The following is a 72,089-nucleotide window of genomic DNA, read 5'->3' as shown; positions in this document are numbered from 1 at the left end:
CTTACAGGTGTGTTACCTGTGTTAAAAAATATTTTAAGTGAAATAAATAAATAAATAAATAATTGGCACTATAAATATTATTTAAAGCTCCTGTAGTTTATTCTTGAGGTCCTCAAAAAGAAGTAAACTAAACCTTGTAAAAAATAAAAGTGGGCTACATGCAAAAGAAAAGAATGGCTAAAACGAAGGTTCCTCCTCTCACTGGAAAGATAACCACTCACACTTGAGGATATAGGGGTAATTCTGACATTCTGACCAACAAGTAAGAAATGAAGTCATTTATCAACTCATCTTTGAGCTCCACCCACAACATTTCCTCTCATTGGATAAATGAAGAGCTAGTGATGCACTGGTCCAACATCTTCTATGAAGGTCAGGTCTATAATGCATTGTAAGCACATTCATAAGATTAATATAATGCATTCATACAGCTTTATAAAACAGTTTTATAAAACCTAATGTATATAACCATGCATGACAACTTATAACAAAGTATTTTGAATGATGAGCGTATTTTAAGTTAATTCATTGGAAGACAAATCTTAGTCCTAGTTTGCTCAGCACATTAAAGTTACCATTACTTAAACATAGAATGACTGCAGTGTGTGAAGTTGAAATGCTTGCTTCACTTCACATGAATGTAGTGTTCCCCGTAACTGTTTTGTGTGTCTGTTTCTCATTAGAGTTAAAATTAACACCATACTTTTGCCAATTGAGTGTCTGAGTTGTAAGAAATCATAAATAATCTTGTAGAAGCTGTAGATGTTTAGAACTGTTAAATTGGGCAAAATGTTAATGGAGTTTGGCAGGCAGTGAGACAGGCAGCCACTTGGAGTGTGTTATTTCGGAGCAGTGGGCTTTTGTTTTTAGGATAATTGGCGTAACTTTACATTGACAGACAACTGACAGTTATAAACAGATGATCCACTTACAGTGGAGGACTTGCTGTCGCTTGTTTTTGTCACTTTACTACATTGCAGACATCCTGCATTCCTGCAGAGGTCTTGCAGCCTGACTGTTTCTGCCATGTCTGGGAGAGAAGGAGTCAGAAGAAACAACTTGCATCAACCATAGCATGTATATTAAACAGGATTATAACCTATTTAGTTCACAGTCTATCGCTCCAACTCACTATTTCTCAATTTTGGACATGCAGTGGCTACATATTGCTTCTTTAAGCCTAACATATACAATCAAACAGATTTTCTGAAATGGAATTTCTTATAAACATCAATAACATGCTATAGCATGACTTTGTGAGCTTTAAGTAAAATGACAGCATTGTATTAAGTTATTAGCAATCGTATAATGGGCTGCATAACCCAGGACTCTTCTTTCAAACACTGATGTCACTTTGGCATGCAACTATAAAGCATTATGAATGCTGAACTTATAAAACATTATGTCCACCACCTACAATACTTGTCATAAGTTGTCATGCATGATTGTAAACATTTATAAAGAGTTTTATAAAGCATTGTAAGTGCTTTATAATATCTTTTTTTATGTGCTTATAGAAGTTAGAAAGTGCATTTTAAATAAAAAAAAATCACATTTTTATGTAGAATAATGTGAAATCAAAACAGAACTTTTCAATATTTTTTATCCAGTTTTGTGAGGCATCTCTGTGTAATGAAAGTTGAAGAATCTTTGCTTGCTTTTAAGCAGTTTTATAACATATTACATTGCCTTTCATGACACGTTATCCAGTAATCCCTGTGGGAGGTCCAGTGAAATTAGCAGACTCCGGGCGGCGCGTATCTGTCCATTCTGCATCATTATGTGTCATTATGTGTAATATGAATTCCTCTGAAACGCTGCTTTTCTTTCACAGGAATGCTTTAATGCTTTCATTGCACACATTGTGCAGTCACATAACAAGGCATGAATGCAGAGCACATTGCTTGTGCACTTTGCCACGCAGATTTGAAGCACTGTCAAAACAAAACATATAAATGTATTATAAACATGTTTCTTACAGCTGTCAAGTACACTCAAATTGCACATATTCTGCTCCCGCTGACAGTAAACAAACTAATAACTCATACAGCATAGGGATGTGAGAATAGGCATGCAGTGCAACACAGGTTTAATCAGGCAGCACTGTAGTTTCATAAATGCTTACATTCTTCCACTACTCAGTGTGGTCTCACTGGTGTTAGTGCTTGTAAATAGTGCAACAGCTGAACAAGTGTAGATAAATTGGAACCATGCAGAGGAGAATCTGGAGATGATTAAGATCCATTAGAATCATTCCTCATGACATGCTCGTGTATATATATTGTTTATTTAGAATAAATGTACCTTGCAGCATGGTGTGTCACGATCTAGCCTGAAATTATAAAATTAAGTCTGCACACCAGAGGTTGCTTGCTACAGCATCTTTAATCATATCACCATGTGTGGAGTTTTGGGTCCTAGCCCTTCATCGGATATGAATAACATGAGGAGAAGCACCTTTATATATAGGTACACATCTATAAGCATACAACACAGTACGAAAATAATAATAAAGCATTTGCAATCATATCAAGCTCAACAGTAGACTAAAAGTAAAGCTGGTAAATGCCTGCAGTACCTAGAGCATCACCTTGAATATCACAAGACTAGAACGTCAGGTAAAGCCATCATAATGACATGCAAAAGGTGAGAATACTGTGAAAAACACTTTCACAGTTTTATAATTTTATAGAGGCACCTCTGTTACTATAAAAATGATAAAAATAATGTATCTAGAATAGAATAGCTTGTAAACATCCCTGCCACAGCCATGGAAAAATAAGACATACAATATAGAACCTTGAGCTGGGGGAACAGTGTCTACACCAGAGCAGTGATACGTCCATAAGTTTAAGGCAAAAAAAGTTGCATGTAAGCACAACAAATTATTTACAAAAACAGCCTCGAATCAAAGTCTTCATCTAACCCCTTTGGTGTCCTTCTTCTCTTCTAAGTAACTAAGAATTTGCATCTCTCACATGACAATGTTGTTTAATCAGTTCAGTGCCACATTATCTGAGATTAGAAACATTACTGGGCCTTTTCCACTGGTGCTTTTGGTCGCACCGAACCAAACCGTACCACACATTTCTATTATCACTTTCAGTGCGCTGAGCCGTGCCAGAGATGGACCTACTCTGGCGTAGGGCCAAAGTGAGGCTGACCCTCCTCCGAGCAGGCCGTGGTGACATCTCGCCGGCCACGGCCAACCCAGGACGAGCCTCATGTCTCCCCCTCAAACAAACAAGTGTTGTGATACTCAGCAAAGAGGCAGATGTTTCTTAAAGTCTCTTAATGTTCAGCTCTCAGTACTTTTGTAACTTCTAACAGAATCTTTATGTGTTGACGTTTAGTGTCTCTTCTGTGTCACTGTTTGAACTTTCAGGTATCTGCTTTATTTTAACGTTTCATATTCGCTTCCAGTGTGTCGGACTCGTGTGCATGTTGTGTTACTGCTGATGAAACCCCAACATCCACACATTCGTGTGGATAGCCCTGTTGTAGTGGAAATACAAACCTCTGTTGTGCTAACACGCCATGTCGCAAAGCTCAAACCATCTCAAACTGGTTTCTTGAACATGACAGTAAGTTTGCTGTACTCCAGTGGCCTCCAGTCACCAGATCTCAGTCTAACAGAGCACCTTTGGGATGTGCTGGAACGGGAGATTCACATCATGGATGATCAGCCGACAAATCCGCAGCAACTGTGTGATGCTGTCATGTCAATATGGACCAAAATGTCTGAGGAATGTTTCCAGCACCTTGTTGAATCTGTGCGACAAAGAATTAAGGCAGTTCTAAAGGCAACCTGACACTAGCAAGGTGAACCTAATGAAGTGGCTGATGAGTGTATATCTCACGGCTCAGCATAGCTAACAACAACATCATGATTCATGGTTGCCTGCATTACTAGCACCTCTGATAAAAATAGCAAAGAAGAAAAATAGGAAGTGACAGAACAGTGAAGAAACCTATATTCTATTACAGTATCAAGATAAAAGTTGCATTTTCTGACATGCCTGGTATAGTTTTTTTTATTTGATAATTAAACACATAGCCACAAAGAGCACCAAACTGAACAGGAGCGAATAGTCTACATGTGAAAATTGGTGGGCAGAGGTCCCTTTAAAGGGAAATTTTGATATTTGTCAACTTAGATGTTATTCTCATGTTTTTGTCCATTATGACTGTAACCCACCTGCTCCATTGTAGAAACCAGGGAAAGACTCAGAAGGTAAAACAGTGGAAGGAGGAGGGAATACAGGCTGTTTTTCTAAAAGGTTATAAGATGTGTGTTAGAGATGCTTTCAACCGAAGGAATATGACTATTTGGGAAATAAATTCTTTGCATACTTGCCTTGCGTTTGAGACCACTCCTGTCTGTGCGTTGGAGCTGCAGCCAGGAATGGATGAGCCTATTAGCATAAAGAATGGGGGACGCAGCCAGCCTGGTTCTGTTAAAAAGACAAAGTCCACTTACCAGAAGCTCTACAGCTCACTAATTAACACACTGAATGGTGGGTTGAAAACACACATAAACAGAAATGTAAAAATGACAAGTTATGGTTTTACGGGGAGTTTCTGGAGTGTGTGCTGGTAATTATCTTTCTTTTCACACTGCAGAGTTGACCCTGGAATAATTTAGCCCCTTGTCAAACACATTGATAACCCAGGTTTAACCTAAGTCCAGAGCTATAACCCCGCATTTACACCAGGCACGGCTGCGCTGCGGCATGCAAAGAGATAGAACCCATTCTAGTCAATGCTGTAATTTACACCAGAAGCGCCGCGGTGCGTATCAGCAGCGTCCCAGAAGCGATTTTCAAAATAAAAGACCCTGTGCAGACTCGCGATCATAAAGACAGACAGAAAATAAACAATTTAACTACGTAGCCTATTTATCCATGGTAGAAGCACAAAGAGCAAGGAAAGAGGACTTAATCAACAAAATCAGAGCAAGTAAACATAATCAGACGGGCAAAACGCTCCACTGCTGAAACGCTTCTGAAACGCTGCTGGTGTAAATTGAAGTCGTGTGCATGACGGAGCAAAACCGCGGCGCAGCCGTTCCACGGCGCAGGCGCGCCTGGTGTAAATCCCGGGTCAGATTCACCCAGCACTATATTAGTCCTGGGTTGAATGTCCGTTGGTGCACGACTAACGTTTATGTTTCTAATTATGTTTGTTAATTGTGACAACATTTAGCCCTTTCTAACATTGGCACATTTCAGCCCTGTGTTTAGTCGATTTTTAAACCCTGCAAACTCAGTGGTGTGCAATGCCAGCAAGCCCTAAACTAAAGTCAAGGTTAGCCCATTTTGGAATGTACCAGGATTGCATCAGTGTGAAAATGTCCTTAGCTTGAGGCTAACAACTCCTTTAGCCTGCCGTGTGAAAAGCCCAATTTGTTTCTCTATATTTTTTATCTTATATAGAGTGTTGCATAAACAAGTCTTAAATCTCAGGACTTGTTTTAGACATTTCACAGTGGAAACTTTGAGCCCTGTGTGTAGTTGATTTTCAAAGGATAACCCTGCAAACTCAGTGCTGAACAGAACCAGAAAGCCCCAGGCTGGAATCAGGGTTAGCCCAATTTGGAATTTGAGAGGATTGTGTTAGTGTGAGCCTGAACCTAACAGCTCCCTTGGCCTGGGGCTAAGAAGGTTTAAAGAATGCTTTTAGCCGTGGGCTAAGTGCAGCTCTACTTGTTATCTAACATAGAGTGCTGCAGGAAGAAGAAGAACCGAAAATGGGTTAGCATATTAGCACTTCCAGGTCCTTGTCTCAAAGTTAATGGGTTTTTGCATGGTTGATTGCCTTAAATAAGGTCTGTGGTTAAGACAAGCTTAATTAGTTTTCATTTTTTGTTCTGCAACATAAAATTGGTCAGTAAATACCCCACTAGTGAATTTGAAGGCTCTTACATATCTTGAAAAAGGCAAGTGCTAACAAGTGGCACAGAGGTTGTCAGGGACATTAAACATCATCATGGTGGTGGTGCAGTTTGTAGTTTGGTTTTTACTTCTGGTGATTACATTTACATTTTAAAAAATCATAAAAGTGGGGTCTATTTGTAAAGATTATCTGCTGGACAAAATGTACAAGTATCCTAAACTTTTGTTCACCCCAGAACGTTTTTTCTGCAATAATCCAACATCCACTGGAAAAATCTAATTGGCTTTTTGTGGAGGGAACCCAAGCGATGCTAACATTTGGGTTGGCCTCCAATTGAGTCATCCCTGTAGCGCATATTGTTTAAGGGTGACTTTGTAAAATCTGTCAGATGAAAAATAGCCTCTTGGCTAACTCTGGTACATTTACAGCAATATTTATTAATGGTCACTGTTCCTGCTATAATAAATAAACAAATAAATAAAATAAGTGGTGAGCAAAATCGTGACCAATAGTGATTACTGACCAAAATATGAGAATGCCACCAAGTTGACAATTAGATTTTCCCTTTTAAAAAAGAAGGAAAGAAACATATCATAGCAATAATGATCAATTCTAATCAGTGTCTACATTTGTATTGCTGCAGGTGGATACATCTGCATACATCTACAGTAGATTATTTTCATTCTGTGATCACAAGGTGAGCCTCCTGCTGTGTCTTTGTTTTCTGTTCTATAGTCTTGGAGCTCTTGTGGGTCTCTCAGTAGCAGCTGTGGTTCTCCTCGCCTTCATCATCACTCTGTGCGTCCTCTGCTATCTTTTCATCACCACCAAACCCAGAGGTCTGGACAACGGGCTGCCGCTGCGAGCGCCAGGTACTGACTGCAGATCCTTCTCTCTGCAGGGGGCCGCTCTGCCAACATGTCAATAAAATACACTGAATTATTTAGCAGCCTCTTGGCATTTATTAACTGCTGATCACAAAGTTTTGAAGGAAAGAAACTCCAAGATTTCACCAAACTTGGCGAGCTTGTTAGTTTCTAATTTAAAAGTGATGATAACAGCTATTAAATGAGCACAGAACAAATTCAGGCTGCAATCAATCAGCAAGGTAAGATAGTACACAAGGTTGTTTTCATTCACACAGGACAAGATTTGAGTGTGGTATCTCAGGTTTTCTACATTTAAATTCAATACAGTGGACCTGAGGTAACAGCTTAGGTATAATTGAAAAAGCTATGTCCATGTAGCCAGTCTGTTTCCCTGTTTCACAATTACATTGGTAGGGAAAGGACCAAGTTAATGGACCACAGTGAAAATTAGCCTGATGCTGAGTGTTCGGGACACTTCGCTTGCAGGTCAAAGCAGATGGAAGATGCTCTGCTCTCACTTTGAATTTGTATGCAAGGAATAAAACTGCCAAAACTTCAAACAACTTCAAAGAAACTTAGCAAAGAGGGTGCAGGGGCAAATATTGCAAGACATTTTTCAGGCCGCACAAGAAGTAATAGCGCTGTCAGACCCTGGGTCATCTGAACTGGTAATTATGGGAAGACATGAATTGGCACTGTTCCTACATCCTACACTACTCTGATCTGCAAACTGCTCCAGGCTTGTTGCAGAGTCATGCAAAAAGATAAAAAAGTAGAAGAGCGTTCTCAGTAGAGTTTAGATCAACACCAGACAACAGATGGTGAAGCACCTCCTGCAGTGCCACCACAACTGCCAAATGCAACCAGCTGAGATGTGTTAAAAGTTCTGCCAACATGAATATGACCCCCACATATGCTAGCCATACTCAAGATAATCCACAGACCTAGATACGATGCAATCATGCAGAAATTACTTTCTTTCTGCAGTAGACTCTACCGGAACTACTTTAGAATCTAAGACTCTAACCAAATAGAAAGAAAGTAGTTCCTCCAAGAAAGTGTTCCCAACAAAGTCTTAGGATTGCTTTGAGTAACTGGGTCATGATTTCTGGAAAGACGAATTGCTGTTGAGTTTTGCAAATGTATTTTTTGGTGCTTTGAGCACCACAAGCCGAGTGCCATTTAGTTCCATTATGCTGGACAGACGGCAGACATCTCTACGGCCGATATCTCCAAAAGTTAGCAACTCATGCCAAAACAGCTTAGATGGATAAACAACACCACAGGCCAGGAGACAATATGTATTTTTGATCTGGGGGTCTTTTTAACTGAAATTACAGAATGTGAATATAAAAATTTTGACTTTTTGTCAAAAATGCCTATGTATAGTGTAGCAGAAATAAGCTTCTTTTTCATTATGTTGTAATTTTGTACATACATACACAGGCCCAAAATACACACACATGCCCAAACAAGACCTATAGACGTGCATCTGAGAGAGGTGTCAGAGCAGGGGGCTGCACATACAGTCAGGTGTCCCGAGCAGTTAGGAGTTAGGTGTTCAAGGACACCTCAGCAGTACCCAAGAGGTCAACTGACACCTCTTCAGCTACCAGTACACGCTCCATACTTTTGTCCTTGTGGGACTTCAACTGGCAACCTTTTCGGTTCCCAAGCCAAATTCTTAGAGACTGAGCTACTGCTGCCCCAAAATATGAAATAATAAATATCTACCGAAATAAAAAATATCTACCAAAGTTAATGTGCTAACCAGCTATCCTCCCCACTCAAGCCTCTGGAGGTGGGTGCTGACTGATGCCTGACTTCGCCATCACTCCTCTCCCGCTTAATGTCTCTCCTGTCCCAGCCTGAACCTGCTGCATCTTTGTAGGCTTTTCTTGATGGAAAAGCTGTTTTTGCTCTTCTCCCGACCGGCTTCGGCCAAAGTTTGATCTGGTAGTGTTAGACTTTGTAAACAGATGGTTCATCCAGTCACCTGCATAGTGTGTTTTTTGAAAGTGCCTGCCCTTTTCCAAACAGTTTCAAAGGACAACTTTCCAGATGGTTCTGTGTAACAAACTATCTGGCACACCAGTTTAGAATTCTCTTGTATTTCTCCCAGTTTAGCACAAACTTTGACAACTTTTTTTCTCTTTTCATAATCACAACCTGTTTCTGGCACTGTACAGTGTGTATAACTCCATCTGGACAACAATGCAGATACACTAAAGCAGACTTTCTGAAACGTTTAGGGACAGGGCAAAAAAATAAATGAATGAAAGAAAACTGATGAATATTAGTTTTATGCAAGGTCATGCCAGAAAGACTTACTCTCCATTCTTTCCAGAAAATTAAAAGTAATGAACATAAAATGCTGTTGCAGTGTACATATTATTTTGTCATTTTCATTCATGAAAAGTCGCCAAAATGCAGAATACAAAGTCTCAAATTTTGGGGGTTGGCAAGTATGGCCTCGACTTATCAAAATAAAACAAGCTGTAATAAACTGGAGTTTCTAAGTGAGTTTTCTGTCTTCCAGGCTCCACATCGAGTCCACAAGGACCGGGGCCGAGTCACACCGCCGCCCCCGCTGGCCCCCAAGGCCTCAGGAAACACTTCCTGAGGGGCAAGCTGGACTGTGACAACCAGCCTCCCGACCCTGACCGCCTTTTCCAGCGTTGCTTCATGGCCACTGTGACATCCATCAACGTCGAGGGTCCAGCATAGGCTGGTGGACTGTTTTGACTTTTTGACTGACTGTCACCACTGCACTGTCATTTTTCTTTTTGGAAAAGAATTCGGGGCGTCCTGAATATAGACGTCCAGAAAAAATCAAAGAACAGCAGTGATGCACATGTGATCTCAGTTCCTTTACTTTTTGCATTTATTACCTTTAGTTTGGAGATTCATACAAATGTTTTGTTGTTGTTTTTGTGTCTATTGTACAGAATCAAAGCAACACAGAAGTGCTTTTTTGCTCCTGATAATCAGCAAATGAACAAAATTTAATTTATCATTGATAATCCCCATTATTTGACCTGTTGAATACGTGCAGCAAAACAAACAAGCTATTATAGAGAGCTTGAAAGAAAAGAAAGACGATAAACAAAACAATTATGGGCTGACAGGCTGTGATTGTGTAGAAAATCGTGTATTTTTATGGCAGTAAATCAGCAGAGGAGCGTCCTTGGGAAATGTTTGCTGACTGCATAGTCACAAGAACTGAATACAGATGGTTTGAAATACATGCTTTTAATTGGCTCCCAATAGATGAGCTGAGTTATTAGAAATGCGTTAGCACTCGATCCCTCAAGTCCCACCTGTCATGGATTTTGATGTTTTTTTGTCTTTTTTTTAAAGAAATGCATTATTCTTTAAAAGTAAAAAAAAAACCATCAAAATATTGTTTTCAAAGGGAGATCCGCTGAAAAATAACGTTCTCTGAATGATGATTGACCATCGACTGAGTAATGTTTTTGTTGAACCTGGCAGGAACTGAGTGAACTGTTTAGCCTCACCTGAATCTCTGAGGGTGCTGAGTGCACACGCATGCTGCAGGTTTCATTTACTTGTGCCTGTTCTTATCTGTCTATCTATTTATTTATTTATGTATTGAAGCCACTGCCTCTAAACCCTGCTTTTACAAAGTGATGAAAAAGTCAGCGATGAGAGGAGGACGCTTTATGATGAAAAAGTTGTTTAGGTGGTGATTAAAGAAAAGAAAAAAGCGTAACATAATGTTAATGCACGCAAGATAACAAGACAAATACTAAACTTCTCCCACACTGCAGGCCCCTGACTTACAGGATCATTCCACTGTATGGAGTTGGAGTTTTTTACCAGGCAGGGAGGGTCCAACAAATGGAATGCATTATGGGGAGGGCTGGGTATTGTTTTTACAATTACAATACCAGTAACCTTTAAATGATACCGACACCAGTGAAGTATTTCATTCAATACCTTTTTTCAAAGGTTCTTTCTCCACAAAGGACACTTGCCGCGATCAAGACCACATAAAAAGTCATTTTTCGAGAGCTTGGTACCAAAAGTATTAAATACAGGTATCGTTTGGAGAAGTTTCGATACTACTTGGTACTGGGTTATTTCAAACTATACATTTAAACCTCTGAAAATTCAGAAAAATGCATATATGATATCAAAGTTAAGTTTCTCAGTAAGTGCAAAGATCTGAGTGAAAATAAAAGTTAGTAATTATTAGAAAACCTGGTTCAAAAACAGCTCAGTCTGCTGTTTAGACCATTTTGCAAAAGTGTGTGACCGGGTAAGCTCACGTTTGATTGACAGCTGCCTCAGGAGTCCCAACACAGGAGCTAAATAATGTACGGCTGTGTGTGGACCGCTGTACATGCAGGAAATAGCAAAATGTATTTTAGCACCTAAAGAAAGGATCACCTAAAAAATCAGTGTGTTTTTAAGCGTACACAGCCATCAGACTCCATGGACAGAAACAGTGTCTTTATCATGCAGGACAGGGAGTTGTAGGAGTTTGTATTTGTCTTAGTTTGTGTACTTTGTGTAATTGTGTGACTTCGGTGTTTTAAGACGTTTGTTCTGATCTAACATTAACTGCTTTGGATCGAAGCAGCAGTGGACCAGCAACTTCCGAGTCCTGCGGGGGAAAGTGATTTCTTTTCGGTGGTGTTTTGTGGCTATAAAGTAAAGCGGGGAAAATGTTCTTAATATAACCAATATTGATTTGAGCGGCAGGTTAAATCAATGCTTGTGTTAAAGGAGTCATATTATATTGTTGAGTTGGCTCAGACTCATTGAGCAGCTGCAGCAGCAGGAGAAGAGAAGGTTTGTTGCACCCACACAGCAACTGATGTGGATTTTTTATGATTGGTTTGTGAAATTAATTGCGATATTCTTAATCGATACAGGAAAATGTACACAAATTTAAAAGACAATATATAAAATTTGGATTAAATCTATGTTTTTTTGACTTTTTATATACTTACTATTATGTACATAAGACCCTAAATTACATGGTTAGAAGAATAGTGGATTTGGGTTTATAGAGGCTTTAAAGGTATTGAGTACTGATACCCGGCCCACTGTTTTTGGAGCTTGACCCATACCAGAATCCCATCAGGATTTCTCCCCCTCTGCTCCAATTTAATCTGCGTCTCTCAACTATCTGGCGCAGCGCAGTGTTAACCCCTTAAGGTCCACTGGGAGTGTTTCAGACGTGGAGTGTCTTCACAAAACATGGTTTGCAATATTTCAAGGAGTGGCAAAGTCTGTTGATCGGTCTGTTCGCTTTGGTCCAGACTGAAATAACAATAATTGGATGGACTGCCATGGACTTTAATACAGACATTCATGACCCCCAGAAGATGAATCTTGATGACTGTGATGATTCTCTGGTTTTTCCTCTGGGGCCACCATGATATGTACATTTTTGTTTTTTAGTGAAATATCTCAACCACTATTGGATTGTTGTGATATTTGGTACAAAGACAGACAACATGACACCTCCCAAAAAGTGAAGCCAAAACATCATCATCTCCATTGCCCCCTGGTGGCTGGCTGCAGCACACGTCATAACTCCCACCCTCTCCATGTTAGCCGATGGGACGTGGGCCAAACTAAACTCAAAATACACGTCAAATCATGTTTTTTTCTAAAGATGGTTTCTGTCATTTTTGGTAGTTCTTATCACACTGATGTTTCTTAAAGTGTACATTTTTCTAATAAGTTTTAATTAGTTATGATAGTGATAATATGAAAAGTGTGGGGCCTCAATACTGTGGCTCCAACGTTAGAGAACAAGACAGCAGTGCTCGTATCTGGGATATTCTGGCTTCATTTTTGCACAGTGGAGGAAATGGAGACATTGCTATATACAATCACTGGTACATACATTCATGTTCCTCTCAGGATGAATTGTAATCACTTTGTTAATTGTTTAACTTTCCATTATCCATCAGGTCAAGTTTTCATTTTCTCTTACTGGTTTACAACCAAATACCTGCACTACTGACACCAGCCTCAGCTGTACTTTGTGTTCTTTGCTAATTAGCTGATATTAGCTTTCTAACGTGCTAAACTAAGATGGCGAATACGGTAAACATTATGCCATCCTGGCATCGGCATGTTAGCGCTGTCATTGTGAATTTGTTAGCATGCTATTAGCATTTAGCTCAAAGCACCGCTGTGCCTAAGTACAGCCTCACAGAGGCCAGCATGTCTGTAGGCTCTTGTTTGTGTTTTACAAGCACACTGAATACATGTTTGCAGCTCATTTATGATCAATGTGAGAACAGACCTTTTATTACTCTGTCTATGTTCTGGTTGACTTTGTTTTGTATCTGGATTTCCTGAAATGTGGAATACTGAGGTGTGGGACTCGAGTAACATGACTTGGACTTTAGACTCAATCTGACAAAATGAAAAAAAGGCTTGCAAACCAAATTGGACTGCAACTCCTATGATGCTTGACTTCACTTGGACCTGAGCCTTTTGGCTCAAAGATTGAAAAGTTTGTTATTTAAAAAGTATGGATCTACCAATCAATTAATTTCCCGCCATTTCCTGAATCAACTCATTCTCAGCAAGTCCACACTGAATTCCCCAGATTCACTTTGTTCAAGTTGCCGGAGAGAACCATTAAGAATCACTGTGTCTTAACTCTATTTGGAAAACAACTTATCTCAGATCATTTGTTTGTGACGGTCTGACTTGGGATGCCTGGGATGCCAGTTAGGTCAGCGCCTAACAATACTTCATCTGGGTGTGAGTCAGTATTTTTTTAGTTTCTCAACCTCATATAAAGGTTCAAAATCAGAGCATGAAAAACAGAATATTTCCTTTTTTAAAACTCATAAGAATACACAACCAAAAGTAAACAAATACACAAACAACACAATACCACTGCAGATGGCGTTTAGTTCAGATAAGTGTATTGAAGAAAGAAAAATCAGCAACCGAGTAATCAGAGCAATCAGTCTCATCCAGAAAACCTCAAATCCAGTCCGTATTTTCAAACAGAAATTCACTTCCTGTTTACAGTTCAGTTTGATGCAAAAAGAAAACAATTCAACTCGATTCAAAAAGAAAACAGATCTATTCAGTACTATTTACCGGAGTTGCCTCACAGTGTGTCCAGTCGAGTCCTGTTGAAGAGAGAAACGTCAACGGACGCCAAAAATGCTCTCTCTCCTGCAGGACGGCCTGATTGCTTCCTCATTGATTTGCATGCGCCATCCTCCAATCTCGTCGTCGCCGTATGAAAAGGAGGTGACCATCAGCTCAGGAGTGGAGGTGTGTCTGTGACAGCGAGGGTTGTTTTTGTAGGATGGGGAAGGAACTTCAATAACCGCCCGTGGTAGTGATAGCTGATCGCTACGTATTCAGATACAAAAACTACAACAAATACTGAATTGCAGAACGTGCTGAAAATTACAGACAAATGCAGCGACTTCCAGCTTTGTTCAATATCTGAAGTAGCACAAAGAACGGAAAGTCGAGGTGTCTTTAAAATGGCGATTAGCTTGATGAAAGAGAAAAGACTGGAAAGTGCAAGACTTGGAATTTGTCTGTCTTGACTTGGGACTTAAATGCAAAGACTTGAGACTTATTTGTGACTTGCAAAACAGTGACTTGGTCCCATCTCTGGTGGATATTATGAGAAGAAGAATGGCATAAAGTGAAATAAACAAGAAAAAAAAGTTTTCCTGTATTTACATTAAGACAGAGTCAGTACAAATGCATACAGGAACATTTGATTCATGTCAGCTGATAAGTTTGTATGTACATTTAGCAGTGAATTTCTCACTGCACAGGACTGTGAGCTGCTCCATGTAAAGATAATAAAGCAGCAAAAAGTGGTATGATAATAGATGGTTTAAAACTTTACTTTTGAAATTGTCCTTTAAAGTGTACATTTATCCTGATTTGCTTATGTAAATTAAATGTGAACAATTACATAAACCCCTCCCAAAGTTAAGATTTTTTTTTTGTTTTTCCAAGAATTGACATGCTCAAACGTGGTTAAATGATTTGAAAGTTTTGGTGATTTCCTAATGTTATAGACAGAATCGTTGTTCCAAAATGTCTCATGTATTTTTTTTCATCCCGTGCTGTGTTAAATGTTAAACTTGCAGAAGGGATTGGATCTGGGTGCACTCTCACACCCAGCTGTCCCTCTGACGGTGTTGAAGAAGACATCGTAGCTTCATGTCGTAGCTGTGAAGTCTCTTGTTGTGCCATGACTGCTTAAAATATTCATGGATGTCGATCTGTGTTCATTGATACATTTGTGAGATTATGAGGGGCCTCATTAGCAAGAGATATGTGGCAGCTCAAGTGCCTCAAACTGATAAATGTGTATTTTCCAAAGTAAAGTTATGGACTACACATGCTTGTGTGCTGTTTGCTGCTTTGATCTCGCTGCACTTCGAGCAATGTTTTTAACTTATATTTCCCTCTTATCTTAGGTAATGTGTGTTTTATGTTTCCAAGCATGAAACCTGTTGTGGGGCTGCTCAGATTATTTATTCTCGGCTGCATACTTTTAGCCGACCATAAAAGTAATCATCCATCATTGTGTGGACATCATGTATCACTTAATCATTTATCACAGACTACCCACTTAACTCAAGTGTGTCGTATTTCTTTAAGCTACACTGCTCTTATCATTAAATAAACTCCCATCGAATCCCCCAAATGTCTTGAGCGTATATACGTGAGCATATTTAAAGATGACATCCAGCGCTTCTTTTATGTTCTACGCAGCACACAGCCGCTCATGTTGGCCCCGTTTGATCTGGAGGCTGTCAGCCTGTATGTTTATACTTTTAATGAAAGTTCCACACTGTCAAAAGTGGGAGATGTAGTTTAATGACTGGCATAAAGTGAAATTTTTCTTCATCCCAACAGGCAGACAGTACAGCAACTTGGTAAAAGTAGAAGTACTGATTTAACTTCTTCACTCAATTAAAAGTGGAAAAGTACAGGTTCTGAAATGTACTCAAGATGTAAAAGCAAAAAAATTCACCCTCTGAGGGACATTTCTACCAGCTAACTGAAGCTCAGCTTTTCTCTGCGTTTCCCTCATCTGTTTTGTCTTTTAAGCAGTTTTTTACGTCTTTTTTGTCTTATTTTTTTTATCTTGTTCTGTCTAATATGTGTTTTTTGTCATGTCTTGTTGCCTTCTTTGTCATTTTTCCTCCTGTTGTCTTATGTCTTTTACTTTGTTTTTCATCGATTGTGTTTTATGTTGTTTTTCATGACATATATGACATTTTTCATCTTGTTACATCTTTTTTGTTTATCTTTTATGTTGTTTTTCGTCTTGTGTTTTTGTCGTCATGTGACGTTGTTTTTAGTCTGATGTCTTTTGATTTGTTGTCTTTCAGATTGGTTTTTTTGTCTTGTTACATCGTCTTGTTATGTCTTTTTGTCTTGCTGGATCTTGTTTGTCTTTTTACATCTTCTACCTTGTTTTTGTCTCGTTATGTCTTCTTTGTCTGATGATTTTTAGGTCGTTTTTCATATTGTGCTTTTTTTTGTAATGTTACATTTTTTTAGTCTTATGTCTTTTTTATTTTGGTATGTCTTTTACATTGTTTTTTTTTCTGTCTTGTTATGTCTTTTTTGTCTTGATGCGTCTGTCATGGTTGGTATGCACTGGTAAACACATTGAGACATCATCTTTTCTGTAGTTTCAGTTGTTTTTGTCTGTTTCACTTTTATCATTGTCATCGTCTTGTTATGTCGTGTACGTTTTTTTCACCATGTTTTCACCTTGTTAGGTCTTTTACATCATTTTCATTTTAAGTCTTTTACATCTGTTTCATCTTATTATCTCTGTCCTGTCTTTTCTGTTTTTGTCCCATCTATTTAGGTTTAAGTAAAATGCATTAAAACTAAAGTAACAAGCCTGTTTTAAAAATGTAAAGAATATAAAGTATAGACATTTGTGTTCAAATATAGGGAGTAAAAAATTGTCAGACAATTAAAAAATTACACAGATACAGTACAGAACAGAGTACAGATACTTGAAAAATCCACCCAACTTAACAGAGCATTTGTTGCTTCCTATCTGTGCACCCCAACATTACTTTCATTCTTAGTATCTGGCGCATGTGGCAGGCAACAGAGCCCAAATACAACAAAAAAATTATTTTCCTGATCAGATCATAATTTGGATTTCAATACATGTTATCACTGTGGAGGAGCGCCCAGGCTTCAGAGGCAGCTGTGACGCTGTCTAACAGCAGGAAGAGAGACTAGTACACAACAGTCACACCACTGCACCCCTTAAAAAGTTACTCCCCGCTGTTTGTCATCACGCCTCTTTGTCACCCATTGATGCCAGGACCATGGGATTTAACATAATGGGCCCAGAGCTCAGTGTGGAGCCGGGATGTGTTCACGCATGTGTTTTGTACTCCGACTTAGCATTGTAGGCAAAGGTATTAGAAAATTATCACAAGCGGCAGGATTTCCTGCAAGATTCCTCAAATTTGATTCAGCCTTTCACTGTCTAAAGGAACATGAGCACGGCTGCACACATCTGCATTTGTGAAATAGCTGATACGAATGCCCTTTTTCTGACCTGTGATTAGACAAAGTATCCCATCACAGGCTAGATTTTCTAAAGCCTGAAAACAAAGGCAAGAGGAGGAGCAGAAGTCTAGTTTTCTCTCAGTTCACTTGAATGACATTATGCTGAAAGGTCATGGCCTTCTTGCTGTTGGACTGGTAAGTAATATCTGGCTGTGTTAGCCAAGTTGCCGCTGCTATCCATATTTATGACAGTGCTGAATAAGTGAGTTGCAGTAGAAACTGTAGGGCTGCCATTTCACAAAAAAAATCCAAATCTTGTATAATGTTGCTTTAAGATGACCGTATGTTTTGTATGCAAAATATTTATCTGCAATGTAACTTTGATGTGTCAGATCAGTGGTGTGAAGAAAAAGGTTCAATACTTCCAATGGAGTAAAAATACAAAACAGCAGAAAATGGAAATACTAATTTTCATTTTTCAATCATGCTGGTTGCTCACAGGAAGCATCCAATTATACTTCTAAAATGATCATGAGGAACTGTGCCCTGCCACATTCTGTAAAATAGACAGGAAAATTATTGGTCACATGTAATAATGACAGTGATGAGGACACTTAAAGAGATGCAGCGGGCTGCTTTCACAATTTGTGAGGACACTGAGGTCAGGGTAACTTTTCAGAGACAAATATAGCTGCTGCACAGCTGCACAACAGAAAATACAGGAGGGTCCATCTGCACTGCGCCTGAGGAGATATGACTATGTTTATTTAGCATCATCCAGGGCTCAAACTCACAAGCTGAGGAAGGTAGAGGTAGAGGTGTAGAGGGCAGGTCGGCCAGATGTGTGGTTTCCAGTCACATAGTTGGACTGAAGTTAGAGTTCAGTCATAAATTTTATGATGTTAGACTTAATTTGACAAAATCAAAATGTCTCTTGACTTAACCTGGACTTGAGCCTTTTCACTTGAAAATACTCCATACCTTCCCCAAAGCCCAAAGATTAAAAAATTAATAGCCAACATGAGTGTGTACGCTTCAGATCTAACACAAATCTTCACATGGACTCAGCTGATTAGATTTTGTTGTCAAATGTCAAAGGGCAGCGTCACGGTGACCTCACTAAGTACATTTTTGGCCATAACTCAAGATTTCATATGCTAATTGTGACAAAATTACACACAAATGTCTAGTAGGATAAAATGATGAGGTGATGACATTTTGTATCAAAAATGTCAAAAGTCACCTTCTTAATGTCCAGCTCTCCATCAGTCCTCTGTCCTTCTCTGTGCAAATAGTCTCTAAGTGAAGACAGCATGTTTCTCAATGGAAATTATTCACTGGAATCACACAAAAAATACATTTCATACCTTTAATTAAATTCCTTCAAAATTACAGGCCAATATAGTGGTGAGTTCCATATTAACTTTAAGTATTTTATACATAATGTGTCTGGGCAGACAAACTGTAACTTGACTGGTTAGTGGAGAAATACAACTGTAAGGCAGTACTTATATTTTTTGACCGCTCTGTTTTATACAATCATTGACAGCTGACTTTGCACTCTTCTTAACCGGCCACTAGGGGCTGCAAGTGATTGGCAGCTTGTTCAGTTTTAAATCTTGTTTCAGCATCTGGCAGTTGTGGTGGCATTGCAGTAAGTGCTTCACCATATGTTGCCTGGCGGGGATCTGCACTTTACTGGGTGCACTCTTCTGGTTTGAGTTGGTTTACTGGTAACATTACAAATATCACAGCTGCTACAACAGGAAATAAAGGATGAGCTGATGGATGCCCTGACCCTCAGACAAAACCTGCTGGTGGTAAACAGAGAGAACATGTGATTACAAATCAGACAACAGTGCTGGAATCATTTGGTCAAACTGTCAATTACAATACCTCTGACTGGCAATGCGGGGATAATTACTGTGATTAGTTTTACATGCAATCAACTGACCTGTGAATGTAATCTTAATACCATGCAGTGAGCCGTAAACACAAGAACACTCCTGTGAAAATGGTAATACACATGCATTACATGCAGACTGTGCTTCAGTACTGAGCTCTGAGTTTACACACACTTACAATAACTAAATCAGTTTAACCCGGCATTATGTTCATGTTCTTATTTTGCATGGCTCAGGAATAGGGTTGCCACCTTCAATATGGAAAATTAAGCGACACCTTGCCAGCGACTGCAGGCGCGAGGACACAAATCAAATAAGGGGTCTCGGGGCGTCCTCCTTCATGAGTGCCAAACATTTTATTTCCTCGATTCTGCTGAATTTTTATGCATCAATTTCAAAGTCCTCTCTGCAACTTGAATGTAAATTAAATAAGGGAAAGTGCAGTTGCCTTGATTATATTAAGGATTCAAACATTAGATCATAGACTGTGGGCAAAATGTTTGATCTGTCAGAATTACTCCAGTCTGGGACTCGGCTCCTGCACTTTGGCAGTCAGACAGTCCACCATAGGCGGTAGAAAATACTCAGTTTGTCTTGTACTTGCTCCCACTGACAAGACTGATCTAATCTAGGTTTGTCTGCCATTTAGATCTGTACTCTCTCCTTTTACAGACGTACCTGTATTTGAAGGCATTAAAGCAAAAACAAAACAAAATAAAAATGCACGTCCATATCTCTTTCCAGTCATTCTGACTTATTACTTCTCCACTATAGCTTTATTATTTCTCATGTCATTCCAAGTAAATTAAGTGTTATGCTTTAGAGCAGACCTGGGCAAAATGTGTCCCGGGGGCCGGATGTGGCCCCCTGAGAGATTTCATGTAGCCCCTAAGACCAAAAGTTAAAAATCTAGCAACATCAATAACATGTTGCTTACCATTAAATGGTTATGAGACCTTTATTTTGAAAGGGGTCAGTGCTGTGTTCAATTATTGGTAATAATAAAGAACTTAATCTTTTATATTAAACTGTAAATTTAACACTCAATTCTGTACATCCATGCTGTTTATGTTGTTCTTCTACTTTGGCTGCCAGTTTCATTGCAGCATGTATGCAGCGTGCATGGCACACAGTGAAACATCAAGTTATGGACATCGCCAACAAAATATCATCCCACAGTTTATCACATGGCAGTTCAGAGAGGATGACCAACAGTAGAAGTGCTCTATAAAGAACACCACCACTGACCATTCCACTATTAGAGATTTGGCAATTATTGGGAGCTTGTATCATTTGTGTTTGGCCCCCGGCAGCCTGCTCAATTTCTCATGTGCCCCCCCCATGAAAAATAATTGCCCACCCCTGCATTAGAGTATGGTGGCCATGAAAATACGAGACAAATTGCATCCTGTATTGATTAAGCGCAAGTATATGTTATTTTTCAACACAGTGTTTTTCAGTCCACAAAACACTACTGGAGTTTCACAGGAAAACAGAGTTGCAGAATCTCCCAAACAATGGAAGTCGACAGTGACAAATTTTGAAATGTAAAAAAAAACCAACAGAAAAAAAACATAAAATGCCTTCATACTGCTCATCTGGTGTAATCCAAGTCTCCTAAAGCCATCATGTTTTTAGCCTGAATCTTCACTGTAGATCTTTAGGTTGAAGCCACATGAACTGTGTGTGTGTGTGTGTGTGTGTGTGTGTGTGTGTGTGTGTGTGTGTGTGTGTGTGTGTGTGTGTGTGTGTGTGTGTGTTGTGAGGTGTGCAAACAGCATGCAGGGACTATAGGAGACTGTGTGTATTGATTGTGTACTAAAACTAAACTCAACCCTAAATCAGCATAAGGGTAATTTTCATTTTTTGGTGAACTATCCCTTTAAGTGGTCCCTGAGTGGCCAGAACACTAGAAAAGTGCTTTATAAATCTTGTCCATTTACCATTTTACCTTAATCAGTCAGTGGCAGGTGGCACATCCCTCCCACTGAAGAGATTTTCAGTTGCCACAGAAGCCTCAGTTCACATTTTTTGTTATTTCTGTTAGTTGAAGTCAGTAATAGTTGATTCAGATATGTGAAACCAATGTAATCTTCTTTTCATTTTGTAAATTTTTCACACCTCTGAAAACTGGTTCAAATGAAACAGGCAAAAAAGGATTCTGGTTGACCAGAGACAGGGTTTGAATTACACAGTGGCTTTATTTTGCAGTGCGTTCTGCTACTGAGACCTGTCACGTCGACCTGTATACATGGAAATGTGCAGCAGCATGCAGTCACAGGGTTACTGCAAAAAACCCTCCACTGTTACTACTAGAGACAGTCAATATGGTAAATAATATTTAATAGATGCTACATAACACCAGCATAAGGCTACTGTTTCAAAATCAAAGAGTTATCAGAGCAAATAACAATGATAACGATAAAAATCCCAAAATCAGTAGGGGACACAGACAATGCTTTTCTGCCTCTCATTCACATCCCTTCAAGAATCACACACATCACAAGGTAAGACAATAGAACTGTAAATGGACAATGTTTAAGAGACATGAGAAACCAGAGGCAATGCACGCTAAGGTTGGTAATTGATGATTTCAGAAACCTGTAAAAAAAAAAAAAAAAAAAAAAAATCAATGATTCCTTGTAGAATCTTGGCCAAATCTTTGCCTGTGTCCAAGTAGCTCACCAGTGGTCAGCAAGGTCGAGGGTGTCTGTTGTAAAACCTGAAACGCCCAGTGACTCCAGGATACAACACTGATGATGTGTCCAAGTGTGAGCATGAGGAGATGTTTGCACAAACTCATGTGAGAATGCAAAAGCCCACTTCCTGACATGGATATTTACATCCAGCGATGTTGCAGGTTTCATCTGTTCCCTGATGAACATCATTAGTTACCAGTTACCATGACCTTTGAATTACACCTTTCACAATTAAGATGTCAAAAGCACAGTAACAAATTACTGAGCAATAAGAGAGCAATACAATTTGACATTTGGACTCTTTCACATTTAATTGGAGCTCATTTTAGAGCAAAGGTAAAAAGGGGACTAATTGTTGAGCTGACCATTTAACAAGACTGTCAGGGCGTGGCAACTCTATATTCTATTTTCATCAAAGAGGTCTTTTGTTGGGTCAGGTAAATGTAATCATCCCCCTTAAGCACTTTGCTTCTCTGCAAACAAATGTCAAAGGTACAGAGAGATTAGCACATAACTGGTGCTGCTGTAATTGCAACTAAAAATCTACAGGAGTGAAAGGTGTGACCTCAAAGACATACATATGAGCTTTACCACCATTCAAAAACAGAGACAGAGAAAGGACACATAGGCAGTATTTTTAGCATAAAAAATCACTTATTGCCTTTAAGTACTACCTCCTCCACTCTCCCAACAGAGGCAAAGACTTTCATTCTGGCAAAGTTATGTTGTTTGAACTCGCCAGTCTGCTTGTGCTAACACCTGCTTGCTGAAATTCTGCCAATGCACTGTGAAATTGTCAAATTTAAATATGGTTTGGAATCACCATATTTAAATTTGGAATTTACTGGAATAATCAATAATTTTGAGGCTGAGCAGCTAATTCCACGTTCCAGCGATGCTTTTCAGCTCCGTCAGGCGGATCCCGAAGTGTTCTCAGGCCTGACCCTGACCCTAACCCTAATCCTGAGGTATACACAGGCCAGATGGGATATGTAATCCCTCCAGCGAGTCCTGGGTGTACCCTGGGGTCTCCTCCCAATTAGACATGCCTGGAAAACCGCAAAAAGAAGTCACCTGGGAGGCATCCTAATCAGATGCCAGAACCACCTCAGCTGGTTCCTTTCGATGCAAAAGCGCAGCGGCTCTACACCAAGCCCCCTCCAAGTTCCTCACCCTATCTCTAAAGCTGAACCCAGCAATCCTACAAACAAAACTCATTTCAGCCACTTGTATCCATGGTCTCATTCTACCCAAAGCTCATGAGCATTGGTGAGGTTTGGAACGTAGATCAATCTGGAGAAATTGAAAGCTTTGCCTTCCGACTTAGCCCCCTCCTCACCACAATGGTCTGGTGCGTGACTGTGCTGCACCAGTCTGTCTGTTGATCCCACGCTCTATCTTCCCATCGTTCATGCTCAAGACCCCGAAACACTTGAACTCCTTTGCTTTGGAGAGAAATTCTCTCCCCAACTAGAAAGAGAAATCCGTTTTTTTCCGTTTTCCGGCATAAGACTTGGAGGTACTGATCGTCATCCCAGCTGCTTCACACTTGGCTGCAAATTGAGTGGAGTGACTCTAAGAATAGCAATCTCAGCCCGTCAATCAGTTGCTCCACCACTTCATAAATAACTCAACAACTATTGGATGTATTGCCTTGGAATTTGTTAGACAATTTCATGGTCTACTCCAGACAGTGAATCCGTAGATATATAGATATAGATACCGCATTTGTGATTTGACATGCGTTTGCCCGTCCACCACATTGGGGATATCAAAATGCGCTAATAAATGTGTATCAAGAGATACATATTTCATTACAAAATCAAATGTAACTTTAGTCTGACCTGATTTTCATGAATTCAGTTAAGTTACTGTGGGCAGTCTAATCAGCTATAGACCAAAATGTTCTGAATAAACACAACTTAACTGGGACATGCAGGCTGTGATCTATGAATAGGCAACATTGAACGTGATGATGGATGAATCCCTCTGACTTTGGTGATCCTCTGACTTTTCCTCTTGCACCACCATGAGGTTGATACTGATAACTTTGAGTGATAAGTCTTGACAACTATTGGATGGATTGCCATAAAACTGGGTGCACACATTTATGTTTCCTGAAGGCTTTGCTGATCCCTCAACTTTTCCTCCAGCACAATCATCAAAAGCTTTGAGTGATACTTTTGTTCATGTCCAAATCCCTGCAAAACTAATAACATTCTCATCAGCATTAGCTATAACTCGTATTTAGTTTTACTTAGTGTTTGATAGCACACTAACAACCTAAATGCATATGGTGAACATGGTAAACATAAACTGCTCAATGCACTGCTGTGTAGTCCTACAGAGCTGCAAGCATCAAATTGTAAAACACCCTCAGGTTGTTGAAACTCAAAGAAAAATTTATGAGGACCTGACTACAGTGTCCTCGCTGGTAAGACAATTTACAATTTACAGGGGCTCTGTTGTCATTGTTGAGGCAACAGCCAGATACAAGGAGAGGCGGTGATGCTGATGCTGAGTAAAGTGTCTAATGCACAAGCAGAGGTGTTGTAGTATAAGAAGACAACAAAACATACAGGAACAATGCCAAGGCCAAGATGATGAAAACATTTAGACGTAATTGCCTGATTCGCTCCAGGAGAAAACTGGAGAACAGTGGGGACGTTCTCCATTAGTTTGCTGATGGCAAAATAAAGCAATACAAGGTCATTACACAGAAGTGCAGACACGGAGCACTCAGACACTAACCTTCTGAACCACCTGGCTCTGCAGGATGCAGACAGCAGCGTCTCCCACCAGGGGACGATGGGAAAATTGAAAACAACCTGTGGTGCGTCACTGACCCAAGGACAAACCCATGACTATCAGATAGTTGAGTGATTTATTGTGAGATGTGCTAGACTCAGTGCAGTCAAGAGACTCAAGTCCCATGACTTAAGGTCTTTACACACCAACAGTGGTGCGAATGAATGGCGAGAAATTGCAAACAATTCTGAAGTGAACTTTTGACATACCACAACTGCTTCAGGACATATTTCAGTTTGAAGAGGCAGAGGAGTTATTTCAGAGAGCCGACTGACCCGCAGCAGTGGTTAGCCATTGGTAAGATGTATTATATGATTCATTTACAGTTCCACGCTGCAGTGTCGCTCAGCAAAATATTGTTGCTGATGTGACAGCTTGCATTGACTGGACACAGATTTGACAAACCACATCTGGTGTGTAAAAGCCTTTTAGACTAAACTTGACAAAATTGCTTGAAAAATATTTGATACTTTCTCCCAAGCCCCAAAACGAAGGACGTCTGTGATGACAGATTTTTAAAAAACCTTGGCAAATCCTTTTTCATGCCTCCACACCAGCGATAGCTGTGGCCAGAGGCATTGTGTTTTTGGGTCATCCCATTGTGAGTACGATATCTGAAGAACACTTTGAGGGAATTTCTTAAAACTTGACACAAACATCCACTTGGGCTTAATTTATCTTACCTTGTCCTTTGTCACTTACCTTGCAGCTGCCTCACAAGGCAAGATTTACTTGACACTCGGCAGCTCCTGGCCCACTTTTTCATAGCATTTTTTTCTGACTAGCACAAGCATGTAGTTAGTAGAAGAAGAGTGATATGAATCTGCTATAGAAAACAGCCCCCTCTGTTGGCCAAAACTAGCACAACATGATTGAGATGTTGACATCTGTCTGTTTACAGCACACAATAAAAAAAGAAGGGAAAGGCATTTCCGGGGACAGCTCCAGCTGGACACAAGTCACCAAAAATGGGGACTGTTCCTGAAAATCAGGGCTTTTGACCACCCCCGTGAACAATCAGCATTAGAGCAGTGCCTAATGTGCCAGTGCCTAATTACAGCCTTACAGAGCTGCTAGCACGGCTGTAGATTGTTTTTTTAAACTGTAGAACTTCTCCAAGTTTCTAAAACTCTATGCAATATATAGGCAAGGACAGGAGGTGATGTTGATACTGAGTAATGTGTACAGGGTACATGCAGAGGGACATATACTAAACAACACAGGAACAATGCCAAGGCCAGGATGGAACATTTGGAGGAAATGGCCTGATAATTCAAGCTCTGAGAGAGAACTGCAGACAACATGGACATTTGCTTTTTCTTGCTGATAGCAAAGTAAAACTAAACCAAGGTCACTGATTTTAAACAGAACAGCAGACACACAGCACTCAGATGCTGACCTTGTGGGTCACCTGGCTCTGCAGGAAGCAAACAGCAGCATCCTCCACCACATTGGAAAATTGAAAACAAAAAGAAACTTGTGGTGCCTTGTTGATTGATTCTATTGTATTTAACTGAATAACATAGTTACAATCGATGGAGTTTTTACAGATTTCTACTGACTGATTAAAGGATCCATAAACAGATGCAACCAGGCCAACAGATGCGATTCCCAGTTACCAGGTGAAAATGAACAAAAGATCATTGGAATGAAGGAGCTACTTCGCTTGGAGGGAGCTACCAACGAACACGTCAGCTGTAGCTGCAGGTATTCTGCAAAGCCAGTGTATAATGCAACCAAATGAATCAAGCACCTCCAGAAGCACCATGCTAAAGAACATAACGAATTCAAGCAGACAAAAAAAGAATCATTTGAAGAAGTGGTTGACTTTGTCAGATGCATTGCAAAAATAAGTAAAACTTCCCCATGATAGTGTGAAAGCACCATAAATGTTCTTGAATTCATTGTCCTGGTTTAGCGACCCCCGACTACCCGGTGATGAAACACCATGATGGAACCATGATACAGTTTTAACCTGACACGCCAGATGGTTTGTTACATAGAACCATCTGGGAAGCTGTCCACAAAAACTGTTTCAAAAAGGGCAGGCACTTTTGTCAAAACACTTGGCAGGTGATCAGATGAGCCATCTGTCACATTCAACACAGGCTAACTTCAACCAATCAGATCGACTCACCGAACTGAAGCCAAAACCAGTTGGAAGAAAAGCGAAAACATCTTTTCCATCGATGAAAACCTTTGTCCTTTGCTCTTCTTTCAGTGAAAAATACTCACCAGTATAACTGATGCTATCACAGTATCACTGCTAACCTCTTCAGGAGCCGGCGTTGTTTGTTTGAGACGAGTGGCTTCCATAGATGCTCCTTGCTTTTGTTTCACCTGAAACCACGCCTGTAGCTGCCAGTGATCCTACCAAGGATGCTAATTGGCTGCAGATAGATACAAAATCACAAGAATCTTTAATATATAGCTTGGAGACCAGCAAAACTGACTCTCACGTGATCTCATGAATCCGTCTGCTTCACAAGGTAAATACAGTTTGCCATCACAGAAATATTTTTCTGAGATCGCTCTACCTGAACTCTACAAATAGCTGGATCAGATATCACTGCTGCTAATGGTGCCAATGTGTTCAGTTCCACATTTACATCTATGTGCACATACTACGTCATGTGTAGGCAGCTAACAATGATTTTCAACCATGATCTGCTCATGACACTGACAGCCAACCAGTGGGCCTTACTTGAGAAAACTATGATTAAATGTTCTCACCCCATTTGAAGAGCTAACCAGGAAATTAAGCTCATCCACCTCCTCCAGCGCTGATAAAATTCTAGCAGTCACTGTTCTCAAACATCATGGAAAACAGATGTTTACATTGCCAACGCAAGGGCAAAATTACAAAAGAAACAAAAGAAAAATGTACATGAACAAAAAAACTGTGATTTTGCTAGCAATATGTAGGCCTGTATATACACTCTGTCATCCACCTACACAAACACAGCATACTGCAAATTTGAATGTGAAAAGATGCCATCATGCAAATTTAAAGGATCAATTACACAAAATAAAGATATTGCATGCACTGCTACATTAAGACTTAAAATAAGGATAAATATGTTTTATTTTGTTTTATATCTGTTTTGATAAGCCTATAATTGAACCTGTGTTTAATTTTTGTTTCAGATACTTTACAAGTGCAGGTGTGGTTAAATGGGCAAAAGATGCACTAACCCAGGGACTCATGAGGAGGACAGCTGGAGCATCAGAGGCCTCAGAGTTACCAGAAAAGGCCCTTTGCATGGAAGCAGCAGCACCAAGTAGAAGCTCAAAAAACAAGAGCAGCTTTATGAAAGCATTTGACCAAATTGTGGAGGAAAGGGCAGTGCACAGAGATCCCCGTATAGCAAGCAGCTCAAGCACTCTGGTCCAAGTGCCAGTATATATATTTTATAATATTTTTTATTGGAGGGAATATTCTTTGTACAGAAGTATACAAATACAACAATAAAAGACACTGTCCCTCCATAATTTGAAATTTTCTTCCCACCCCCTTGCCACTCAACCCTCATCCACTACTGATGCACAGACTCAAAGTTAACGATGAATAAGACAGACCTTTTTAAAAAAAATTGAGGACCAGAAGTTTAATAATTTTGGACATGACCAGAACATGGACCCCAACAGGGAGAAATTTTGAAATTTGAAATGTTGTTTAAGTTCCATCCAAATTTTAAGTGTAGCTGTGACAATGGGGCTGGAGGTGTACCAGGAAGGGGGCGATGGTAAGGGAGGACAAGCAGGAGTCAGCATCCATACAGCACCAATCCATACCTGGATGGTGTCGCCAAAATATAAGCTTTTGGATGTTTGCTGCCCAATAGTAAATCATGAAATTTGGAGGTGCTAAGCTCCCTTTTGATCTACCCCTCTTAAGCATACATTTATTAATGTGTGGGATGCTCCCCCTCCATATAAAGGCTGAGATTAAGAATGAGAAAATGATTTGGACAAAAAAAAAAAAAAAAGGGGGGGGGGGGGGGGGGGGAGCACATGAAGAGATAAAGAAGTCGGGGCGAGACATTCGTTTTCACACATTGAACTGCTAACAACAAAGGAATAACCTTCCATCTCTCAAGGTCTGATCTTACTTTTTCCACCAGGGTTGAAGAATTCTCTTTATTTTGATATTTATAGAAGTGAGTGATGTTTATACCCAGGTATTTAAAGAGTATTGAAAAAGAAGTTCTTCGTGGTTGATCATTCAGGCCTCAGACAACCCTAGTGCTCTAGTACTCAAGAATGAACAGACTAAGTGTCCTGGCTTTGCTGCCACTACCTAAAAATTCCACTGTTGCCCCTGAGAGATGGACTAACAGCAGAGACAGCAGAAATGCTTGTTGTGAAGAAAAAGAAACTACCATTGTTGCTTCAAGGCGTGTTCACAGTAGGGTTGGGCCGATGGATGCCATCTGGACTGGACCAAACAACCACCATCTATCCCGCGATCAAGTCAAGTCTGGAGCAGAGGGTGACATACAGTGTTGTGCAGATTCACACAGATTAAAATGAACTAGTTTATTTTTATTTCTTATGGTGTTTCTTTTTGGTCATTTTAATTTGAAATCCCAGGATTACACATATCTGTACTTCACAACAATTTGAGCATGTTTTACATTAAAGCAAACTGGAACACCAACATACTGCTGAAATTTCTAAGTGGGATTCCAAAAGTCTGACATTCCAGTGCAAATTGAACGCCCCATTACACATGAGAACTGCAAGGAGATGAAGAAGGAGAGGAGGAGAGCTGAATATAACACTCTCTCGCTGAAACACAATCTCCACTCTTCAGTGTCGTTCATACACTTAATGCTGCAGGATCAAGCAAAGTTTTTATACCACGAGGTTATTTCTGTCCATATTTGCACGCTCTCTCTCTCTGCTGCGATCACACTCTTCTTTTAATCAGCTGATGATGTCAGCGCCATTACCTCTTAGGAGTGAACGTTGCTCACATTCACATTCATATTCACTAATTACAATGAATGCCGCTCTTTGAGCGTATTCATGCGCAACACTCATGACATGGGAGTGGATTTATACTCCTGGACTCACAATAAAGTCAAAGATGCCTGCATTAATAGATTATTAATACCCGAGGCGTTTATATTCGTTGTCCTCTGTAGTGCTGCTGATAAGTGCTCCAGAGCAACACCATCATAAACGGGACCTGATAGTGCATCATGATGAACAATATCCATATAGGAAATAGGACATTTATTGTCTTCTCCTCTCTGTCTGTCTCACCCACCCCAGCTTAATGTAATTTAGTAACTGAGGAAGTCTGCCTCTTCTTGAGCTGCTGCTCATGATAGACACCAGGGCCCACTGGACAGAGGGGTGATTAACCATTTACCTGGGGTGGGCTCAGCAGCATTTCCTGGGGTGGTGCAGTGTACGGGGGACTTTAAATTGCATTAGACTTAGCAGTATTTCCTTCGTTTTTTTATTCTAGAGTTCAAAGGTAGCTCACCATCAAAGTGATCCATGGTCCAAGCACGTCTGTGTTTTGCTTTACAGCAAAGTCTCAACCAAGACTCATTCAAAAATATATGCATTTTAGCTTAAGGTAAATCCATACATTACTAAGACTAAACAACCTGTAAAATAAATATTTATGACTTCTTACACAAAATACACAACTGAAATGCATACAGGGCTGAAATAAAAAGCCCTCAATCGTTAAATTCAATAAACACAACTCCCCAGTTCAAAATAAGGCTTACTATGCAGCTACCTTAAATCGACAGTTTCCCTATGGGAGTTTTTTATTAGGAGGAGAGTTGGGGCAGCATCAGCAGTTTTAAACAACAAAAAAACAGCAGAAAAGCTAGTGGGAACCGTTTGATATTATAGTAGCAGAATAATAAATATCAGCACTAACAGCTGTATGTAGAAGGCTCGGTGTTCTCAACAATCCACTGAGAACGTCACATGCTCAGTCCTTTGTTTAGACGCCAACTAGCCTGGAGGGAGAGGAAGTGTAAGTGACCCCAGTGTGACCCAGACTCATACATATAAACATATGTATCTCTATCTATATCTACTGAAAGGCAACAACATCATTATTAAACCAGCTGTCAAGGACAGTGCGGGGATAATTATGAACAGTACCTGTGTGAGTGTTATCACTTATTAAATGATAACAATTATTATTCAAAATTAACTTAACCCATCTACCCACAAACTGTCACTTCAGTGGAAAAAATTGTCAAACAAAAAACATATCTATTAGGCGACTCTGAGCCTAGAGCAAGACTGTTTAATATGCTGCCCAAAATACATAAATTCACTCATAAGTGGCGCAAACCTTATTAACACCCCCCCACCCCATCAGCCACACACACACTCTCTCTCTCTCTATATATATATATATATAGAGAGAGAGATAGATTTTGTAAACAAAGTAAAACAAACTCAATATTCCTGATAGCTCTTGATTAATTTTTATACCAATATTGATGCCACTGAAGCCACACAAGCCAACAAAAGTATCTTTAATATATTTTCAGATTAAAAAAATACTGGACAAAGACTTCCTTCCTACAAGTTAAAGGCTTGAAATGTTTGCTCCTGTATATTCAAATATATAGTTATCTGAGTGGGATTTCTGCCTCAGCAGCATGTAACAAAAAGCCCTGGCACTGTTGCGTATGACATATGGGGTCCATTGAAGATTTTCAATTATCCCTTAACTACTCAAATTTAATGCTTCTGTTAAACTCAAGTCTACCACCAATCTGCTGATTTTTCACAACAACACAAATTTCCAGCAAACCCACAGAATGGAAGCTAGAGTAATTTTAAGGAGACAGATGGAAACTCATGCTACACAAAACAAGCTATCATCCCAAGCATACCTTTGCTGGTCTAGTTAAATCACAACTGTTAAAGCTGCACAAGACTTCATTGCAGCTACTAAAGAGCTGTTCTCAGTTTTGACCTCAAGAGGGCACTCTAAGTCTTTTCTAGGAAGATGCTATAGAGGTTTCAAAGAAAGAAGCCTATTACTAAGCTGTCATATTTTTCTTCCAACAGTCAGACTAATCAGAGGGTTGAAGAGTAATTCCCTCAGTTTTACAAAGAATACTACACTCCTACAGGACCACTGGATCATTGCAGCCTTCAGAAAAAATCAAGACTCCACAAGATCACTTGATAAAAGCTAAGGTCGAGGCTCAAACCCAAAGGTTATGGGCAATTTTTGCTCACACCTCTAAGTGTGAGCCCAGGTGTGTGTGGTCATGTTTCGCATTCTTTTTTCTCAGTTCATGCCTTCGACAATCAAGACATATCTTGAGGTCCTGCATTCATGGTCTCTATTCAGACCGAAAATGAAGATCAAGCAAGCGTTTGCTCTTCTGCTCCTCTGGAGGTTCCTGTCCTGCCTGAGCTTCCCTTAGAAGACCTGCATTACCATTTGAAAGGTGCACCACTGCAGTCAGACTCCCCCACCTGCCACTTAATTCAACACCTCTCTTTAAAGTACCAGACCAGACTCAAACTCACCAAGTTCTCTTCTTTTTCTCTAAATTTGCTGTACTGTAAATGTTGTTTCTTTCTTTTGACTAAGTAAAATGTACTCCAGGTTATAATTTATCTGCAAAATCATGTTGCGCTTGATGTGAATAGGGAGGCTGGTTTATGTCGCTGTTGGTGTGTAAAGGCCTTAACACACACAAATTTAATATGAGCATTTTCAAAAACAAACCAGTGATTCCATGTTGATACCAGTGACGAAATTCATTGGCATTTTGGTTGTGAGAAGGCTGTAGAAGAAAACATCTGTTAAGTTAATTAAATATAACTCATGCTCACCATTACCATACCACCAGGAAACCATTTGGGCAGGTAGGGGGTAAAATAGGCCAAAGCTGCTGCCTGGATTACTGTAAAAAGTTATGCAATCTAGCAAAGAGACAAGTTTGAACATTAGGTGAAAGGTAAACCCTCACTGTCACTGACTGACACAGAATATTATTATTATAAATTGCTAAAATATTTAAATCCATATATATAAACAGCTCAATGAAAAACTTAATTTAATGCTGGGATACATAAACTGTGTCATACAACAACATAACACATTGATCTTGACCCTGAAAGTGGCTGTTAACAATGAGCCTTTAAAGAGTAAAATTCATATGCAGTCATATTCCTTCCTCATATTAAAAAATACTATTAATCCATGATAATCAGCCTCGTTCTGCTGCCATTAAGTGTTTGAGTTTAGTAATGTACTGTGCATGCGGCCCGTCCACATTCATAGCTGTGTGCTGCCATCTAAATCAACACCAGAAGCACCAGACGGTTTGAAATGTGACGACAACCCTTTCCTTTTCTATCTCACCTACTACTGTGCAGAACTAGTGTGTAGTTCTTAACTGGACTAGTGAGATAAGCACAATGAGACGTTGCACAAAAGCGTCATCGGTTTATTTTACATTCGAACACACGTACACGTACAGTTACAAAAGCATAGAAATAAAACACAAAAAAAATGCATTTACATTCTCACACAGGTCACTGTCAGTTTTGTCCTTTTATGAGATGGAAGTATCTGATTTATCATACACTGACTGTAATACAATCTGTTAGAAATGTCACTTAATATAATGAAAAATAACTGCTTGAAACTTATTCAGTGGGCATTTTACTGTGCAGTTAAAGTTTGAGGATTTTCAGCAATTCTGATGGCAGCGCCGAACCAAATTTCGTTGCTGTCACTTTAATAAATATGAGCATAATATAGCATCCATCCCAAGAGGAAAGGTCAGACAATGCATGTAATGTGTTTTTTTTTTTTTTTTTTGGTAATTATTTGGAGTTGGTTTATTGAGACAAACAGCTGGTGCAGCTGGCATTCATTTTCCAGCCAGGTTCCATTAAACAATCGTAGAACAAGGTGTAACTAGATGATGTAATTAAATGAGTGCCAATCGAACCTCAAATTATGAAAAAAAAAAGTAAAAAACGCAAGAGAAAAATGTTTGTTTCATGTGCTACTTGGAGGAACGTTACAGTCTCCTCATCAGTCCAAACAGATGTGATGTTTTCGTCTCTTCAGTCTGCACTTTGCTTTTTATCAATATACCAACTTTTCCACCTGAGCCAAGCATAAAAACTTTTTTTGTGTTGCAGTGAGCACCATATGTCTGAAGCCAGCAATGCTATTAGTGCTTTGTTGTCAATGTGAATATTAAACACCTGCATGGCAAACCATGATCTTTTCCTAAACCCAAACAAGTTTTGTTGCCTAAAACTAACCAAACTATGAGTGAAAACTGAAATTAAAACTAAAAGTAATAAGTCAACTAAGTCTGAAAATTAAGAATCAACCCTGTCTTGTAATATCATGCCCGACTCAAACCCTGGTCTCCTGGAGGACGTCCTAGATAAGTTTAACTCTGGGGGGCAGGTGTAAATAGCCAAATAGCTATTTGTCAATTTTTCATGATATTTTGAGATTTTATTAATTCCCACTCAAGTATTTTGAAAGCACAAACTGAAAAAACTGCAGAAAAATGGATGTTTCATTTTTTCATTTCACCCATTTTGTCATTTCATGACAATTCAATGCAGGTATTTTAGTCAGGACCAAAGTGTGGCCAAAAAGCTGGCCAAAATTCTCCCAAAAATACATAATTATTTGTATGTGACAAGGACCAATGCTACTCGTTTTTCTACAGCAGTGTAGGAACCAGGGTTGCAACTCTTCTGGACATGATGGAGCAGTCTACAAGTGTTTAGTCTGCCACTAAATGAAGGACAAAGGAAGTGGAAGAACCCCTACCATCACGGAAGAACAACAACATATCAACGGTGAATGAGTTTCAATTCATGTTTATGTTACATTAACAACGTATCCAAAATGTTCTAGCTTATCTTGAAATATACCTTACAATTATGTTTGTTTGAGACAGCTAGCCTTGCTACGTAGCCAACACAAGTTTGCACTGGCTAAACCCTAAAAGCTGTCATGTTTAGGCTAACGTAATGTAACTGTAGCTCGTAGTCTACCATCCTGCCTGTGTCATCTGTCATAAAAATATGTACACTCTTAAAAATAAGGGTTCTTCCTGAAGGGCTGAGGTTCTACTCAGAACCATTTGCTTCTGAATAACCCTTTTTTGAAAGGCTACATCAAAGGTTCTTTGTAAGACTAAGAGTTCCAGTGAAACCCCTTTTCATGCAAAAAGAAGAACTCTTTTTAAAAGAAAGAGTTCCTCACAGATTGCTGAAGAAATTTCAGAAGGGTTGATCAAGGTTTTTTTTTGTCCTATAATATAAAAGAGTTCTTGGTAGAACCCACTGATTGAGTTCTAGATGAAACCCTTGGAATATAAAAGAGGTCTTGATGGAACTTCTGGGTGGGTTCTAGATTAAACCCTAGAAATATAGAAATCTTCTCAGTAGAACCCCCTATGGTATGTTCTTGATAAAACCCTTGGAATAATAAAAAAAAAATCTTGATAGAACCCCCTGGGTGGCTTTTAGATAAAACACTTGGAATATGAAATGCTTCTCAATAAAACTCCTGGGTGGGTTCTAGATAAAAATATAAACTCTTGTAATAACAGGTTCTCTGTAGGACCCCCTCAGTGTGTTCTAGTTAAAACCTTTGAAATATAGAAATGTTCTTGGTAGAACATCCTATGGTAGGTTCTTGATAAAACCCTTGGAATAATAAAAAGTTCTTGATAGAACCCCCTGGGTTGGCTTTAGATTAAACTCTTGGAATATAAAAAGGTTTTTGGTAGAAGCTTCTGGGTGGGTTCTGGTTGCCATGCACCCTTAGAAGGTGGGATTTTTCCAGATAGAACCTCCAGAGATGCTTCTGGGTTGAACCATTAAACCATACAACGGTTCTCTGTAGATACTCTCATAGGGTTCTGGGTGGAATCTTTCACAGATGGTTCTAGGCATAACCTTTCATGTTGGGTTGTATGTAACCCAAATTGGGTGTATGTAACTGAAATGCTTTTAAGTGGAACCTTTATAGAAAGTTCTAACTTGAATCAACAAGGGTTCTCTTACAGGGACAGGCCAAATAACCTTTTATGGTTCTAGTTAGCACCTTTATTTCTAACAGTGTACTTGGGATTTATATTTTGTTTTTGTTTTTTTACTGTGGTATGGAGTTGGGTGTTGAGAATTATGGAATTTCTGGTATTTCTGGTATCTTGACATCCACAGATCTTTAATCAGTACAGAAGTTTGATTTAAGAATCTTTTGATTATTATGTGATTGTTATGTGATTGTTATGTGATTGTTTTGTGATTTTGGTGATTTCAGAATGAATTCTATGAACATGAACCCTGTCTCTTACGATGCTGACACAGTTCTTGTCTTGATTTTTCTCTCTGTGGGCACTACCTGCCCCCCTTCAGGCCCTGCTGCTTTCACACAGATGTCTCTACCCATCACCGCCCCAGTACTAAAATACTCCAGCTTAGCCCCACCCTCTGAAATCCTTCGACCATTCCTCTTGACACCTATTACCGTTCCTGAGCCCTCAGACCTCAGCCATGGCCCCACTCCCTGGTTCTCCTCAACCACTATGTTGGCTATTTTCCCACCTAGAGTTAAAGTCCCAGCAGTGTTTCCTCCCTGTATGATGTGTCCAGTGTGTCCAGACATCCCGTTCAGCAGAATCATGCCCTGCAGGTTGGTGACAGGAGCTTCAGCCAGCACCATGGTGCTCTGAAGCTGTGGCTGGACCATGTAGTTTATCGGCTGCAACATAGGGGTGGTGGTGTAGTAGACAGGCGACTGCTGCTGTAGTAGAAGCATCTGACCAGCAGAGGACAGCACAGGGCTGGTAACAGGACTAACATGAGATGACTGAGCCACTCTGTTGGTGCTGTGTGAAGAATGCACAAGCGCGCTGCTAGAAGCTGCTCCATTAAAACCCACAGCTTTGGTGGATGACTGGCTGGTGCTGACCTTCTGGCTAAGCTTTAAGCTCTTGGTAGGTGGTTTAGCCTCCAATGAGGGCCCAGCAATGTGATCAACTTTACTCTGGTTACGCTCTGAGCTCTTAACATGGATGGTGGGTGGTTTAGCCTCAACTTTATCCACCTCTTGGATGACAATGTTCTCTCGCGTCACAGGTGTTGGAGGTCTAGGAGGCAAGCAGATCTCAGCCAGGGTCTTGAACTTTAACCCGAGGTCATCAAGGAACTGCAGGTCGGCGTCAGACCCCAGGAGGCTGCCGCTGACCACTGAGCCAGCAGAGGAGCCCTGGCCCTCGTAGTCATACTCCAGCAGACAATCCCTCGCTGCCTGGTTCTCTGCTGCACAGCTCGCCTTCTGCACACACATCAACATCAACACAATGAAAATAAAAAGGGCGTGTTACTCGTCTCCACTAATTCCTCTAAGGGCACACAAAGGGCCCTATCTTATGCTGATCTAAAGCACAAGTGGAAGGCAAAATTTAAAAACTGCAAACTGTTTCAGCATGACGGTGGATTCACTAGGAGGACATAAAGTGAAAAGATGTGCAAGACGGGAGCCAGGTTTCCTGGTTTGAGTAAAAGTGTGAGTGGATTGAGGAGCAGTTATGTGACTGTCTGTGCTTCTCCTCTTCCCACTCATCCTCATTTCCTCCTCCTATCCTCACTCTTTTGTCCCACTAACACTACCGTGGGAGTAGGAAACAGAATCAGAAAGTTTCATGTTTCTGAAGTTTGACCTATTGGGCCACAGACTTCGCGCTTCAACCAGGTTTTAGCTGGTCTAAGGTGCAAGTGGTTTTTACTCCAATACAAGATAGCAAACGCGGCGGGTCACAACTTCGTTAAGCCTCCATTTTTGGACCTCCTGCCCGTGACCGCACAGACCAGGAGCAAGTGCATTTGCTATCTTGCAGACGTGGCAAAAATGGCACTTCCGTCAGTGTAAGATAGCAAATCCACCTGCACTACCAGTGCAACGGCTTTGCGCTGGGTGTAAGATGGGGCCCTAAGACAGCAACAGTGTGCTCAAGGCAACATTTGGCAACATGTACACAGTTTGAAGTAACATGTTTCACTGATGCTGCCAGTAGTCCCTCCTGGGATGCTGATCAGCTGCACTGCTTGTAGTCACTAACAGATAACTCAAAACCCAGCAAGATGGATTCATGTGTGATCTTGCAAATTCAACTGCCTCACAAGGGCTTAGTTTTCAGACCCAGAATCTCTGTCCACTATCTTATATATGATCCATGATTATACCACTACAGAAAAGGAGGGCTTAACAAGATGACATAAATAAAAGGGCACCAGTCAAACCTCAAATGGTGGAAAACAACAATGGAAATATGACATCTCAGTTTGTTTCATGTATTAATATGAGGAATGTTCCATCAGAAATGTATCTCACATGCTCATCTTCTGTGGTTTTCTGTTTTTTTGCAAGTTAGGCCTTGGTTTTGTTGTTAAGGTCATCATTTCTATCAGTAATAACACCACTGAACTTCACTAAAAAGAAGTCAGACTGGGAGGGAAACGTGCATGTGTTATCCAAATATATTTGTAAGAGAGCATAAAGGTGAACAGTAAATGTATTACCAAAACTGTCTCACCTGTGAGTAGTACTCATGCAGAAACTCATCAGGGAGGGCAATGTCACTCATGCAGTCATACTGTAGCAGTTCTTCCTCCATTGAGTACCCCTCTCTCCAGCTGGATTCTGTGAGGCCACTGTGCTGGGCCCTGGACTGGAGAGTGTTGTTAACATCGGCCTTGGTCATGTACATGAAGGAAATTGGTGCACTTGCTCTGGTTTTGGAAGCTGCGCCGATCTGTACAGCAGCTATGTCAGCAGATGCTTTCTGGGCTGAAGAGCTGAGCAGAGGGACGTCCTGAAATGCAGATACAGATTGAAATGAGATATCGCCAATTCATTCATGAATTCAAACAGACACTTTAGATTGTTTTTTAAATTAAAGGACACACAAGTCTTCGCATAAAAGATGCAGAGCTGCCGTGACTCATGAAATGTGTGATAAGTCTAATATGTAATTTCAGGAAACACAAACATAAGCATCATTTTTGTTTGATTGTGAGAAAAACTACCCATGCAATTTAAAGATCTTGTTTGTCACACCACAGAAACATGTATTAACTGCAAAGCCAAATTTGCATGATCAAAAAAAAATCACTATTAGGTCTCAAAGTCATGAAGAAATTTGCATTTTTTTCTGCTCTGAAACGTTGGGGGTGTGTCCGCTCTGTTGTCTCAGTGTCAGACACCACTATGAGCTGTGGACGACCTGAAACATGGACGCTCCATCTGGCGGCTTTACTGGACATGTCCAGACATGTTTGAGTCACCGGAGCCAGAGGACGGTGACAGGATTGTGATTTTTTTCTGTTGTTGTTGGAACTGACATGAGTTGAAGTGAACTGCTGGGCTGATTTGGACTGACAGAGTCACTGACGGTATGTCTGTAACTAACCATTGAGGAGGGTGTGAAAGTGTTGTTCTTGTGTCAGTTCATGGGGCTTTTATTGTGTTGGGAGGTGCGGCCAAAAAATCCTGAGCACAGAAATAGTGACAAAACGGTCTAACTTCGCAATTCATTCATTCATTCATGAGCAAACCACCATATGCATACAATCTGGGTTACAAAGTTTGCTTTTTCATGCAATCAGAACTCTGATAACAACACTGCAATCTAGCAGATGTTCAAACACAACCCAAAATTAACCACAGCTCTGAATCTTTGCATGTATCACGATATCACCATACAGTATTTGAGTGTTTGAGAATTGATACAGTATCACAAAACAAAATATTGCGATACTTTCAGTCAAGCTATGACATTTTTAATTTAACTTTTTTCTTTTCCTGTGTTTTATTATGTCTTCATTATTAGTGTTTGGGTAACGTGCTGCAAAGTTACTTGTTAGAGTACTCAGATATTACTGTTTTGTTGTAACAAGCAATGTAACACTTTAGTGTTCAAGCACTCAGTCATTTTCAGTCCGATAAAGACAGCTGAAGAGATGACAGGAAAGGGGGTAGAGAGAGAGGGGATTACACGCCGCAAACGGGGCACAGACAGGAGTCGAACCAGCGGCCGCCGTTCAGGACTGACAGGCTCAGTACATGGGGCACACCTTCTACCAACTGAGCATCCCTCTAATACGCAATCTCTTAACGTTACAATTTTACCGCATTTCCAGCATCACAAGACCTAATGCTGAATACATATACATATACATATACAAACACCTGAATACAGCAGTAACGTGCGGTCAGGGGAGGCAGAGCCTCACCTGTCATCGTGGAAAGAAAAAAAACAAATAATGATAAAATAAAATAAATGTTGATTTGTGCCCCCTGATCTGTACTATAAATTTATTCTCCATACAATTCCAACAATTTTGATTATTTTTTAATTCAAAATCACTGAGCTGAGCCTCACCTTGGATTGCGCAATCCCTCACAAACTGTGCTGGCATGCCATGCAATTAGAGTGTGTTGCTGTCTCTCTGTATGTCGCCAATAAAATGTTTTCAATGCTTTTATTATACACCCTGACTTTCCACAGTCTAGCTGATGTATATATAATGTATGTGTGTAACGTGTTTAGTCTCGCTGATCGATCATAAACTGCAGTAAAAGGGCACGAGGTGAGGCAGGCAATACTCTTGCCTCATGGAAGGGGACGTTCTTGAGCTTAAAGAGTCTTCTTGCTTACTGTGCAGCCGAGGTGCTTGAATTCATGGCTCTTTGTGCTCAGCCAGTAACACATAAGATCGTCAAAACACACTCCAGTACGCATGAAAATCAAATACTAAGAATAATATAGCAGCATTCTATGACTTTATTTTCCTTTAATGTCAAATGCCAATTAAATTTATTAGACTATAGCTGTTTGACAGCTGTATTTTTTCCTGCTTTGTCTCAAGATTGGGGGGTTGACCTTAAATTAAATATGCATCACGTAATGCTGATATGAGATATAAAGCATAACCTGTTAACTGCTGCCAATCAAATGGTGAATAAGCTACTCTGTTTGGTTCATATATTTGTAAATCTCAGTGCCTCACCAGCCTTGAACCTCACCGCACGTCACTGGAATACAGATAGTCTGTCTCACACTGTGTATTTTACCTTGTCCTCTCCACGGCCCTCTGTATGATAGACAATCAAGTGGTCCCTGGTGTCAAAAGGAAGTTCAGAGAAGGACCCTGACACATCTCCACATGAGCAGGTCACCAGTAGGAGACCTACGACTGAAAGACACAAATGCAACAGAAGAGTAAATCTCACATTTGTTTTAGGATTAAAAAAAATAAAAAATCTCCCTGGCTTTTATCTAGTTGACTTGCACTTTACTGTTATTTTTTATCTCCTACTTTTATTAGTTTTATTATGACTTATATTATTTATTAACATGTTTTTATGAATTCAAATGTATTTATTTAAACGTATACTCTGTTCAGCACTTGGAGTGGCATTTGATGTATGGCTTGTGCTGTTTAAATGAACTTTGATTGATTGATTGAATATTTGAGTCAAGCTAACACAGCTCATACTCACGAAGCAGCGTCACGAGTCCCAGGATCAGCGCCCCAACTCCCAGTCCTCCAAATTTCGATGAGGATTCTTTGAGCAAAGTTCCATTTGTTGGTGCGCAGGTCTCACCTCCTTCACAAGAGCATACATGCAGTTCCAGTTTCTGGGGCTCTGGGCAGGCCACGCCCTGCTTGTCCTTGATGATGAAGGTAACCTTGTAATGACCAGGCCACAGTGGTTTCATTGCCCTGAGAGATGCGCTGGTATCTAATAGCAGAATGAAAGAGAAGAGTCTTAATGGTCCAGTGCCAGAAAAACTTGACTTTTAGAGTGCTAAAAGACAGAGAAAAATAATATACACTAAAAAGGGAATGGAATGCTTAAAACCCAAGATTTATAAAGTTACACTGGTCTCACTGCTCATGCCTGTCCATTAGACCATGCTAAATATTAAATATATTATCATATTAAAATTTGGGATATAAGGGTTGTATTGATGTATAGCAAAATGCTAAAATGCTCCAAAAAATGGCACCACTACATGTAGAAATGTAAACATATTCTCTGGTGGACTTGTTCTATTGTAGGTCAAAAATGGTTAATCAACTGTTACAAACTAGGTCTTCATTTCTATGCAGATGATGTCAGTTTTACATTTCAATTACGCTGGACACTGATAAATGTTTATCAAACAATGGGTATCATCTAATTTCTCCTTTTAAATGCTGATGAAACTGAAATGCTAGTTCAGTGATCTCACTATAAACAATCCCACTATGCCCTAGTAATAGAAACCAAGTTTTTCTTCTGCTTCAAATTCTAGAGGCTAGCTCAGTTCACTCATTAAAAAAACAGTCAAAGCACATTTGATTACCCAGCAATTTGTTCATTATTATAGGATATACTTTCTAATATATAAACTTTGCGATAAAAAATCTGAAGTTAAACCATTTGTGGAGGGCCCTGATACCAACACAGTGTTCACACAAACAGATAATAATAAGCATACCATTAAAAGGTTCAACCCTCCACTTCCCCTGGCTCTCCTCGTCCACAATGCTGAAGCTGAGAGGGCCTGCATTTGGGTCTCCATCCTCATCCACTGCCGTGACGTTAACAACTTGGGTGTCTGAGCAGAGGTACTCCATTTTGTTGGTCAGTAAGGGGCAGTTATCATTTACATCTCCCACTTTCAGTGCTATTGTTCCTGTGGCGATCTTATGAGACGAGTCTGTGGGAATCAGAAACGAAAGTTCTTGTTGATTTTTTAAGTGTATGAAAGTTGCGTGCAGCTGCATAGCGGGTGTTGATTCACAGTGTGATCAGCAATAGTTGCAAATCTTTCATACGACTAGGACCCATGCACAGAACTTACCCTGAGGCAGACAGAGTATTTTAGCATAGTAAGTTCCATTAACCACAAATGGGGACTCTCTGTCTGGGACCTTTTGAAGTCTGATCTCTGCTGTTTCTGGGTCGATCAACAGCCAGTTGTCAGGATCGTATCCTTTAGCATATCTGTGGGAACAGCGTACAGCAACATTTACTTTTTGGACTACAGTTTACTACAGTTTTCAAGATTAATTTCTCTGCTGCTGATTTTACAACATGTTCTCACTCCCAGCTCTTGGTCAATGGTCCTACTCTTCAAACTTTTATGCAGTTTGGTTAGGTTTAGGCACCAAAACTACTTGGTTATTTAGGCGATAGGGTTATGAAAAGATCATGGTTTCACTTAAAATTAATATGTTGGTTAGGTTTGTAGCTTACATACGTTACATAATTAAAAAATAAATCAGTGTTAACTTTGTTAACTACATTGTGTTGCAATTTAAAGAAGTGTTCTTTATGTATCTTATTGTCAATAAATCACCTGAAAAGACTAAATCAACTATACTTTCCTGGGTATATACTATACTTTCTTCTTTCTGGTGTCAGCTGAACATGTAAATCTTTAAAAACACCTCACAAATATATAGTGAATATTATGGTAGTGTTATATCCAAATTACAATTAGTTATGGAGCTTTGAATCTATAAGTCAAGCGTGACCCAATCTCACCGAACATCTTCTGCAAGCTCTCCAGTGTCACTGTCAGTGGCTGAGAAGACATCGATCACCTTCCTTAATGGACTTTCCTTTGGGTTCTCCGAAACAGAGATGGGCTTCACTGCAGGTCTAAAGGTGGACCCCTCACGCTCATTCAGCACTGCGATGTTCACTGGGTAAAGTTTGCCTGTTTTGGTCTTCTTTTTCTTGGTCGTCGTTTTAGTTGAGTTACTAGCTCCAGTGCTCCCACTGGCACCACCTCCACCTCCAGCTCCACCTCCACCAGCTCCACCTCCACCTCCACCTCCAGCTCCAGCTCCAGCTCCACCTCCACCTCCAGCTCCAGCTCCAGCTCCACCTCCACCTCCAGCTCCAGCTCCAGCTCCAGCTCCAGCTCCACCCCCACCTCCACCTCCAGCTCCAGCTCCACCTCCACCCCCAGCTCCATCCCCATCTCCCTCTCCTTCTCCTTTGCCCCCACCATCACCACCTCCGTCCCCCACAAATGGAGCAACATTGGACACTACCACCCCCAGCTTGATATCAGGATTCTTCTCAAAATCAACAGGCTGGAAGGAAAAACAGAATTGAACCAAATCATTTTACTGTCACATATTACTGTGAAACATTAGGCATTAAAAGACCAAACTTTTCTACACTATAAGTCACATTTTATCATTATGATTGTGTTTAAAAATATGTTGGCATGATCTAGCCAACAGCAATATGTGAACACAGCAACGTTTTCTCTTGGATGTCTTTAAATTTTTTGATTTTGAAGCCATTATTAAAAATCAATCATCATTAAATTCTCTGACAATGCTTCTATCTTGTGTAAATCAAAACCTTACAATTAGCATTGTCATAGATGTCTTTTTAAACAGCCAATTTTCATTTCTTTCTCATACAGATGCACCAGGTACCCCTTAGCATATAATAGCACAGAGGGACCTACCTTTTCAAGCATCAGAACACCTTCGTTGGTTTTGGGATCCGTCGAAATGCTGAATGTCCCGTCTTCATTTCCGCTGACGATATCAAATTCAGCCAGCCAGTTGTCAGTATTCTTCTGATCATCATCCAGCACTTTGAACCTCATGACCTCCACCTTGGCTGTGTTTTCTTTAACACTACCTGAATACTACACCAGCACAGACAAGACAGTTTGAACGTTAAAATGATCACTTTGGATAGCTTAAAGGAAGATTTCGGCATTTGGGAAATTTACTTTCTGGTGGAGAGAAGGTAACTCATACTTATCTGCTGGATCTGAAGCTGCACCCTGTTAGCTTAGCTACACGGTCCTGCAGCTCCTCTAAAGCTCACTATTTAACTAATTTACTATTACCTAATTCATACAGACAACCACCTACACTAGTTTTTGTGCCTATTAAACAATATGTAAATATAGAGTTCATTATTGGCCGTCAGGGTGATGATAAATGATGAGCTCTTCTGATGACAGTGATATTGATCTGAATATCTACCTCTAGATTGGAAAGCGTCTTTCCCCAGATATTAAGCTATTGCTCAGTACAGAGTATGAGGAGATATAGAAAACTGAACTGTTCTGTGTACAGGCAGGGCTAGCTAACTTGGACCATTGACAGCACACAGTAGGCAGGACAGAGAAACATTATGGAGGGCTGTCAATACACTTTTAAGTAAGTAACACTCTTTATTTGATATATCAAAGTCAGGGTTTATACCTCATCTTTTTCCAGCTTGGCTTTGTGATCATTGATGTCCACTACTTTGATGAGAATAGTCGTGTCGCCTGTGTTGCCTTTAGGATCTCCATCCAGATCTGTTCCTGTAATTGTTAAGTTGTAGAAGTCTTGTCTCTGTGGACAACAAGGCACAAGGTTTATTGTTCTGTGAGAGATGAGATCAACAATCCTGACAACCATCTTCAAAATGTATTATAGTTACTGTGAGGCATATCAAACTTTAATCAGCTCAGTTGTACCAGCTGTACAGCAGAATGTCTCCACCACACTTATCTGACCTCTCTGTCTAAGGTGTTTTCCTTGAGGTAGATGGCTCCTGTCTTCCTGTTTATGTAGAAGTGGTCTCTGCCATCAGGGGGCTCCTGCTTGATGATTTTGTAGGCAATCCTTGAATGGGAAGTGTTGGCCTTATCTGCATCGGTGGCTGTAATCACGCCAACCAGAGTCCCTGGGCAAAAAATAGAGAAAGACAGCATTCAGCAGCTTTTCATTAATTGAGAGCATTGTTGTAATGTTCTGCCCTTCTGCCACTAGGACAGTCCCTGACTTAGGATTTTCATGGTTGACACAGAGTCAGCATGTGTGACTCTAAAATATAATTGAAGTGTCAGGTTGTTGTACCAGCACCTGGTTTAGTCAACTTCACTAACACTGAGCACAAAACTGAGAACAAGGGAGCAACAAACCCAAATGAACTGTCTGTTTCCATCAACCCTCTGCACTTCTCAGCATCCCAAATCAGAGCAGTGTTCTTAACTTTAACTAGGACATCATGAATTGCTGCATCATTTTGCTATCCGAGTCCTAGTTTGGATAACAGAGTGTCAATTTGCACCCAGGTAAGAATATTCACACAGCAGCTATTCTGCTATTTGCACCCAGTCCCCTGGTTTAGCTATAAAGACTGACAAAACCACTGGAGAGAAGAGGTTGTGGTGAATGAATGTGTTCAACTCACTTTACTCAACCCTGGAAGATTAGATTTAGGCAGCAAAACTACTTGGTTAAGTTTAGGAAAGGATCATGGTTTGTGTTTGTCATTCGATTGTAATTCAAGTGTCATCATAGACTATATACACCCAGGTGTAAATAGCCACATTCACTATATACATACATTATTAGCATTGTTGCTTACAGACACCTGGGTGATTGTCTCTGCCATGCTAAGCTATATACACACAGGTGTAAATAGCCACATTGAATATTTATACCTCAGGTGCAAATACTATTATTGGGTACAGACACTTGGGTGCTTGTCTCTGCCATGCTTGGGTATATACACCCTGGTGTAAATAGCCACACTAGCTACATTGGCTATTTACAGCCGAGTGCAAATAGTATTGTTGGCTACAAAAACCTGAATGCTTGCCTCTGCCATGCTAAGCTGTTTACACCCAGGTGTAAATAGTCAAGTCTGTGCAGAGGAGCACTCATTAAGTTGGCAAATTAGAAATGGTTTAACCCCTGAGGACCATGAATACCCACGGCACACCAATGTATTTAATACTGACATACATTAAAGTGTTTTGTATCTGTGTGGTATAAAGTTTAGGAAGCAGAGTTGGAACTAGTTATCTCTGTTTGCCCACGTCAAGAGACGTCAGAAGAGATTGGCTTGTAGACTTATAGTTTTGTGTGCTGAATCTGTTTTGACTCTCTTCTTTCCTGGAGCAGAAGTAGCAGGGCATGTACTCTCCATGGACCAGTGAAAACAAAAAGAAGAGAACATCTGAATCTTGTATGTGGGTGTTGGCGACAGAAAACAGGTTTTACCTGCTGGACTGGACTCAAAGACTGTAGCTGGAGGTACACGGGGAAAAATCGGTGTATTATCATTCTCATCCTCCACCTCAAACTTTATCATTATTCCAGATTCAGCCACTTTGCCGTTATGATATCTGGCCACTCCTGTCAGCTGTTGAAGAGAAATAAACACACACACACATCTTCAAGTGGTAATTTGCTAGATTTTCACATTTCCATGTGGATGCAGAGCAGTGGTACCTTGAAAGTACTTCAAGGTAATAGTACTCCACAAGTCAAAGTCCTACAAATACTAAAATGTTTACTACAAGAGTACACATATCTGTGACTGGCACAATTTTCTTTGTTCTCCATGAGAACTATCAATTTCAATTTACAGCAAAACACACAAGAAATGAAAAGGGTAGCGTTAAGTGTTAAATTGCCAGTGCTTCTCTAGAACAAGAAACTTTCATCAAAAATACAATGGTGGACATCAGAGTAACAGCATTAAATGTTGAGTTCTACTTGACTGTGTAACAAGGTGTGTGTTGTTTTGTCCTCACAATGTATATGTCTTTCTCCTCTCGGTCCAGTGATCCTAGGACATACACCAGTCCAGTGCTCCCATCCACAACAAACTTGTTCACGGGTACTTGACTGGCGCCGGGACCCGTGAGAGAGTAATGCAGTTCCCCATCTCTAGCCGTGTCTGACCTGATCTGAAAATGATCATAACAGTTAAAAGAACAATGAAGCCATTTTTAAAATGATTTCATCTAAAGCCTTTGTGACACTTAAAATCTGAAGCCCTGTAGACTTTTTAAGTATAAAATAAACTTTTTTTTTTAAGTAATTGGAACTAATAAAACAAAGTCATGGGATTTAAATTATGTGTTTTGAAATAAATTTGAAAAAGTTTTGCAAGAATGTTGAAATTTTGGATAGAGCAAATTACAACTTATCTTTGCAAATACCTTTAAATAAAAGCAGTTTGTAGGAAGGAGAAGCCTTTTTTTTAAATGCCCCTTTTTTCTTGTTTTTTTTTTTTTTTACTTCTATTTTAGGACATAGGTAAGTTGATTTGTCATTTATATATTGTTTGTTTTGTTAACAGGGAAGTTAGCGTTAATTTAGAGAGTTTTGTTTCTCCCTCTATAAAAACAGCTCTTTTTGTGCTGCTGGCCTTTCTCTGAGTGGGAAGAATCAGGGAACAACTTATCATGTTCAACCTTATCATATTCACTTTCACTTTGAGTTTACTCAAGTTTTGAAATTTTTGTGTTTTCTCAAACTCAAAGATTCGAGTTTATCTAAATAAGAAAAGTAAATTATCTCAACAAGACATTATTAGTTTTTAGAACTTTTTCAAAACTTATGAGTTTGAGTTGGGCTTAAAACTTAAAGACCTATCAAAGTAAATTGCCTAGAAATGTAGAGTTTTCCCAACTTTTTTTTCGTTTTTGGAGTATAGGACATTTTAGCCTACTTCATAAATGTAATAAATACCAAATAAATGCATTTAGGTGGAATTAACAGGCTCTTGTTTTTTCCTCTCAGTAAAACAGTACACACAAAGTGTACTGCAGATCTAAATCTTGAATTTGCTGGATTTTTTCCATATTTTATTTGTTTGGTGACCCCAATAAAATCTCTCATGACCCACCTTTAATCTAGAACACACTCCTGGGGTTCTACTAAGAATCTTTTTATGTTTTTAAGGCCTTTATCTAGACCACGCTCTGAGGGTTCTATCTGAAATCCTTTTATATTTTAAGGCTTTCTTCTCAAACACAATCTGGGGGCTCTGGTGGCTCTATTGAGAATACACTCAGGGGGATCTGCAGAGAAATTTTTTATGTCTCAAAGTTTTTATCTAGAACCCACCCTCTGTGTTCTACCAAGAACCCTTTCTTTTTTTATTATGAATTTCATACATGATTTCAACAATCCTCGAAATGGTATGAAGAGGGTTCTTAATGGAAGGGTTCTTCAGAAGAAATGGTTCTGGGTTGAACATCAGCCATTCAGGAAGAACCCTTTTGGAACTCTAGTTTCTAATGCTACAAAGGGTTGCCAGTTACCACTCACCAAATTTGAAACCGTTTGCTGTCCCGGGCCCCACAATGGTGGAACAAGTTCCTCATTGACTTCAGGGCAGCAGAAACTTTACACATCTTCTGTCGTAGCCTGAAACCTCATCTGTTCAGACTGGGTCATGTCCTCATTGGGTAATGCACTAATTGTAAATTGCTTTGGGTACTGTTTCACAAATGCTGGGTGCCACAGCCTCACACTAGAGGGCATCTCATTATTGTTGAATGGAAACAGAGCTAAATTGGGCAGAGATAAAATAAATAAATCATATGTCAACTTTACACGTCTTTATTTGCATAAAGAGAAAGTTTTGCAGTGCCCTGAATACCAAAGATGGAAAAGTCAAGCCTATACATGAGAAAAAGCATAAGAACTTTTGAGGCTCCTGGCAATCTCTTTCTACGCTGATGGAGCTGCTTTCAACTTTTATATGTCTCTAGGATATGCGTGTGCATTTATGCATTTGGCTTAAACATGTACCGAAAGCATAAAAGAGCGGATGAATCATACAGTCTCAGGTATTCAGGCTCTTCAGGAGATTTCTCCTACTAAATTATATGAGAACAAGACCTCTCATGCAGGTTATTTTTCTTCTCTGTCTGAGCTCCACAAAAAAAGAAAATAAATCTCCTTTGACAAGCGAGAATGGTGTAGCACACAACAATCTGGTCTGGTTTGGTTTTCTCTTATAAATGCAGATTCAGGCCATTGCCCCATTTTAACATTGTTGGACTTGTCTTTCGTCTTCAACAGCATCCATTATTCCATCTTGCTGGTTAGTATAGACAGAACTACTTTCTGACGGTTCCCCTCATATCTTACAGAATGATCTCTCAGGGTGATTATTAATGATTTTGTCATGTGGCGTTCCACAAGGTTCAATCTTTGGTTCCATCTTGTTCAGCCTGTATATGCTCCCCCTTGGTCAAATTCTTCATCAGTTTTCCATTGATGCCTACCATTGTTATGCAGATGAAACCCAGCTTTATGTATCATTTAAATCTCACCATCTTAAAGTGATAGTTCACCAACAAATGAAAATTCAGTTGTTATCTACTCACACTAATGCTGATTGAAGGTCGGGTTTAGTTTTTTAGTCCACAACACTCTGCTGGAGTTTTACAGGAAAACATTGTTGCAGAATCTCCCAAAACAATCTTCAACGTAAAAAAAACAAGAAAAAAAAACATAAAATGCCTCCATACTGCTTGTCTGGTGTTATCTAAGTCCCTTTAAGTGAAACATGAACATTTGACTAAGAAATGTTATTTACACCAAGTTTTTAGCCAGAATCTTCACTGTAGATCTTTAGCTTGGAGCCATGTTCACGTGCACATACACACTGTCTGAACTGGGTGTGTGTCTTGTGACGGTGTGCAAACAGCATGTCAGGACTTTAGGAAACTTGGATTATGCCAGACAAGCATGATGAAAGGATTTTGATTATTATTATTTTTTTCAGTTGTTTTTAGATTTGGTCACCATTCACTTCCATTATTTGGCAGATTCTGTAACTCTGTTTTCCTGTGAAACTCCAGCAGTGTTTTGTGGGCTAACAAAATAAACCCAACCTTCAATTATCATGACTGTGAGTAAATAATGACTAAATTTAAATTTTTGGGTGAACTTTCCTTTTAACAGTTGGAGCATTCTACACTGTTGTCTTAGTGCTATGAAAAATCAGATGTCTCTGAATTTTCTACAGCTGAATATAAACAAAACATAAATGGTGTTCATTGGCCAAGATTCAAAGAGTATTAATCCTCAACTCGGGCATGGAGCAGGACATAAAAATTCGTTCAGTCATGCTTTTCGCAAGTGTTGCCAAAGAACATTATAAAGCAAATATGCTTTTATCTCTTCCCATCCGGATTACTGCAACTCTTTATTTTTTTGATTAAGCAAGTCTGACATTGTTTGACTTCAGTTGGTTCAGAATATGCCGGGCTTCTGACAAACACTGCACCAAGAGAGCACATTACCCCTATTCTGTCCCACTTACATTGGCCTCCTGTACACTTTTGTACAAATTATCAAGATCTCCTGATCACATTGAAGCCCTCCATGGCATGGAAACCTGCTCAGATTTGTTAATTAATTGCTCTTAAACATCTGAGCAGGTTTAACAAAGGGGGCCGTGCTTTTACCATTTTAGCTCCAACATTATGATACTGCCTCTCCTTCACTGTGACATTTTAAAATCCCACATGTGCAGGCTGGCATTTTAGTTGTATTTTGTTGTTGTTTCACTGCTTTAATTGTTGCGTCTTATAAATTGTTTTTTACTTGCTGATGCTGTTTTCTACAATGCTTTTTTTGTGCACTTGCGTTTTTTTTTACTTGTCATATTGCTTTTATTGTCAAGTATTTGTTTCATTTATCAACTGTATTTTACTTGGTTTATTAACTTATGCACTTTGTAAGCGGTGTAGTGAAAAGTGTGACATACTACTTTGCCCAGTCTATCGTTACATAGAAATGAAATAATAAAACTTTCAAAACCTACCTATAGTATCCACACCAGAAACAAGAATTTATATAAAAGACATCCAGTGGAACCTGACTGAAATACGACTTTTGACCTTTTTTCCCAGTAGAACACAGAATGCCATATCACGTATGTGGATTTTAAGCTTTTGAAGACAAGATTCCCTCTGGAAGAGGCACTCCTGTGACTCAGGGGTTAACAAGACACTAATCTCTATAAACAGATATCTGCATATAAATGTACAATCTGCAGGCACAGGACATGTTTTGGTATTGGAAGTGCTCTGGCTTCTGTTGCTTCTGTTTATAGTCTGAACAGTGTTGACTAATCATGTTTCAGTAGGCACACAAGAGGAGGTCCTGGCATAGATATCTGCAGGCTTCATGGGAAGTCCCAAACCACCAGCACTAAACTGTTGTCAGACAATAGCCAGTGGGTTCAGTTGGGACACCTACCATGAACTGCAGCATCCCAGGGCTGATTTCAGCAGGAGACCTTTGTTGCATCCCTTATTTCCTGCTGCTAGCTACTAAATAATCATTTTAAAAGAGCCCAATGACATCTGTGTTCAAGTCCAGTGAGAAGCTGCAGCAGGACAGCGAGTTTACTACATACTACTTTAGTTATTAAAATAATCATTAAAGTTGTCTAAGAGAGAACAACACACAATGTGAGAAAGCAGGATGGAAATGACAAGGGGAAACGTCTTACCCTGGCAACATAGCCTTTGTTAGTGTAGTCAGTATTCTCTCTAAGATTCTTTGTTGGGACAATCCAGTCCCTCTTTTGGCGCTTCAGCTGTTGGACGCTGGCCGCACTGTCTCCCAGCTGCAAAGAGAAGAGGACATTCATCTCACATCACTGTAGGAGTATTGCTGCTACTACTTGTACTTGTCTTCAAGTCAGTTATTTAACAGAACAAAATGCATTGAAAGACAGAGGTGGTAAGTAAGTTCAACTTTGTTACTGTACTTAAGTAGTTTTCAGGTATCTTTCTCCTTACATTCTCAAAACAGGCTCGTTATTTCAGTTTTAATATGTTTGAGAGGAATTATTGATTATTTTGAAGCATCATTACGAGCCACTGTCCCAACAAAAAAAGATGTTACAAGATGAAAAAACACATAACAAGACAAAAAACAATGTAGAAGATGTGACAAGACAAAAAAGACATAAGAAGACAAAATGCAACGTAACAAGAAGAAAAACAATGTAAAGGACGTAACAAGACAACAAAAAACGTAATAATACATTGAAGATGTAACAAGACTAAAAAAACAATGTAACAAGACAAAAAAGATATAAAAAAATAAAAAACAATGTAAAAGAAGAGAAAAGACAAAAAAGATGCAATAAGACAAAAAAAAAAACCCAACGTAGACTTAACAAGACAAAAAGGACGTAACAAGTTAAAACACAACATAAAAGACATAACAGGACAAAAAAAAAAAAAGCCGTAACAGGTCTGTTTGCAGTGTTTGTGCCCTCTCCACCACTCATTGGACATGTCAATGAGAAGAATGGCAAAAACAAATAGTACAAGTAAACAGCTGTCATTAAACACAACCATTACGCAAGGCTGTCAATATTTATAGCTCCCGGTCCAATCATTTATCACACCCGCCAGTAAAACTAATTACTATGACATTTCAGTCATCACTATTAAGTGTTAGAAGGATAATCATTGTGGATTTATCTGTAGAGCTCAGCTTTTTTCAAATTCTCTCCAGTCCAAAAGGCATTTCCCCCAAAAGTCATGATTAGAAAAGAGACGCCTGTCAAACTGTTGACATGATACCTCAAACTGCATCTAGGTTTTATATTTGTAAAACTTACCTAGTATTGAGGAAAGCAATATAAAAACTCTATCTAATTGGACTGAATAGGTGCCATCCCTGAATCCAATATCCTGTGTTTAATGCATCCATGCTGCATCTTGCATGGTTGAGACGCTATCATGTTGAAAAAGACGTATCAGTAATCAGTAATGACTAGTACGTAATCATGGGTTGTTGACTGGCATTCTGACTGGTGTGATCCTATCACAAGATTGCCTCTAGTTGAAACTGGGATACAGTGATATGTAACTTGAAATGAAAGACGGCCAGAGGCATAAGATGGTGGGAGCAATTGCTTGTCCCCTACTTCCTACCCCCCCTCTTTCTGGACCCCTTTGCTCAGACCACATGTCTCTTCAATCTCTGGATTTATTTTGTTCTCGACTACACACCAGTTAAGTTTCATGGCTGCGTCTTGCAGGTTGTGACGCTGTCGCTTTGACAAAATCTGTCCACAGGCAGACATATAAACCCCTGCCACCTCTGCAGTAGCTCCCGCTGCAGTAGGTGTCCCCAGGACCACATTTTGCCACGATGACACAAACACACAGACTTACAAGGTGAAAACAATACCAGCCACATTCGCTAAAGGTTATCATGGACAACTGGACTCGCTTAGGTTCTTGAAGATGTTTCACCTCTCATACAAGTGGCTTCCTTCAGTTCTAACTTAGTTTATTAATGGGGAGTTCCAGGTATTTAAACTCTGAGGGGGTCGTTGAGAGTTATGTGACTCTTAGGGTCACCTGAGTAAAGGTGTGGGCGGGTGTCATTAAGATCACTTTTGAGTCATGGACTTGACCCACCATCATGTGAGTCATTAGGTACAAATGACTGTAAATGGGTGTTAATCAGGCTGGGCAGTGATCTTATTACTGCATTGTATGTGGCTCATAGGTTCTGTTGTAGACCTTGTCCTCTGTTGAGAAATGGACATTCCACATTAACAAAAATGTCTTCCTTTCCTCATCTCTCAAACCATCTGTCTTCCCTGGCTAAAATATGAACATTGCTGTCCTCAATAGTCAGTCTTGGATGAGAGGCAAAACGTCTTCAAGAACCTAAGCAAGTCTAGTTGCTTACAACAACCCTGACCTGGATGACTGAGAATCTTAACAGACAATACCAGCCACAAACTGTCATGGCTGGTAAAGATCATCAAATGTAGAGTTGAGAACATTCCAACCAATCAGCAGTGAAGTAAAGTTTCATGACTGCAGTTGGAGGGCTGTGACACTATTGCACTGACAAAAGCTGTCCACAGACAGACAGACCTATACCACCTGGCAATGTACTCATAAACACTTCTACAGTAGGAGCCTGTTGGACTGCATTTTGCCATGATGACAAACACGCTGACTCACAAGGTGAAAACAATACCAGCCACAATCACCAAGGGTTATCATAGGTATCTGGACTTGCTTGGGTCCTTGAAGATGTTTCGCCTCTCATCCAAGATACTTCTTCAGTTCTTACTGATTAGTGGGGAGTTCCAGGTTTTTAACGTCTGTAGGGTCACATTGAGAGGTATGTGACTCATGGACCCACCCCTCCATCAAGTGAACTGTTAGGGTCACCTGAGTGTCTTGGATGAGAAGCGAAACATCTTCAAGAACCTAAGTAAGTCAAGTTGCCTACGATAACCCTTAGTGACGACCAAGACCTGGATGACTGTCATGAGAGACAATAGCAACCACAAACCGTCATGGCTGGAAAAGATCATTCAGTGTAGAGTTCAGCCCGTCATGCTGTAGGATTATGCAAGCTGTAACGCCCATCAACATTATGCATTCCAACAAGACATAAAACACCTGGCAAAGCACCTGGCAAAACATTTCCATGGAAGGCGTCTGTTGGACTGCATTTCGCCATCTTGACAAACACACGCTGACTCACAAAGTGAAAACATATCAGCCATATACTGTAACAGCTAGTAAAATAATAATAAAAATAATTATGAAACAACATAAATGAACAATGATGTACTACATGATTACATGTCTCTGTGTCATGAAAACCATATGAAGACCTGGTTTGAGGTAAGCTCTTGGCACACATTCTTACCACATGTTCTTTGATAAATACCTGTTGATGTGTGTGAAAGTGTATATGCATGTTTTCTGTACGAACATCTACTCCTGGGTGTTTTTATTCTGTGTGATTAGACCTCAGCTGGGTTTCAGTTAGAGCAGAGGTATGCTGGGAATGACTGCTCAACAGCATTCACATTTTCTCCAAAGGTCTGGATCAACATGTATGAAAAGCCTGCCACCAACTGCAGCTCTCAAGAAAAATGGCATCCACTACTGACTGACAGTCCTTTTGTTACAGGGATGCAGACACCAAGATGGACTTCAGTGTACAAACATAATATGCTGGTTAATGGTAAAACAATAACACCAGACCCCTTTCTTGTCATATTTGTATAGGGATGTATAGCCTAGAATGAAAGGGACAAACCTCCAGGTGTTTGTATCAAAGAACGCTACTTACACCTGGGGTTTAAATAGCCATTTAATATAGGTATTTACCCCCTGGGTGTATATACACTAGCATAGCAGAGACACTACATAGCGTTTGTTTTTCTTAGTAGCTAAACTATAGTGCCAAGAGTATATAGTTGTATCACTATGACACACCTTTAATGGACGCAGTAGAAGGAAACAATACATTCACTGTTTACCACTCATGAATCATCACTGTGCCACAGCGTTGGCGTATGTCCTGTGGAATTTATCTTCACTTGTCTGTGTTTGATGTGTTCTAAAGACGCCTGCACATACATCAAAGGCAACGCGCCTTTGACTTATTGTTCAGAGGACATCATAAAAATAGTTTTATAATACATGCATGAGTATTTCCAAGAGGATTGGTGCAATTAACTGTGCATGTTGCCGCCCTAAGGCCTGAATTGATAAATAAGTATGTGCACATTGCACATGTACTGAAAAAGGTTACCATGTGCTCACATTTTGTGATCTCACACCCAACTTATCAACTACCGACATTTTGTCACTGTCCATTAGCAAGTCATACAGATGTGTACGGTACTTGCTAGCAGCTGAAAGAGATGCACCAGGCTCTCAGGTGACTTCAGTGTGACTTTTGACGTGCTATAAACTTGAAGAGTAAGAAAATATTGATACACTTGAGTATCGTGTTATTATGTTTTGTGATACCCCAGAGGAAAGGGCCACGGCCCTTTTTGGTGGATAGACAGTTGGGGATCTCATATAAACAACAATGCAATTTCCTGTGCTTTTGAATGACAATTTTGCCAAGTATGGATTCATATTGAGTTCAACAAACCTTTGTTTTAAAGACCTTTCCAAGAGTTGTTCAGTGACCTTGCCTGAACCTGAACATTCCTCTATCCAAGTGGACGCCAATTATATTGAATTACCAGGTATCGTTGGGCTTAATGTTGTCTGTAAATAACAAAACCCATCAATAGACAACTTCTAATCCAAACTAGGTTGAAATTTAGTTGGATATGGCAGGCTGACGCTGCTGTACTGAAACATTATGACTGAGCTCCAGCAACCTCACACCCAAGCTAATGTTAGCTTTCAATTAGTAGGAACAATTACTGTTCTACTTTTGGGATGCTGATTGATTTTTAACTTTCATTAAAAAAAAATAATCCATGCAGCAATCTATTGTAAGTACCTTCTATGTAACAGGACATATTTACCCATCTTTCAGCTTTTGGCATGGATCTTTGAGGGCCTTTTGACAGTGTTTGGCAGGATGCTCTGCATGTGGCTTGGCATCCTCGCTGAACTACTGATCCAATAAATTGTTAACACCCAGAAAGCTTTTGTTGTTGCGTGTCTAGATGTCAGCTGAGGTAGAAACAAAATCTACCTCTGAGTGTGACATTCATATTAGGTTCCATCACATGATATTCTCTCTGGACGAGCAAAACAAACTGTGGTGGAAAGCATGCCTCTCCCTCACCTGTCCTGACCTGCCACACAAACACGTCAGGTCATAAGGTAACGCAATAACACACAATGAATTACTTGAAATAGTAACTATAATATAATTACTGGGAACTGTATTCCCTTACAGAACTCATCACTGGAAAAAGTAATGATATTGATATATTACAGAGTAATTTATTACTGCCCAACGCTGCCTACAGGTGGAAGGCAGAAGATTTATGACCATGATCTGTGATGAGCCTCAGTCGATCCCACACGGTAACGGACTCCATGTGGCTGTGAGCGGAGTGAAGGAGCTGAGCCATAGGCTCAACAAACAGGTAACTGTCTGCTGGCCTGAGGCTGACTCCTGAAGGAGCTAAATGCGCTGCTACACAAATGGAGATGACACATGGGATAAGATATGTAGATACAAATCTTTCTACAAAAGCCCTTTGGTAAACTGTAATGCTTCTGTAGAAAGATTTGTATCCACACATCATATCCCGTGCTCTATTTCAACTTTCCCACATAATCCTGCACCATGTAGGGTACACACATGATTGTGTGGTATTTTTAGCATTTATGTCTGCTAATACAGTTGGCAGTCCATGATACAAACTTTGACCCCACATCCTGCCAAACAAAGGGACATCACTGTTTGATTTGACAGAGACAAAAGTTAGCTGCTGGCTAAAACTGATACCAAATTGTGGACAATACATCGTCAAAGGCCAAGTCGGACATTTGGGAGGAAAAGTTTTAAAAAGTATTAGTTTTTCATAGCCACAAGTGAGGCTTGTCATCACTATGAAAACACATTGACAGTCAGGCGCTGTGCCAGCTGAAAAGTGAGCAACTGTATGTGTGTTTAATCATGGGTGCAAATCAGGTCGCGGGGCTTATATTTGCTTTTCCGGGGAAGTGGGGATTTAACTTAGAGATAATTGTTGGTAACAGGTTGGTTCTGGATGTCATCTTTGTGGGCGGGGCGGGATTTCAAAACTGAGAAAATATATTCTTAAAGATCAAACTTTTGGGTGTTAAACCTTGTAAGAGGCCAACCTCCTTGTGATTATTTTTTAAATAAAATGTCTTACAGAGTTGACAAAATATGATTTTTTTTTCATTTCACAGCATAGTTGTAGTGAGCAGCCTTTTTATTTTTTAAAGTTGCTCTTAATGTAAATCAAAATACACATTTTTAAAACGTATCTCTTATTTAGCTTTGATTTAGAAGGACTACAGAGTTGACATGTTATGGTTGAGACATGTCTGATAGCAATATTATTTAAGGAAATAGTCCAAAAATAGAAAGCTCACCAGCACTCCCAATTTTTTTAAACAAGGAAGTGAGACAGGGGTCCTAAGGGTATAGCTAACCCTCTTTATGCCTGATTGAATCACATTTTTGTAATAATCTGACAGAATTGATGGAAATCTGAGAGATAACTTTAAATGATCAACATTTTCATAAATAATGTTTTTTTTTCTATTATAGTAGCCTATTTTATAGCTATATTCTCAGTTGGTATTGGGGGGCACTGACCACCCTAAAGACAGCCCCATTATCCTTAAGTATTGTCTGTCCAGTCAGAGCCAGGACCTTCATGTGAACTGTTACCTACCTTACTTTTAATTTTCACAAGGTGAACTTGGAACAATGGAGGTATAATTTCCTTTTGAATACTTAAAGACTTAAGTATGGAAGCTTTATATTATATGTGTGATGTCACTCAGTTGTGCTGTGATTAGCAGGACTGTTTAGCTTTGGAATACAAATTTTAAACACCGGAATAAGAAACTGCAAGATACTGTAATGGTAGTAATAAAGGTAGATATGAGAATGTGTGTGTTTGTGTGTGTGTGCACAATGCATGCCACCCCTGCATAAGTCAGCACCCCACTTAGTCCATCCCTGTCAGACAAGTCTTGAACACCCCTGTGTGTGTCCAAAACCATGGCACCCGTTCTTCAGAAGTGGGACAATTAATTAATTATTAATACCCAGGGGTGTTCAAGACTATGTGTGTGTGTGTGTGTGTGTGTGTGTGTGTGTATACAACACAACTGTGGGAATGGTACAGAATAATTGTCCTGGCCTAACAGGTGTGAAATGACATTATCACATCAGTCAGTCTGTATGAAACCAGCTGGAAACACCTGTGACGTGGATTACAGTATGGCTGTGTATCAGCTTCTTGCAACACATTACATTTCTGTGTTGCAGGATTATTATTATTACTACCACCAACAGGCATTTGGCATTTTTGCAGCACATGTTCAAAATATTTTGAAGTTGCTGCATGTTATTTTAATGGTTAAAATTTAGTGGCTAACTGAGCACTCCTTCTGACATTCCTTGGGTTTTCCCATGTATACTGTTTTCTCTCTTTCTTTCTTTTCTTCGGGAAAAGATTTATCACAGTGTGCAGAGGCTTTGACATTTATACACGAAGCCCTTTGGCAGTTTTTTTGCGTGTATCTGCGTAAGTACAGACAGAGGTATTTAAGAGCTGCAGCTCATCCTTAGAAAACTTGCTGCTCTCTTCCTTCTCTTCCAGAACTGTTCTTTCAGATAAACCTCTTGACACGTACAAGTTTATAACATCTGTACACATGTGCATCGATATCCACCTGCATAACATCCTCGAATGCATGCATACTTCTACACTAATCTGCCAGCAGTTACTTAATCAACGTTTTGAGTACTGAACCTCTCATTTCTTCTGTTCTCGTCAGTTAAAGAAAGGGAGCTTGAAACAGTGAATTTGTACAAAGTCTGCACATACTGGGGTTATAAATTCAATCCATTCATTACAAATTTGGTAGACTGCCAAAGGGCCTGCAGTAGATTTGTCCCTTAAATAATCCCCCAAATATAGAGCCAGTTCAGAAGTATATGAATTTTGAATACTGATACTTTTCCATTATGCCTCCATTGAACCACACTGGGCCTCATTCACTAACGTGCGTAGAAATATTCTTGCTGTGCGCACAAAACAAGTTTTTACGCAAACTGACCATATGATTCATGAAATATGCACACCGGTCAAGACTGTTCTTACCACCGTGTGCATGTTAGTCAATCAGAGTCATTCTGAACTGACAGGTTCGTGCCCACTGTCTGCAATCTGCATACTGACACGCCCACATTTAATTAAATAAAGAAGTAGTAGTAGTAGTAGTAGTAGTAGTTGCATAGTGTTAAGTATCAAGGAGGGAGTGGTAAAGTTACTATAATATTGAACGCAGACAGAATCAGGTGTTGCTGCAGTGTGTGTGCGTGTTTATTTGTGTTTAGATCATAACCGCTGTGAAACGATCATAAAGTTTTATTTCTCACATTCAGCGCCGCCTCGTCTCGTTCGGGTTGTACTTTGGCCGAGCTGAGCAGGGCGCCAGAAAAAAGTACGCTTTGTGACTCAGACAAATAATTAGTCGGGCTGCAACAAACAAAGCAGTGCGTTGAGAAACTGACTGCGTCTCAGGTGAAAAAAATGAAAAAAAGAAAGATTTCACTTTAAAGTTGATGCAGAAAAAAGAAAAACAGACAAGAGGAAATTTAAGGAAACAGGTAGAGAACAAGGAGCATCTGATCTGTCAGTTCAGGATAAGAGAGTCACTGCAATTATTGTAAATATTCATAAATGGGATAAGAAACTAAGATGAAAATTATGACATCCAGCAAGGACTTTCATCCAACAAAAATAATAATAATAATTAGATAAGTAAAATAAAATGCAATAAAAAGTGATTAACGTAAAAACAGACAATCATGATATTTATGATGAAATCCTAAAAACAAGAAGAATAAAACAAGATAAATCAACCATAAAAAAACATTTATAAGACTTCTATTAAAGCATTTTTAAATGAATGTGATTTTGAAATGCTCTGCATCTCAAAAAAAGCTCTGGAACAATCAGGTCAGCTGAGTCAGTGATGTATTTTAAATCCCTTCATAAAACGGCCTTTTTATTAAAGAAACTTTCCTGATTTTACCTGAAATGTAACTGTTCTGAATGGTATTTATTTCTTAGAGTCTTAGAGAGAAATTTTCCTATTCTTGATATTTTACCTTGAATTGTTTTATCAGTTTTCTTTTGAAACCTGGTTATTATTATTATTATTATTATTATTATTATTATTATTATTATTATTATTATTTCAGGCTAATTCAGGTAAGAAAATATTGTTGAATCCCAGATTTGTCTCCAGCACATCAAACTCCTATTCCTGCAGCATCCCCTGAAATCCTGATTCCTATTTTTATTACAGTATGGGATGTGAAAAATTGGCCACTCTCTGTTATAAACTAAATTTAGGGTTTTTTTTCCCCCTGGCAATATATTTTATTATCATGTGAATTTGATCATTATACTCTAAAACTAGTTTGTCCTGTTTTTTTTAATGTAGCGTCAGTCAACCAAAATAAATGACTACCTACAGAAACTATGCTATAATTAAGCTTCTTCCAGCGAAAAGGTAATTGTTGGCTTGCGAAGCTATGCTCATAAAATTATAGTGTCCTCATAACTGCTAACTGGCAAGACAAAAGCAACATCAGCCCTCCCCCCATGTTTCACTCATGATGGCACCGGGGAACTTGTTGTCCCTGATTTAATGTTAATCAGTGAGTTGTGGGGGACTGAAGGCGAAACATGCGGACTGAGGGAGAAACCTGAGCGAGGTGGGAGAAAACCAAACCTGGGACATTCCAAACATACCGTAAGACCTCTGACCTCTTTAAAGCTTGTCATTTTAGATTTTAAGGGCAGTGCTGACAGTTGGAAGTGGATTTAATGACAGAAACATATATTGATGTGCTGGTTAACAGAAAAAAGATCATTTGAGGTGAGAAGGAAACAAAGTCTACAGTATATGGACAACTGAAATTACACTGTTAAAAAACAGTTGAGACAAAATTCCAAGGCAGTGTAGTGCGATACATTTTTATGTTTTGAACCTAACTCAAATTCTTAAGTTCCGAAATTAAAAAGTTTTGCTGACCTGTAATATTTAGTTGAGATCATTTAACTTGAATCTTTGATTTTTAGAAACTCAAAAAAAAAAAAAATAAATAAATAAATAAAAATAAAATAAAATAATCAAAAATTGGTCACAAAGTTGTGAACCTGATTTGTCATTATTCTGGTGCCTCAAAAATGAACTGGTTTTAATTGAAAATATTAAAATATTAACCATCATTCACTTTCACTTCAATGAATTTACTCTGTGATAAAACTGTGATGTAAGTTTATCTAAAGACGAAAAGTAAATTATCTCCAAAGGATTAGTGGATAATAAAACTTTTGCAAAACTTAATAATTTGTGTTGGGCTCAAAACTCAAAAATCTACTGCAGTACACTGCCTTGAAGTTTTTGAGTTTTCTCAACTGTTTTGTTTTTACAGTGTCGTGTGCATAGAAATTCAACATTGTGGAGCTGTGTGTGAACTTTAGGACTGTTTAAGTTTAGCTGTAAAGTGCAGATCTCTTTAACCACCTTGTAATCACCAACATTTTGATAAGCAACTTTTTTTTTTTTGCATTTTGGGCTTAAGGATCCAAGAGTATGTAAGATTAGTTGGGGAAATTTCAGCCATTTCACATACACACACACTCAACATATGATCTTCTTAAGGCCTGTTACTTAGTAACTTGCCGCCACATGTCTCAGTTTATAAGCCTCTTTTCATCGTTCACTGCATTTCTGTGACTCCTGCACCTCATAAATGCAGACAGACAGATGGACAGACAGACAGGTGTGAACTCACCATCACAGACAGGTGAAGCAGTACAACGATGGCTGACAGTCGCTCCATATTTCGGGCAGAAGTAGCACAACGGTGCAGCAGCAACGTTATAGCGGCTCCAGATACTGACAGGTCCTCAGAACGTGCAGTTTCTAATCACATCATCCACCTCCTCCTCCTACTCTTCCTCCTCCTCTTCAGCTGCTCTGTCTTCTCTCTGCTCCACCCTGCTCTCCTCTTATGTGTGGAACCACATCCTTATTCTCCTCCCTCCTCACAGCTCCTCCTGTCGCACTCACAGCTCTCCCATCACTGAACCATCAGGGAAAAGTTTTTACTGCATCACACCACAGCTTTTCAAAGTGACAGGTGGGCATAGTTTAGAGACACAGTAGTTCTGGGGAATTTAACTGTTTTTCCAGTCAGAATCAGAAGCTAGACAGACCTTTTTATGCATTTGGTGTAATCTGAAGTTAAAACTGCAATATTAGACTTTCTTTCATTAGTTTTTGATGGACATCAAAAAATTGAGCAAAACCAAGCAAGTAAAAAATAATTGGGGGCACAGCCTTGTCTTTAAGGAAGGCCCACAGTCTCAGACTATGAAACTGACTGGTAAAAGTCATGTAGTGAAAGATAAATCTATTATATAAAAGTTAAAACATCCTTTAGAAGCTCTATATAGAAGTGTTCTTGATCAGTCAGTCATTATATGCCTTAAAAACTGTTACAAATCATTTCTGAAAAATAAATATTTTTCATAATGTGCAGACCTGGGGAGGAACAGATTACATGTAACAGGATTATGTAATTAGGATACAGAAAAAGGGTAACTGTATTCCATTACACTATCGAACACTACGTTAACTACTCAGAACAACAGATAATATTAGCTACTCAGATCAACCGCTAACATTAGCTACACAGAACAACAACTGTTAGCTACACAAACCAACTGCAAATGTTAGCTGCACAGAAGTTATAGCTAGCTAACCTGTCAGTACTACTTCTTACTACTGCTTATGTAGTTTGTTTGAAGTTTGAGCATAACAACAGAAGGAATACTTTCAAATAATTAATAAACCTAACAACAAACATAAAACATTATATTCGGCTAAACAGTTTCACAATATTTACTACTGAGGTAATCCAAAGGTATTTCAATATCATGATACTTGGATTAGGTTATTGATTATATTTTTTAACAGGTATACATATTTGAAGTAACTCTCCTGACCCTGATGATGAAGTTTAGGCACCAAAAAACTGGTTGTTTAGGGACATCCTGGTTTGGGTTAAATTGGGGGTTTAGTGAAGATGAAAGGATCTTCAGGATCTAGTTGTGGTTAAAAGAGGGTGATGTTTGTTAGAATTTGGCCGACCATGAACAAGTGCTTTGTATCACAAGCAATGTTGACAGATTAATCAGTCTCTGTTTTTTCCTGCTCCAAATTATCTTTACTATATCAGCCCTTAGAAATCGGCTGACATCTAAATGAACATTAAAACGTCAGTAGGAGACGGGAAAACATTGCTGACCTGAACCTGTTTTGCTTTTGTATGTTATATGAAATATGACATAGATTCCTGAGGTGCAAAACATTGAGGGAGTGGTGAACTGTCACAGCAGCAAACAAACTGAAATATTAAACCTGAACAAAAATGAACAACCACGTTCCACCCACATTTGATCTGATCGGAGATTAGAGTAACTGAAAACACCTTAAATAGTTCTGCAGGGCCTGTAAAACAGAGATTCAGTATTGGGGCGTGTCATGTTTACTTGTAACCCATCAAGGATATTTGAATAATAACTGAGGCCCGTAGAGGTAAAAACGAGTCAGTAATGTGTGCCAACAGGTTAAGACACTCGTAGGCACGGTAGTCTATGGCAATGGACAAATGATTTTTTGATTCTGTTTGAATTGTGCCAGGAATTTCACATATATGTTGTTTGTAAATTTAAAACATAATTTTATAAGTCATGAAAGTCTGGGTCGTGTTGTTGTAGTTTAGTGAAGTTTTGTGTGAAACTGCTTAGTGAACTACATGCCTTGTCTCGCCCAACACCAATCTTGTGGCCATTCTTACCTAAAGTGTTTTATCCAGCGACTCCTGATCCTTTTTATCAGCCATGAGGAGAAAGAACGAGTAAGACCTGCTTCAGCTTCAGCGGCTAACGTTAGCTTTCAAAGGGCAAAAATCATGGCATCACCTACGTGACCTCTGGGAGTGTACTCTGTCAAATTATGTTTCTTCACATTCTCTGCAACTGCAACTTTTCTTGACTCGAAAAATGATCTTTTAAGTTGACAAACATCATATGTGAAATCTGTGGCACAATTCAAACAGGATCAAGAAATAATCTATCCCTCGCCACAGAATACAGTTCATATTTTTTACGAAGTTAGGTCCCATGGTGGTCCACTGGACAGGGCGTCACTTAGGCACTCTATAGCTAAACCTTTTTAGGCCTGATTAAATCATGTTTTTGTTGAAATCTGAGTTAAAGAAAGATCAAACAAATGTATAAATTAAATAATTTCATATATATATATCAATTCTTAAAGAATATATTTTCACACACAGACACCCACAGACACACACAAAAAAATGAACTGGAGTGCTGTTTTGTCCTGATTCTCAACAATGGGTGATGGATGAACTTAAAAATACATTAAAATAAAAACATTAAGGAACAAGGAACATTAAAATTGAAAACAAAAGCTAAAGGCAAGACAATAAATAGTTTAAAACATTACAGAAAATGTATTTAAAAAGCAAACATAAAGCAAAAGCAACAGCAGGCAAAAGAAGAAAGAAAGATCTGAGAAAAGTTAGAGAAAAACAAATAAAATTTTGTGTTGCAGAGTTTTTTTAGTCTCCTATTTGTGCCTCTTATATTTTTCTTTGACCTTTGAGGTCTCCCACTGCCTATTTGGGACCCACTGTTCCACTCAATGCAGAAAACCAGTGAAAATTATTAGCAGAAAATCCACTGACTTGATTCCATTGGCTTACACAGAGATGAAGCATTCAGTTTAAAATAAGTGTAGACGAGCAGACAGGATGTGTTCACTTCATTAACATTTAACCAAAACCATTATTGTTCATTAACGATTACCACAGAGCTTTTTTCGCCTTAAACTACAGACAGGAGTCTGGATCTGAATCCTGGACCCCTGCATTAAAGCTCCATGCTTTGTTCTCCAACCATCCACCCTAACCTAGCTGAGGGGAGCTCACCTCCCCCTAAAAGAACATGGGTTGCCAAGAAAATGTACTGTGGGACATTTTAGGGAGCTCTGAAACATGACATTAAATAAATGTAATGATAGGGGGAAAAATGCTGTGTGACTGTATGTTGTGTTTTTATTCGCTCATAAGATTATAACTTCCAAACATTTATCTTCACTAATTAATTCTCTGATTTTGATGTTGGCTGAAGTTGCACGACACAGAGATTTCAGACTTGACTTGAATAATCTTTATTTTTTGGCACGTTAACGTCAAGGAAATGCAGCGCTGAGTTTCATTCCCTCATTTAATTACACGTGTAACTTTATGGTTCTGGTGCACGTGGCCACAGACGCAACGACACATGACGAGCGCTCCTGCTGCTGCTGCTGCGCCGTTTGTCACGACCTCTGGGTGGAATAACTTCACAAAAGGCACAAACAAAAGAATTATGAAATGAAGCGTCTGTGTTAATAACAGATACTGGATCAACTCCATCACTAGACGATGAGTCAAAGTGAGCCAAATGCTGTGAGCTGAGTCAGTAGTTCAGCCTGCCCTAACACTGAAACTGAAGTAAAGTTTAAGTGAAGTTTCTGAAAAATAAGATGGCTACCACCAAAACCTCATGTCAAGAAGTTACATCAGAAGACCTCAAGATCCCGTTTTTCTTCATTAACATAATTATAATGACAACAACAATAGTAATAATAATAAGAAGTATTATTATTATAATACCATTGTTTGCTCCTTAAAATCCTTTTCCGAAGTTTTCTTCTGTTGCTTCTGTCGCTGACTGTTGCTCAGTTAAAATTTTACTCAAGTTAAAGTACTAGAGTACTTGCTTTTAAAAACACTTAAGTATTAAAAAGTACAAATTACAAAGTATATTTTCTAATATCAATACACTGCTGTGTTGTTTTCATGATGCATTTTCAGAAGCTTGTAACTCTCTGAAACCACCTGATGATGCATTGACTTGCGACTTCCAACATTAAAAGCCGACCTGGAATTATTTCTCTTTTTCTAATTATAATAACATCTTGAGATTTAATTTATTCTTTCTCCTGCCGTCACCATTACTGAGTTTAGTTTGAATGACAGAGGGAGAGTTTGCTTGTTCTTGTTACAGAACGTCTGGATGATGTATTTCTGCTTTTACATCAATCCCAGTTGAGAGCGGGTACTGTGATTGGTTTCCTTCTGTGAGGAACACAGCGTGCGGCCAATTGTATTTTAGAAAAGGCAAAACAGCAACAGCTGACTTCAAATAACAACAACCTTCCTAGAAATGTAGTGGAGTCAAAAGTACAATATTTGTCTTTGAAATGTACAGTGGTGGAAAGAGTACTGAAAATCTGTACTCAAGTACAAGCACTGTTACATTACTAAAAATCACTCAATTACAAGTAAAAGTACTGGTGTTGGAAAAATACTTAAGTAAAAGTACAAGGTACTTGTCTCAAAAATGACTCAGAGTATAAGTAACTAAGATGTTCCTGTTTCTTCAGATCTTCAGTCTAAATTTCTCCCAGCATCCTCTCTGTTCTGCTCAATGCTCACAGTCACGAAATTTTCAATTTTCCTTAAAAGTGCTGACAATCGATTAATGATTAATAATGTATAAGATACAAAACACGTTTTTTTAACACTTTTTTTCCCTCATTTTCATTTTTTCATCTTTTTTTTCCCATTTTAAGTTCTAGTTTCCTTATTCAACAAATGGCTCCACCAGACAAAACAATGTCGAATGAGGTGCAGTTACTGCCATTTATAGACTAAAGATTAAATATTCATGGATACAGTCTTAATTGGTTAAATTCTCAGTGCTGATTAATCGATTAATGATTAATGATTAATCATTGCATCTTTGCTGCTGCAGTGTTTAGTTTAGTTTTTTCTTTTTTATGAGACATGATTTATTTTTAAATTACTGAGACAAAGTGACAAACAAAAGAGTGACGTAAAGACAGACACATTGAAGACACCATGTAACACACAGTAAATACAAACAGTGACACAAAAGTGTTACATACATTGATGGGTACAGAGTGGTGATGCTGAGGACAGCAGATGGTAAAGGTTATGAGTGTGTGTGAGTAAGTGTGTGATTGTGAGTGTGTGTGTATGTTACATGTTTGCACGAAGAGTTTGTTAGAGAAGAATATGAAAAATAGATTAACAACAACAAACACTGAAAAACACAAATAAATAAATAATTAAAAGGCATAATGTCAACATTTTAACAGTAAGATATACTGAATATACTAAATATTGAAACATTTTTATGATATATTCCAAGGATAGAAATCATTATGAACATAGCAACAATAATAACAACAAAAAAAGAGGTCGGTATAATATAATAATACCCATTATAGTAACTTTTAAAATTATTACTGAGTAATTATGAATTAATAGTTAATGATGTGGTGATGAGGGGTGAGGGCACACTGTGGCAGTGGAGGGGGAAGCAGGTCGTCCCCATCAGTGGCCCCAGCAAGGTTACATCAGCTCCTGCAGGGGACAGGAGGGGCAGTTTCAGTACATTTTAATGGGTTGTTGCCTCAAGCCACGCCCAGGCCCGAGGGAGGACGCTAGCCCGTTGCAAGTCTGCTCCGGCCTTGAACAACTCCCAGACCATTGGGGAGGGAGTCTGCCTGCTGCCCAATTTTTTTTTTTTTACTTTTGCCTTTTTTTATTTTCTCTTACCTCCTTTTATTGTGACCCAATTTAAAAAATGTAAGCCAGCTCTATGATGGTGATTGCCATCTGACTCTGCAAGAGCCCCGACATGCCACAGGGGGCCATATGGGGAGCAACTGCAGGCAAGCCCCCCCCCCCGACAGGCAAACCAGCCCAACCCCACCCCACACTGCCACTCCCTCGTTAAGGAAAAGTAATTATCCTAATGCACGCAAGAAGCTGAATAATAATAAAAGCGTACTACCACTATTTTAAACGTTAGTCATTGCAAAAATATGTCCTGAATGTGTTATCCAGGTTGAAGTGTGTGTTCCATTAATGTGTAGGAGCGTACAAATATGGGAATGTGCGCGACGCTAACCCAATCCCACTGAGGACAAGAATGGGGACCATCTTTCCATAAAATCTGTGATTTCGTTCTTGTTGTAGGCTGTGATTTTTTCCATAGATAAGTATTCTAAAACGAGATTGTCACAATGGTTATTTATGGAGTTTTGGGATTTCCAGTTTAAGAGGTAACAGTCTTTGAAGTGATCGTGAAGATGTGTGATGCTTTTCTGTGGGATATTATGGTTGGTTTGATGGATCCATTTAGCGATATATTGTATTTGAGTTTTTCTAAGGTATTAGAAAGAGAAGTTTGGAGCATCTAGGCCGCCTTGAGATTTATTTTTCTGTTTAATTTTTGCTTTTTTTATTTTTCCAGTAGAACAGTGTAATGAGAGTCAATAGATTTGAACCATTTGTCTGCTGGAGTGACAGGCAACACTGAAAAGTAGTAATTAATGTGAGGGAGTATTTTCATTTTGACAGTAGTGATTTGTTCTATTAGGGAGATGAGTGAATTCATCCAGCACAGGAGCTCGTCTTCTACTGTTTTTTTTTAGCAATGGTGTGTAATTGAAATGAAACAAGTCTGACAGCCAGGGGGGAAACGTCGATACCAAAGTACCTAATGTTGACAGTGCAAAGTGGAAGTGATATGTTCTGGCCTGCAGAATCCCAAACATCATCTGAAAGTAGAAGGATGGTTGACTTGTTCCAGTTTAGTGTGTAGTTAGAAAGTTTAGAGAAGGAGTTAATTAAAGGTTTCTTTTAATGACAGGGAAGGGTCCTGTAAGTATAATAGAACTCCGTTGGCGTAAAGGCGAATTTTACGTTCAAGATTTGTAGTATATAGTCCTTTAATGATATCGTGGTGTATAGCAGCAGCAAGTGTCTCTATGAAGACAGCTACATAATGACGAAGAGAGTGGGCATCCTTGTCTGGTGCCCCACTTGCTCCAACTTGTGGTGACTGCAGCCATGGGTGAGGTGTATAGTTTCTTTATCCAGTGGATGAACAACTCCCCATAGCCAAATTTATGTAGTGTGTTTAATAGCAAAGTCTAATCATCTTGGTCGAATGCTTTTTCTGGTTATAAGTGGATTACTGATCAAAAAGAAGTCTAATCAGGAGAATGATTGGTGTAGTGGGGAGAAATAGGAATATTCTCTTGCTTCTCTTGCCTGTTGGGTTGCTTATTCACCAAATGTCGCCACGACCCAAATCCCTCATGTATTGTATTAATAAGTCAGTGGAGTGCTTGATGCGGTTGATTGATGAATTACGGGATTAAGTACAGTATTAAAGTCCCCGCTGATTCTGATGTTTGTTGGTTTCTTGACATATGGAGAAAAAATGTCAAGGAAAGATGGATCATCACTATTGGGTCTGAGTCAGCAGTAGTGGAGTGATGAGTTAGAGGAATTCATTTGTTTACTAAAATGGAAAAACGTCTTTGTATGGTGTTGTAAGTTGCTGAGAAATCTTGGTTGAATTGTTGGTTATGTAATTCTGAATTGGATAAATGAGTCTGTATTAATTTTAATAAGGCTTAACATTCTCTTTTTCATTCTGATCCAAAAGTCTTATTGGCTACTAAAATGCAGATGAAAGTTTGGATATTAACTGTTGTGATTTTGAAAAGTAACTGAGTAGATTACATGATGAAATTAATACTTAAGTAGAAGTAAAAGTAGCGGCTTGAAAATCTACTCATAAAAGTACAAGTACCCCCAAAAACTAGTTAATTACAGTAATTTGAGTACTTGTAATTAATTACTTCCACCCCTGGAAATGTAGTGGAGTGAAAGTCATAAGTTTCCAGAAAAAACAAATACTCAAGTAAAGTACAGATACTCAAAAAATGTTCTTAAGTATAGTACTCAAGTAAATGTACTTGGTTACTGTCCACCACTGTCCATGTAGAATCATAAGTTGGCACATCTTAGTTAGGCAGGGTTCTAAGCCATCCAGATAGCAGGGAACAGATGATAGAACGCTCATCACAACCATGAGGGACTTGAGAGCTGACCTGGACTTGTGACGAAGACTTGAGTCTTGACTTGTACAATCTTTATTCATTTATTTATTTTTGGCACATTAACATCAAGGAAGTGATGAGATGAATGTCCTTATGGATCGGGTGCACGCGACCTCAGATAACTGTAAGCGACAACACACAAAGGGCGCTCCTGCTTCTGCTGCGATGTTTGTCACAACCTTTGGCAGTAATGACTGACAAGAGCCATACGAAAAGAGCCATGCAGAGAGAAGAGAATGCAACGTCTGTGAGGATTAAGCATGCTGGATCGGCCACATCAAACATACACCTAGATGGTGAGTCACTTGATATGCAGGCTAATGATAAAGTTAATTTTGGCACTGTGATGGTAATCAAACACGTTTGGCTCATCTATCTTGACATGAGCTCGCTGCTCGATTAAAGGTGAGCATTCTTTGAATATTTTGCAAAGATGAGTAAGTGTTTGTTTGAAAGTGAAAAGTTCCTGTAACCGTAAAATCATTTCATTCTGCCCTGCTGTGGACGGGGGAACGACAGCAGCCACTGGTTTCTCCTCCTCTTTCGGTAGCTTTTATCTGTGGGGTGTCTCAGTTTTTCTGTGACTCACTCACGTTTTTAGTGAAATGCTCATTACAACCTTGTCAGACTTGACTTGTGAGCATCTCTGGTTCAAGTCCAGATGTGTTTCTTGTTGTACATTTAAACGAAATGTAAAATAAAGGTAATGGTCAACAGAAAATATCGGCTGCACTGGAGGTAAAGCTAGCTAACTTGCCAAAGTTACCGCTACATCTACTTACTAATAAGAATGTTTACTTTAAGTTTCAGTGTGAAGTGTGAATATCATACTTAATAAAGTGCACTTAAATACCCATAATTACCTCTAACAAACATAAAACATTGTATTAGGCCAAACAATTT

General features: G+C 39.3%; 3 protein-coding genes across 3 annotated transcripts in view; 1 reads left to right on the top strand and 2 right to left on the bottom strand.

Moving 5' to 3' along the window:
- LOC146323484 (protein shisa-like-2A) overlaps positions 1–10,075 on the top strand; it is an 11,477-nt gene extending 1,402 nt beyond the window's left edge. The window contains exons 2-3 of the mRNA XM_084722116.1: positions 6,631–6,767; positions 9,304–10,075. Of these exons, the coding sequence (XP_084578242.1) occupies positions 6,631–6,767; positions 9,304–9,491 (325 nt within the window). The 3' untranslated portion in view covers positions 9,492–10,075. The remainder of the gene's footprint in view (positions 1–6,630; positions 6,768–9,303) is intronic.
- A 25,798-nt stretch (positions 10,076–35,873) lies between these two features.
- LOC146323483 (uncharacterized) lies at positions 35,874–40,972 on the bottom strand. Its single transcript, XM_084722114.1, has 3 exons — positions 40,844–40,972; positions 38,304–38,582; positions 35,874–37,045 (listed from the first exon to the last, which is right to left on the bottom strand). The coding sequence occupies exons 2-3, from the start codon at positions 38,475–38,477 to the stop codon at positions 36,059–36,061; spliced, it is 1,161 nt and encodes a 386-aa protein (XP_084578240.1). The 5' UTR covers positions 38,478–38,582; positions 40,844–40,972; the 3' UTR covers positions 35,874–36,058.
- Positions 40,973–41,252: 280 nt separating this feature from the next.
- On the bottom strand, positions 41,253–63,087 carry LOC146323482 (desmoglein-2.1-like). The gene is made up of 12 exons (XM_084723123.1): positions 62,899–63,087; positions 52,067–52,183; positions 47,337–47,492; positions 46,801–46,942; positions 45,306–45,475; positions 45,007–45,141; positions 44,253–44,438; positions 43,728–43,866; positions 43,310–43,562; positions 42,624–42,766; positions 42,258–42,479; positions 41,253–41,515 (listed from the first exon to the last, which is right to left on the bottom strand). The coding sequence occupies exons 1-12, from the start codon at positions 62,944–62,946 to the stop codon at positions 41,253–41,255; spliced, it is 1,974 nt and encodes a 657-aa protein (XP_084579249.1). The 5' UTR covers positions 62,947–63,087.
- Between the last annotated feature and the right edge of the window lie 9,002 nt (positions 63,088–72,089).

Source organism: Lutjanus erythropterus, chromosome 7 (genome assembly GCF_056507025.1).
Source record: "Lutjanus erythropterus isolate fLutEry1 chromosome 7, fLutEry1.hap2, whole genome shotgun sequence".
Classification (NCBI taxonomy): domain Eukaryota; kingdom Metazoa; phylum Chordata; class Actinopteri; order Lutjaniformes; family Lutjanidae; genus Lutjanus; species Lutjanus erythropterus.
This window is presented reverse-complemented; position numbering and strand designations above follow the sequence as displayed.

What these genes read in the sequence shown, in the direction of transcription:
- LOC146323483 (XM_084722114.1), bottom strand. Translation starts at nt 38,477, where the DNA reads ATGTACATGACCAAGGCCGATGTTAACAACACTCTCCAGTCCAGGGCC. An exon ending in TGCATGAGTACTACTCACAG is followed by an intron (nt 37,046 to 38,303) that starts GTGAGACAGTTT and finishes ATGTGTGTGCAG; the next exon opens with AAGGCGAGCTGTGCAGCAGA.
- LOC146323482 (XM_084723123.1), bottom strand. Translation starts at nt 62,946, where the DNA reads ATGGAGCGACTGTCAGCCATCGTTGTACTGCTTCACCTGTCTGTGATG. An exon ending in GAGCTTGCAGAAGATGTTCG is followed by an intron (nt 42,767 to 43,309) that starts GTGAGATTGGGT and finishes CTGTTCCCACAG; the next exon opens with ATATGCTAAAGGATACGATC. An exon ending in GAGGGTTGAACCTTTTAATG is followed by an intron (nt 41,516 to 42,257) that starts GTATGCTTATTA and finishes TTCTGCTATTAG; the next exon opens with ATACCAGCGCATCTCTCAGG.